The 72,089-nt window shown below is 37.1% G+C and overlaps 1 protein-coding gene across 1 annotated transcript; it reads right to left on the bottom strand.

The window, feature by feature from the left end:
* Positions 1 to 14,236: 14,236 nt before the first annotated feature.
* Positions 14,237 to 68,676, bottom strand: LOC131078874 (transcription factor MYB28-like). Its single transcript, XM_058016701.2, has 6 exons — positions 68,544 to 68,676; positions 67,675 to 67,804; positions 67,436 to 67,519; positions 64,822 to 64,859; positions 15,102 to 15,227; positions 14,237 to 14,787 (listed from the first exon to the last, which is right to left on the bottom strand). The coding sequence occupies exons 1-6, from the start codon at positions 68,674 to 68,676 to the stop codon at positions 14,237 to 14,239; spliced, it is 1,062 nt and encodes a 353-aa protein (XP_057872684.2).
* Positions 68,677 to 72,089: the final 3,413 nt, after the last annotated feature.

Raw genomic sequence — 72,089 nt, 5'->3', positions numbered from 1 at the left:
TCAAATGATCTAAATGGATGAAATTTACACATGTTAAGTTTAAGAATGCAAAATTATTTATACATTTCACTAATTACATTTTTTCCGAGGAAAAGTAACCATATATATATATAACCTTTTTAGTTCAAAGCACTAAATTTTGAAAATTTGCATATTTGCATGTTTTTGTTTTTAGGTTCAAAGCACAATATTTTGAAGATCTAAATATTTTTTGCAATAGGGAATAAGAACACTAGATCAAGGTTGTACGATCGTAAAAGGGACGATAAGATGAAAGGTCATACAAAACGTAGTCAACAACAATCCGTTGTTGTTCAAGATCAACATGATGATGTTCAAGAAACATTTAGTCAGATACGAGATGATTTTTTTTTTTCTGGTATGAAAAATTTGATGGAAATGGATGAAGATAGTCTTTTCAATGAAATTCCATCTAAAGATATGTTACTTGAAAGCACATTAAAATTGCATTGTAAGAAATTGTGGGATGATTATTTTAAAAACAAGTCTATTATTGGAAGAGCACAATTATTTGCTAAGTTATTTAGGAAAAGAGAAATGAAACCTGTTTTGGAGTTGTTGGGTGTTGGTAATAAGAAAAGTTCTCTTGATACATTATTAAAAGAAACTATAGTTGAAAATTTACAAGAAGCATTGAATTGTATTGACAGCACAAGTCGAGGTGTTGATTTAAGTGCTGCACGTAGAGCATTGATGACTATGATTACTAGTGAGAAATTGACTCGTAGAAAACAAGTTAATGCAATTTCTCAATTAATGCATGTATCTAGAAGAATTGTTCAAAGATACATTAGGAAGAGAAATATGTTGGATGAAAACATTGAAAAGAATTGGGTAAATATCTGTAGGGTTCCTAGAAAAGACATAATTTCTGAAGATGTAAAAAGACAGGTCATTGATTATTGGACCAATCAATCTCGTGTTTCTTCCAATAGAAGGGACACTATACAGATGATAGATGAAGATGGTAAAAAGATTACACATCCAAAATATTTATTAGATACAACACAAAGTGAATTGTTTGAAGCATTCAAACAAAATTTTTTCAGATGTAAAGATTTGCCAAAGGATGTTTGAGAGATTGCGTCCTTGCTTTGTATGCATAAATAAGGTATGTGAAACTTGTTGTTATCGAAATCATGTTGAATTTCATCTACACTTGCAATCATATAAGAAGTTCATGGCAACAATTAATCCAAATCTAGTCATTCCTACAAGTACAACAAAATTTGTGAAGTCTATTTTATGTGATAAATTAGAAGATTTGGATGAGTTCAAAATACAATGTATAAAAGGTGAATGCAATGATTGTGGATTTTTGAGTAAGTTTGTGTTGCAAACTGAGAATATTGATATTCATGTACTAGTTATATGGAAGAGATTTGAATATGAGACATACCAGAGTAAGTCAGGAACTGAATCCAAAAAAATTATGTTGAAAGAGAGTGAATTGCCCTACATTCAGTTTATAGATAGATTTCGTAATATGATATATCCACATATCCAACATTGTCATGGTGCAAGATGGCAGGCTAAATAGTTTCGTGATTCAAAGAATTGTTTTCCACTAGGTTGTATTCTTTCAATTGTAGATTTCTTCGAGAACTATACATTTAGTCCTCACACTGAAATTCAAAGTCAATATTATCATTCTGATCAAGTTGCAATATTTGTACAAGTTCGCTATAAACATGCTCAATTTCATGTGGATGGTATAGAGAGTACTGAAAATGAATGCATTATCATCAAGGTGGTTCATTTCTATATTAGTGATGATATGTGTCATGATAGGAGCTATGTAGCATATTGTTTTGGAATGTTTTTTGAAGATATTAAAGATCGTGGGATAGAATGTACACAACATTGGATTTGGTCAGATGGATGTGCCGGTAAGTACATTAGATTTGAAATTGATTATTTAAGTTGATTTTTTTCTTATATATGATTTGATTGTATATTACAGGTCAAAATTATATATATATATATATATATATATATAAAATTGTGTGTGTGTGTGTGTGTGTGTGTTATTCAAGTCAGGGCAATTTAAGTCTGCAAAAGCTTTTAACTGGTTATCCCTACAACATGCTCGACATAGCATAAAGTTTTTGTGGAACTTCTTTGAGAGTAGACATGGAAAATGAGAACATGATGGAGCAAGAGCATGTGTAAAGCGTGCACTTCGCCAACATGAACTTGCAAGTAAATTCTCTTCATATTTGTGTACAGATTTAATTCTCTTCATATTTGTGTACAATTTTAATTCTCTTCACATATATATATATATATATATATATATATATATATATATATATATATATATATATATATATATATATATATATATATATATATATATATATATATATATATATATATATATATATATATGGGTTGTCCAATTTTCTAAAGCGAGAGCTTCTGTACAGGTAACACCATACGTAATTCTAATGATATTATTGAATGGTGCAAAAATCATTTTGCTAGTCGTTATACAACTTACACCAAGCGTTATTTTTGGGAAGTTAAAGGTATATATATTTTTCTTAAACATTCAAGTGTTCTTGAATTATTTTTAAAATTTGTGTGTATATATATATATGCATATGTGTGAAATGAACTAAAATTGACTAAATAATTTGTATTATCAGATATTGATCGATCAAATCCTTATAATTGCCAATCAATTAATGGCATTAAAAGTTTTCATCAAGTCATGACTACGGGATTTAGCAAGCCTCGTGTTATTCTTGCAAGAGGAAAATCATGCTTTTGTGTTGATTGCATTGCGAACAACATAGATACTCATTGTCAAAATATTGCTAATGGATATGTTTTGCAATGAGAAATGAAAGAATTTTACACAAGGCCTTCTTATGAAGATAGTGACATTATTGATATTCATGATCCTCTATATTCAGTTGATTATGAACGTGTTTCTGATTTAGTTGTTACAGGTGCATGCATGCATATTTTGTAAATTATATATGTACATGTGTACAAATTTTTAAATTTTTATTTAATTTAATATTGTTCAAAATTAATTTAAAAATGTATAATGAACTAATATTGCTTGAAATATATATACATGTGGTCTATTTTCATAGGTGATATTTTTGTAGTGATTGCTGATCCTGACAATACTGAAAGTGTAGATTATTATCTACTAAGATGCACACAACCAAAATGCAAGTTATTGGAATTAGTCAGTGATGATGATGGGCAACAATATCCCACTGGTTCAGTTGTTGTTGAAGGCACCTATTATCAACAAATAAAGATAGATACAAATGGTGTAACATTCATTGATTATATTGCTTGGCCAAAAAGTTCTACACTACAGTCACTTAATAATAGCGACAAGATTGCAGTTGGAGACATTGCCAAAAAGAGAACGTCGCAACCAAAAGTGGAGATTGCCTATTGAAGATAATGAATTTTTTTTAGAAATTATATAAGATAGGGAGGATCCAGATTATATGTACCAGGAGCTTTAAGTTCACTTGTCATGTTTGAACAAGTAAATTATATTAGATAGGTCTTATTTTGATAAACTCATATATATACATTTAGATATTTCTAGACATGTGTAGCAATTTGGATAACTTGTGGAAGTTTAGTTTTGTTGATGCATTTATTTTATGTTTTATACGTTGATTTTACATGTTTTATTCTTAAATTAAATATTTTGTGTCTATGCATTTAACATGTATACATATTGATTTTAATTTTTAATTTTATTTATGTGTATGGATTCATTTCATTACATGTTGTCTTAAGGGGTCATTTAAACACATGTATGGATTCATTTATATTTGTACACATGCATGGATTCATTTTATTCATCTATGTATTCATTTAATTTATATTTACACATGTATAGTTTCATTTAATTATGTTGTATATATAGTTACACAGGTAGCTTGAATTTTCAATGTGTGAATCACCTATTAAATCATCTTTAAATGTATGTATACATGTATCGATACATTTATAGATATGCATGATCCAAGAGATCCTCTCTCTCTCTCTCTCTCTCTCTTAAGGGGTATTAAGGGGATATCTGTGTCATGGATTCATTTATATTTTTACACATGCATGCATTCGTTTTATTCATCTATGTATTCATTTAATTTATATTTACACATGTATGGTTTCATTTAATTATTTTTTATGGATTCATTTAATTATGTTGTTGTAAGGTGTTTTAAGTGGTCTTAAGGGGAATTAAGGGGATATTTGCGTCATGGATATAAGTTCATTAAATTTAAATATATAGATATAAGTTCATTAAATTTTTGAAGTTCATTAAACATACTTAAACACTTAACTAAAATGAACAACTAAATTAAATTTGTATGCTTAAGGGGATTTAACTAAAATGAACAACTAATTATGTTGTCTTAAGGTGTTTTAAGTGTTCTTAAGGGGGGTTTAAGGGGATATTTGTGTCATTGATTCTTTTATATTTTTACACATGCATGCATTCGATTTATTCATCTATGTATTCATTTAATTTATATTTACACATGTATGGTTTCATTTAATTATTTTGTATGGATTCATTTAATTATGTTGTTGTAAGATGTTTTAAGTGGTCTTAAGGGGATTTAAGGGGATATTTGCACCATGGATATAAGTTCATTACATTTAAATATATAGATATAAGTTCATTAAATTTTTGAAGTTCATTAAACATACATAAACACTAAACTAAAATGAACAATTAAATTAAATTTTAACGAATAAATTTGTATGCTTAAGGGGATTTAACTAAAATGAACAACTAATTATGTTGTCTTAAGGTGTTTTAAGTGGTCTTAAGGGGATTTAAGGGGATATTTGTGTCATTGATTCTTTTATATTTTTACACATGCATGGATTCATTTTATTCGTCTATGTACATTCATTTAATTTATATTTATACATATATTGTTTCATTTAATTATGTTGTTTGGATTCATCTAATCATGTTGTCCTAAGGTGTTTTAAGTGGTCTTAAGGGGATTTAAGGGGATATTTGCGTCATGGATATAAGTTCATTAAATTTAATATTTAGATATAAGTTCATTAAATTTTAAATTATCACCACCATGTGCATGTAGGATTCTAGGACGTCTATGTGACGAGGAGCTCAACCTGTGTGATAGTGGTGCATCCTGCAAAGTTGAAATTTTGTTAGATATACATACACATATATTTATAAATTGGAACCTAACCCTTTAAATATAGAACTTAAATATTTAAAAGAAACAATTAATTTAGAGTTATAATGTATACATGTGTCTCCTGATGAATAGGACTGGTGGCAATGTGCAAATCCTCAAACATCGCCCCATGCGCCTGCAATAGAGTATGCACGCATAAACTCATATATTAAAAATATTTAATTTGAATACTAGAGTGAATTTTTTAAAGTAACATATATTAAGAGCATATGTGTAGACAAACATACCTCTGAAGGGTCTCTAACATCACCACCATGTGCATGCAGGATTCTAGGGCGTCTATGTGACGAGGAGCCCAACTTGCATAATAGTGGTGCATCCTGCAATGTTGAAATTTTGTTAGATATACATACACATATATTTATAACTTGGAACCTAACCCTTTAAATATAGAACTAAAATTATTAAGATTGAATTAATTTAAAGTTATAATGTATACTTGTGTCTCCTGATGAACAGGGCCGGTGGCAATGTGCAAATCCTCAAACATCGCCCCCTACGCCTGCAATATAAATTACACATGAAATCACATGTACATTATTTAAACATTCATTATTAAGTTTTATATATATATATGATGTTGTGATTGTCAGTGATTGACACACAGTTGCTTTGAGATCACTTTTTGTATGTATAAGTTATGCTCAACCGGTATGTGTTCCAAACTGGTATTATGTATTATAGTCTTTAGACTATCGGTGTTTTATAGAAAGTGTTTACCGATCTCAAGCGGTATGAAGACCTCAAGTGGTTCGAGGATCTCAAGCAGTACGAAGGAATTGAAGCGGCGGTTATCATTTTCCCAATCTTCATTTTTGGACAACCGGTAATTGGTTTAATGTTTGAACTGGTATTACTCTCTGATGAGTTACCAACCGATAATCGGTAAAGTTGTATGAACCGGTAATACTTTGTGATGAGTTACCAACCGGTATTTTTATGATGAGTTACCATCCACCGACACTTTGACAGTGACTTTGTGCCGTGTTATCAAATGTGTCTAGATGCAATGAACCTAGGAACTTGCAATGTAATCCTATTGGACCGACATGAAATCAGATTCCTTTTTAAGGACATCATGTCTAGGGTTTTAGGAGATGTAGCTGTTAGGGTTTTTTGGTGGTTGATGAGTCTATGTATGTGCGATCTTAGAAGAGAAGATCAAGTCTGCGTGCTGTAACAGAGTGTGGATTTACTGAAGACTGAAGTAATGCTGAAATGCATTAGCAATGAGCTATCATGGATCTAACCAAGCAGACTGTGCTATTTGCTAGATCATTCACTTGTTGATTATTCACATCTTCCACAAGTCTGAAACCCTTAACCGGGTAGGCCCAGAAAAGCCTTTGTAAATCCTCTAACAAGGTGGTTCACATCTGTGGATCTGAAATCCTCTCACAAGGTAGTCTTTAATCAGACTTATCTCCTAACAGAGATTGAGATTCCTAACAAGATCTGTTCTGGTGAAGAACATTGTATGACCTTAACCGGTCTGACCTTAACCAGTCTGACCTTAACCGGTCTGACCTTAACCGGTTTGGTTACTATTCTACAGATAGTTACTTGTGAGTTTCATCTCACCGTGGTTTTTCCCATTTGGGTTTCAACGTCAAAATCTCTTATGTTATGGTGATTGTGCTTCTGTGGGTGAATGCCTTATTTTCTATTTGGTTTGCATTTGTGTTAACCGATTTACTGCTAAACTGTTGAAGTGTTTAAGTTTAGTATTTTTTGGTATACTAATTCACCCCCCCTCTTAGTATTCATCAATTGGTATCAGAGCCAACCTTTCTATAAGTTTAACCACTTGGAAAGAGATATGGGGGAATACACTGTGAGGGAACTTACTCATCGACTCACTCAGACTGAGAAAGCCTATGATCAACTCAAAGTCAAGTATAAGGCCTCTTTGGCAAAAAGGAGAGAGCATGCTGAGAAACTGATGGAGCTAACTGAAAACAGTTCCTGATGAAGCAGACATGGAAGCCCTAGTTGAAGAAGTTGAAAATCTGAATGAGTCTAATGCCAACCTGAGAAGGGAACTTGAAGGATTGACTATCAGGATGTGTCAAGAGCTTGAGAACCGGAGAAAAGCTGAAGATCTGGTAAAAGACAAAGATCATGAGATCTCCAAGCTGAAGCAAGAAATCAGTGCACTTACCGCTCATCTCCAAGAGAGAAAAGTGGAAAAAGAGGAAATGCAAGGTGAAATAAACATGGCTATTTCTGAGAATGCAACCTTGAAGGAATCCAATGCTTCTATTACCAAAGAACTCACCGAGTCAAAGGAAATACTTGCCAAATTCAATAAGAGCACTGTTAAGCTAGAACAAAAGCTTGAATCAGCAAAACCGGTGAAGAATACCACTGGACTTGGTTTTTCTGGTTATGAAAAAGGTGAGACCTCTGGAACAAAAGATGGAGCATCAAAGAAGCAACCGACACCAATGGATAAAGGTAAGAAAAAGTTCAAACCTGTTTGCTTTAATTGTCTCAAGGAAGGACATACTGCTAATGTATGTAGAAACAAGGCTTACAATAACTTTCCTTACTTTCTAAACAATAAGCCTAGATCCAATAGATTCAATGGAAATTGTTATGCATGCAACAAGTCTGGGCGTAGAGCATTTGAATGCAGGTCTATCATGCACAACACCGGAAGGTATCCTCAAAGGAGTCAAGGAGTATTTCCTGAACCCTCTGGGAACCGGAATCCAAACCGGTTTAATACCTATAATCATCAGTCAGGAAGCGATGGCTATCAAGCGGCGACTGGATGGAGAGCAACCTGTTTGATCTATCATGGTAGTGGTCACACAGCTGCAACATGTAGAAGGAAGAATAGAAACATGAATAATGGACCTTGGAGAGCACCTAGAATGGTTTGCTATCATTGCAACAAACCGAGTCATACAACAAGATTCTGTAGAACGAGAAAGAATATATCGGATGATATACCGGTCACTCCAGAAGGAAAGATTGATGTTGAAACTGTTCAAGCAGATATGAAGAAAACTTGGAAAAAGAAGCTAGAAGAAGTGTCTCTATAAGAACCGGTTTCTGCACCTGGTGTGGAAATCTTTGAATCGACAAACTAAGCTACAAGAAAGCTTAGGGGGAAACAAATCGGTAAAATATTTCAAACCCCCAGTTAACATCGGTAAAAGACCTTAACTGGTATGTGATACCTGTGAATTGGCGGAAGACCGGAAACAGTAAAAGGCAAATTAGGGTTTAAGCCCTAATGATGGAGAATTTATTATGGTAGATGGAGAATTCATTTAAAAGGGATTTTCAAGTCATTTTCACTTATCAATTTTCGAGCGAAGAAGTTTTCAAGTGCAGAGCGACAAAAGACGATTTGTCTTGCAATTGGGAGAGATTTCAAAACCTTGAAGAAGAATATGAAGATAACATCAATCGGTCAAGTGTAGAACTCAAAGCGGTAACCCAACAACTAAAGTAGTGAGTGGCGAAGTGAAATTTGCAAGCCCTAAATCTTGACTTTCGAAGGTATTTTTTGAGTTTCTCTGTTTATCATGGCTTCAACATCGCACTCTAGTTCTAGTGCACCCGTTGATTCAGTAGATTTCATCCAACGGAAGGCAAAATATAATGCACTATCCCAAATACCCGCTGGTGTTATAGTTGAGGAAGGTATTTTGGATTACATTGACTGTAAAATTGAAGACCTAGGATCTCTAGTGATCCATTCTCAGTTGAGCTTGTTCTGCGGAAAGGACAAGAAGATCAAATCAGAATTTAGCATCTTGGAAAAGAAGAAGCTTCACAATGCGGTCTATTGCCTTGAAGAATTCACAGATGATCACATCCACATCATTCTAAGCAGAGTGCATAGTGATAAAATGTATTTGGAGTGGACACATGACATCACACTGGAAGCGATTCATGCCATCACTGGTTTTTGTAACGTTGGAGAAGTGCCTGCCCTAAGGAAAATCAACAAGATCGAAATGACCAAGCTCACTGGTTCTGTGAGCGACCAACGGGGAATGACCATCAATACCATCAAGGACAATCTGGTCAAGTATGCCTGCATGGTGATAGGTTACTGGACATTCCATGCTAGCAGAATTAACTCTGTCTCTGCTGCAGTGGTAAATGCTGGCTATAAGATGATCATGGAAGATGCCTCATTTGATTTATGCACCTGTATGCAAAGGCAACTACTAGTGAACTTGAAGTCAATCAAACATGACAATGCCTTGAGATTTAAATTCAGACAACTATTGGTTGGATTGTTCTTCTATTTCCAAGGCTACTTCCCAGGAGTTGGTGATATTTAGTGGTCTGCTGACCAACCAGTTACAAAGCAAATCAGGGAAAGTCTTCAAGCGGTTCAAACCGGTTATCCCGAAGTCCTGAACAAATACTTTGATGAGTTCAGACGCAAGATGAGCCAAAGGGCGAGAATAACTGGTGATATTGTCAAGAAGTATGAAGAGGACATCTGCTTTATCATCAAGGTAGATGAGTGCATAATGGAGGCTGTTGAGCCCATAAAGGAAGAAGTGGAGCCTATGGGTTATGAGGTGATGTACGACATGCTAGACGGGTATGCTTCTACCCTACTTGCCTCACCGCTTGATCCTAAAATGAAGAGAACCGACACCTATTTGGAAAGGGTTACACCGGTTGAGGAGGCCTCTATGAAGAAAGAAAAGGCAGTACCATCTGTATCAGCACTGGTTACTTCAGCAAGTCCTAAAGTGACCAAGTGGTCACCGGCAAAGAAGAAATCGAAAGTTACACCCGCCAAAGTATTTGAGAGAATGCGGAAGACAAAAGGCAACACACCAGACTCAGAAGATACAAAATCTAAAGAAAAGCCTAAGAAGACTAGGCAAACAAGAAAGAAGACAAAGACAACCAACAATGAATCGACATCATCAACATTGGTAAATATTGATATTTCCTCTTACAAACCTTTGACACATTGTCAAAGAACTATTAAGAACATTAGGAGAAAAGTGCTGAGTGATTTAGCAGTTTATTTTGATGATTTCAATGATAATGAGAAGGAGGAAGTAGAACAGGAAGTCATTCAATATTTATGTATTAATGACCGGTCACCATCATAAATTAAATCTGTGACACCGGATTCTTTATATAATTCTTTAGACAACAAATGGCGCATTGCCATAGAAAAGGAACAAGAGATAAGAGAGGAAATATTTTCTCAATATTTTCCTGATGTGTCTAAATCCGAACTTTATGAAGTTATGGAAAAATATAAAGGCCTCTTCTTTATGCGAAGAAGGAGACTCTTGTTGCTAGAAGGGAAAGTCCCCAAGGTGGTAAAAGATACCTACTCTCATGCCCAGGCAGCTCTGAGATTGCACCAAGCGTTCGAAGCCAACAAAAAGGCTGAACAAGAACCGGAAATAGCAAAACCGGATGAGGTGTATAATAGTGAAGGAGAACAGGTCACTGAGAAAATGGACGCTATTGATGTTGATGCTTTGGATGGTGAAGATGTTACTCCAGATACACCAACATAAATGGTAAGACAAGAGAAACAAGACGAGGAAAAGAGAAAGGAGGAAGCGAAGAGGAAACAGGTAGAAGAAGAAAAGAAGCAAAAGGAAGAGGAGAAGAGAAATGAAGAAGAGAAGAGAAAAGAGGAAGATAAGAGAAATGAAGAGGAGAAGAGAAAAGAGGAAGAGAAGAGAAAAGAAGAGGAGAAGAGAAGACATGAATAGGAGAAGAAGAAGAAGGAAGAAGAGAAGAAACATGAAGAGGAGAACAAGAAGAAGGAAGAGGACAAGAAACATGAAGAGGAGAAGAAGAAGAAGGAAGAGGAGAAGAAACAAGAAGAGGAGAAGAAGAAGAAGGAAGAGGAGAGGAAAGAAGAAGAGAAGTGGAAAGAAGAAGAAAGGAAGAAGGAAGAAGAGAAAAGAAAGAAAGAAGCTGAAGAGTAGAAGAAGGCAGAAGAAGGTAAGCAAAAAGCCAAGGAAAAGGAGGAAGCGACAAAGAGTGTACATGTAGAGATCCCAAAGGCAACTGGTGGTAAAGCCAAACCGGCTGACATCACCAGTCCCATTGACCTCCAGTCTGCAAATGAAACAGAGCTACTGCAAAGTATTAAGCTTGCTCAAGAGCGACTGGAAGCACTAAGGAGGAAAAAGGAGGAAGATGTCATTCAAACTATGGTGGAAACTCTCACCAGTTTGATTCCTGGTACCAATCTCCCAAGTACTGATTCCTCTCTAGCTCAATTGAAGCTGCTATGCATAGTTGTAGAGGACCAAGTGCAATGTTTGGAAGATGTTGTTGAAGCCAATGCAAAAAAGAAGCATCAAAAGGCTCTGAACACTGCTTTGGTAAAGAAGTTAAATGAGCTCCGGTCCGATCTACAGAAAGCACAAAAGGACATAAAAGATGCTTTGGATGAGGGGAATATGTTGCTCAGTAAGATATGTCAACCTCATCTATTCTGTGATGATGTGCTTGCTCAGAAAGACAAACTACAAACTGATTTGCAGACTTACATAAGCACCTTCAAGACGCCCTATGATTCCTTCACCGCATATGGGCAAACTATTCACTGGTTTCAACTCCAGTCTGCAAGAATAGAGTTAGAGATCAACAACCGGACACAAGATTTGCAGGAACTTCAACTGGTTGTACTACCAAGACTGCAAATACTTCAAAAATGCTATCTCAATCTAGATGCCTTAATGGTCACTCAAGAGATGAGTACCTTGGACGCCATGGAGGAACAAGTATCCCAGATGCAAACGGAAAGTGAGGTTGCTACCTCATTGCTTGAGTCATGGTCTTTATTCATGAAGATATTTATGTAGGACTTTAAATCAGTTTTTGACAAGTTTCACTCTTTATTGTCATAAACTCTTATGATTTTAATGATAATGGAAACAGGGTCATTCAACTGTACTTTGTCATTGTTGGCAAAGGGGGAGTAGTATTCTGTATTTAAAATTTTGATGCATGTTATGTATACTTTCATGTTTATCTCTGTAAGGGAGTAGTATTCTGTACTTAAAATTTTGATACATGTTATGTATACTTTCATGTTTATCTCTGTAAGGGAGTAGTATACATTGTATTTTCTGCAAAAGGGGTAGTGTATATGCTTAGGGGGAGTAATTTTGATTATGGCATATTTTTTTGTAAAACACTTAGATGTCAAAAATTTTCCTAAGTGTTGCCATCAATGCCAAAGGGGGAGATTGTTGGCATTTTTGATAATGATGTTGTGATTGTCATTGATGGACACACACTTGCTTTGAGATCACTTTTTGTATGTATAAGTTATGCTCAACCGGTATGTGTTCCAAACTGGTATTATGTATTATAGTCTTTAGACTATCGGTGTTTTGCAGAAAGTGTTTACTGATCTCAAGCGGTATGAAGACCTTAAGCGGTTCGAGGATCTCAAGCGGTACGAAGGAGCTGAAGCAACAGTTATCATTTTCCCAGTCTTCATTTTTGGACAACTAATAATCGGTTTAATGTTTGAACCAGTATTACTCTGTGATGAGTTACCAACCGATAATCAGTAAAGTTGTATGAACCGGTAATACTTTGTGATGAGTTACCAACCGGTATTTTTGTGATGAGTTACCATCCACTGGCACTTTGATGGTGATTTTGTGCCGTGTTATCAAATGTGTCTAGATGAAATGAACCTAGGAGCTTGCAATGTAATCCTATTGGATCGACATGAAATCAGATTCCTTTTTAAGGACATCATGTCTAGGGTTTTAGGAGATGTAGCTGTTAGGGTTTTTTGGTGGTTGATGAGTTTTTGTATGTGCGATCTTAGAAGAGAAGATCAAGTCTATGTGCTATAGCAGAGTGTGATTTACCGAAGCCTGAAGTAATGCTGAAATGCATTAGCAATGAGCTATCATGGATCTAACCAAGCAGACTGTGCTATTTGCTAGATCATTCACTTGTTGATTACTCACATCTTTGACAAGTCTGAAACCCTTAACCGGGTAGGCCCAGAAAAGCCTTTGTAAATCTTCTAACAAGGTGGTTCACATCTGTGGATCTGAAATCCTCTCACAAGGTAGTCTTTAATCGGACTTATCTCCTAACAGAGATTGAGATTCCTAACAGGATCTGTTCTAGTGAAGAACATTGTATGACCTTAACCGGTCTGACCTTAACTGGTTTGGTTACTATTCTGCAGATAGTTACTTGTGAGTTTCATCTCACCGTGGTTTTTCCCATTTGGGTTTCAACATCAAAATCTCTTGTGTTATGGTGATTGTGCTTCTATGGGTGAATGCCTTATTTGCTGTTTGGTTTGCATTTGTGTTGACCGGTTTGTTAGTAAAACTATTATACCGGTTTACTGCTAAACTGTTTAAGTGTTTAAGTTTAGTATTTTTTGGTATACTAATTCACCCTCCCCTCTTAATATTCATCAACCTTGGGGTCTCTAACACCTCCATCGCACACATGCTGGACTCTAGAACGTTTGCAGGATGAATGGCTCATCCTGCGCAATGCTCGCTCATCCTAGATAATGCACACATTTTGTTCGATATATATATAATTTAAATCAATTGAAATTATTTAATCGACACCTAGATATCCGTTTAAATAGAACTTAAAATCAAAATAATAATAACTTAAACTTTATATATACCCGTGTCTCCTGATGAACAACTGGGTCAGTGACAACATCCAAATCTCCATACATCGATCCTAACGTGATACCCTATATAGTTCAAAAAATACAATTCAATATATATAATTAATTTAATCTATGCAGTTCATGTGTACAATCAAGTAGCTATATAAAAATTCTAAATTAAAATTAGTAAATTATATATTATAATTCATACCTCTCCTGCAGCATGTAAGACTCGTCAGATCCTACTGATGTCAGAATCATGCAATGAGCCCACTGCAACATGATCCCCCTCACTGTCTGGCTCCATAAGCATGATAGTGAACATCCCCGAAAATCAAGTAACAAGTACTGTGGCTCAATCAACTGATGTATAAATAGGAGGAGGAGGTGTATGCTGACCAACTGCTATATGCTGGGGCAGGGCAGTAGGATGTGCAACAACAATAGGCTGAGAATATGTATGCTCACAACCACGGCTAGAAGCACCCGGTCTACCAAGTACACGCCTAACAAATGATGGGGAATCCTCTAGTGGGATCCCATGCTCCATAGCAATGACCTGATATGAATCCAAGAGATCACTGGATAAGCATGCACTTATCTGCCGTAAAGGATCTATGTCATGCATGCGTGCAACATCCATCGACGATGGTATGTCTACTCGCACATATGGATCATCACTCACTGATGCATCATGAATGCTAGTACGAGAGTGCAACAAATATCTACCCACCTGATCTGATGTCATCTCATCCACATGTGTGGCTATAGCAACAATACTAGAAAAGATGGACTGTCGAGTGTTATCTGGTACACTATCTGCAACATGTTCTAGGTCTGCACTCTTGAGAAGAACCACAAGGTTTGGACCAATCAATGCCCATTTATTAACGGGAGAGGGTGCACCTGGTCATCTAAACTTATCTGAAAATCTGCCCTTCCCTTGCCCAACATGTTTCGAAAAATCGGTTAATCAACATCGAGCAACAAATGAAACTCTTTAAAAAATTGTTTGCAGAAATAAAGGGGCAACTCATCCTTTTGGGGCCACCTATGATGAGTGGCTAACCATCTAGGATAGATAAAAGGTTCTACTAGTGCATCCGTGCACCTAGTAGGCATATAACTCTTCACCCTACCAAATGCCTGATAATGAGGAAACATGGTTTTCACATCAACTGTGGAAACCCTATCATTCACTGTGTCCTATTTCACCATACCACATACACTGCGTGAAAGGGATCTATAGAATTCCTCTGCATTGACATCGTCATATGGATTATAATTGTCAACGAGGTCAATCATATGAAGTAGCTCTTGTCCAATAATCTCACCCCTTTGTTTATCTGTTTGATCATGCATGTTTCCCAATGTGATATTTAAATGATCTAAGGCACGTTGGAGTGCCTCTGCTGTCTAATTGTAGAGGCGCTATCTCTCCCGTGGAGTTGTGGCAGACCTATGTGACGTCTACTCACTCCCACAAGGATGAACACTAGGCTCAGAACTACTAGTATTATGTGATCTACGTTCATCAGACATGATGTTAGTGGGTTATATATATATATATATATATATATATATCTGCACATGTGCATGTATGTAGTACACATTAAACATTAATTAAACAAATATACATACATTTAAATCATTTTTAACATATTTAAACATGTAAATTAAAAAAATTAGATATACAAAAAAGAAATTTAAACGTCATAAATGCATACAAGTTAAAATTTTCTAGATATAAAGACAAATTTAAGATAAATTTCTAGATCTATGCACAAAAGAAATTTAAACAACTATAAATTTAATTTTAAATTTCAATATATGTCTAATTTACAATTACATATATTTGCATATACAATAATTAATTTGAAAATTAGTCAAATTAAGACAAATTAATTTACAATTAAGTCAAATTAATTTACAATTAATTTATAATTGCATATACAATTTAATTAATTTCAACATATGTCTTATGTGGTCCTAATAGGTCCTAAGGGGTGCACGTGTCGAAAGGGGCCTTGTGTGGTCCTAAGGGGTCACCCATGTGTTAGAACACATGCATGACCCCTTAGGACCACATAAGACCCCTTGCGACACCATTTGGTCTTATGTGGTCCTAATAGGTGCTAAGGGGTGCACATGTGTCATAAGGGGCCTTGTGTGGTCCTAAGGGGTCGCCCATGTGTTAGAACACATGCGTGACCCCTTAGGACCACATAAGACCCCTTGCGACACCATTTGGTCTTATGTGGTCCTAAGGGGTGCACATGTGTTGTAAGGGCCTTGTGTGGTCCTAAGGGGTCACCTATGTGTTAGAACACATGCGTGACCCCTTAGGACCACATAAGACCCCTTGAGACACCATTTGGTCTTATGTGGTCCTAATAGGTCCTAAGGGGTGCACATGTGTTGTAAGGGGCCTTGTGTGATCCTAAGGGGTCACCCATGTGTTAGAACACATGCATGACCCCTTAGGACCACAGAAGACCCCTTGCGATACCATTTGGTCTTATGTGGTCCTAATAGGTCCTAAGGGGTGCACATGTGTCATAAGGGGCCTTGTGTGGTCCTAAGGGGTCACCCATGTGTTAGAACATATGCGTGACCCCTTAGGACCACATAAGACCCCTTGCGACACCATTTGGTCTTATGTGGTCCTAATAGGTCCTAAGGGGTGCAGATGTGTCATAAGGGGCCTTGTGTGGTCCTAAGGGGTCACCCATGTGTTAGAACACATGCATGACCCCTTAGGACCACATAAGACCCCTTGCGACACCATTTGGTCTTATGTGGTCCTAATAGGTCCTAAGGGGTGTAGATGTGTCGTAAGGGGCCTTGTGTGGTCCTAAGGGGTCACCCATGTGTTAGAATGCATGCGTAACCCCTTAGGACCACATAAGACCCCTTGTGACACCATTTGGTCTTATGTGGTCCTAATAGGTCCTAAGGGGTGCACAGGTGTCGTAAGGGGCCTTTTGTGGTCCTAAGGGGTCACCCATGTGTTAGAACGCATGCGTGACCCCTTAGGACCACATAAGACCCCTTGCGACACCATTTGGTTTTATGTGGTCCTAATAGGTCCTAAGGGGTGCATGTGTCATAAGGGGCCTTGTGTGGTCCTAAGGGGTCACCCATGTGTTAGAATGCATGCGTGACCCCTTAGGACCATATAAGACCCCTTGCGACACCATTTGGTCTTATGTGGTCCTAATAGGTCCTAAGGGGTGCACATGTGTCGTAAGGGGCCTTGTGTGGTCCTAAGGGGTCACCCATGTGTTAGAATGCATGCGTGACCCCTTAGGACCACATAAGACCCCTTGCAATACAATTTGGTCTTATGTGGTCCTAATAGGTCCTAAGGGGTGCAGATGTGTCGTAAGGGGCCTTGTGTGGTCCTAAGGGGTCACCCATGTGTTAGAACTCATGCGTGACCCCTTAGGACCACATAAGACCCCTTGCGACACCATTTGGTCTTATGTGGTCCTAATAGGTCCTAAGGGGTGCACATGTATCGTAAGGGGCCTTGTGTGGTCCTAAGGGGTCACCCATGTGTTAGAACACATGTGTGACCCCTTAGGACCACATAAGACCCCTTGCGACACCATTTGGTCTTATATGGTCATAATAGGTCCTAAGGGGTGCACATGTGTCGTAAGGGGCCTTGTGTGGTTCTAAGGGGTCATATAAAATAATTATATGCACCTTAGGACGTATACATACACATACATACACCTCAGGACATGCTATCAGGGGTCATGTGTGGTCCTGAGGGGTCACACATGTGTGAGACATACTATCAGGGGTCGTGTGTGGTCCTGAGGGGTCACACACGTGTGAGACATGCTATCAGGGGTTGTGTGTGGCCCTGAGGGGTCACACACATGTTTACACATGTGTGACCCCTCAGAACCACACACGACCCCTAATAGCATGTCTTGAGGTGTATGTATGTCCTAAGACGTATATAATTATTTTATGTGTATTTATGTATGTATGTGTATGTATTTATGTATGTGTATGTACATGTAGGTATGTACATATATGTGTGTATGTATGTATGTAGACCTATGTATGTATGTGTATGTAATTTTATCTATGTGTATGTCCTAAGGTGTACATATAATTATTTTATATGTATGTAGGTAGGTATGTATATTTGTGTATGTTTGTATGTAGGTTTGTATGTATGTGTATGTATGTATGTATGTATGTAGGTATGTATGTGTATGTAGGTTTGTATGTATGTGTATGTATGTGTGTAGGTATGTATGTGTGTATGTGTATGTATTTGTATGTATGTGTGTATTTATGTACATGTATGTATTTATTTTCTAATATTCTAAACTATTATGATAGAATAAATACAAAAAAAAATAAATATATTTTTTAAAAACTATTTTAAAAAACTTAAAAAAAACTAATTTGCTATCAAAAAATTAATTTTCTATTAAAAACTAGTAAAAAAAAAATCAATATAAATTAATATGATAAAATAAATAAGTTTTTTTTTTTAAAAAAAAGGTACTTATCATCGAAACCCTTCCGACTGGATCTTTGTGAATTTTTGCACCCTCCCGCTAAACTCCAAGCCGCTCAATGCAAAATGAGGGGCTTGGGCAGATTTCGGCTCTTATATAGGGCAAGGGGGTTCCGATCGGAATGTTTCCTGCTGGAAACACCTTGCCACGTGAGCACTACGTGGTTGCCAAATCGCTCCGGTCGGAAGTGTTCCAGCCGGAATAAACATTGTTAGCCTAAAGTGCGACACAGATCCGTATGATCACCCTCTAAGTAAATCCCTTCATCAACCCTAGGATCAAATTTTACAGGATTGTCTTCATCCCTCTTAATATAACAAGGACTACCAAAATGTTTGAAATATTTAATTAAAGTAGTCTCACCTTTCCAAAGTTCATGCAGAGTTTTGTTGTGCTTTTCTCTAATCAACCCCCTATTTTGAATATAAACAACAGTATGAACCACCTCTCTCCAAAAGGAATCATTCACTTTAGACTCATTCATCATAATACAAGCCATTTCTTGGACTGATTTGTTCTTCCTCTCAACAACACCATTTTGTTATGGTGTCCTTGCGGTCGAGTATTGTTTTTTAATACCATGTTTTTTAACAGAAATTTACATACTCATTTGATGCAAACTCTCCATTTTTTTGATCGGTAATGGGCACTTTTTAAGGTGCCTAACACTATTGTTGTTCAAATCTGCAAGCTTGCCAGCCCAACGAAAGTACCAAGCTTGCAAGCATAGCGACCCAACAAGGATTTGAACCTTGGTAGCGGTTTCACCAAGCGTGTTAGCAACTGAAGTACATGGGTCACCCCATGTGAACTCTCCTCCATTGTCTGAATGTAAACATTTAAGTTTTAGACCATTCTTATTCTCCATTAAGGCTTTGAAAGCCTTAAAATTCTCAAGTGCTTTTGATTTTTCCTTCAAAAATGTAACCCAAGTCATTCTTGAAAAATCATCAATCAAAAGCATAAAATACTTCTCACCTTGCATACTCCTAGTTTTTGTAGGTCCACATAAATTAGTATGGATAAACTCAAGAGGCTTTGTGCTAGAATATTCTTTTGATTTGAAACTCTTCCTTGTTTGCTTTCCCAATTGACATTCTTTGCAAACAATGTTTGAAGGTTTAGTGAGATTTGGCATGTCTTTAACAAGTTCCTTTCTGCTGATCTGAACAAGACTATCAAAGTTCATGTGTCCCATCCTCCTATTCCATAGCCAACTTTCATCCATCTGATTGAAACATCACTTTTCAATTTTGATATCATCAAGAATGTACAGATTGTTAGCAACCCTACTTGTATTAGCAACATGTTTACCATTTTTACTAATTTCACAACAATTTGAATTGAAAACTGAACTATGTCCTTGATAACATAATTGACTCACACTTAATAGATTGTGTTTCAGATCTTCCACATATAAAACATTCTCAATTTTGATCTCACCATTATCCAAAACAAGTGTTCCTTCACCTATAAATTTTGCATATTTATTACCACCAAATCTTATCTTACCTTACCAAGTGTTGTTAGGAAGTGGTTGAAGAGTTAATAAGAAAATCTTTAGTGGGTGAAGAGATTAAATGTTGGTTGATCACAGAGATCCCATAATGCCAAGATTTATGGTTTGCTAGGGAGGGTTGAAGAGTTACTAAGAAAATCTTCATTGAGTGAAGAGACTAAATGTTGGTTGATCCTAGGGATTCCATAGTACCTAGATTTATGGTGCCCCCAAAGATATAAGATTGGTGTATTAAGTTGAATACAGATGGTGCGTTAATGGGTAATCTGGTTAGGTTAGTATGGGAGACATTGGTAGACATTCAAATAAATTGGTGGCTTTATTCTTTGCTAAAAAACTGGAACACATAACCAATAATTTAGTGGAGATCGAATCTATTTAGAAAGGGATGCAAGAGGCCTTCAAAAATAGGGAGAGAAATATCCAAATTGAATTTGATTCAAAGGTAATCATTAACTTGTAATTTGATCCATAGGGATTCCATACAAAAAATGGCAAATAGCAAGACTTAAAGAAGATTCAAAGCTTGTAGAATAAGTTCTAGGAGGTTTAATTGAGCCAAATTTCTAAAGAACACAATAAAATTGTGAATGGGTAAAAGCCAATTGGGCTATTTGACAACTACAACCTTGTTATGGTTCACCCCCTCATTGGTGGTCAACCAAGCTTCAAGAGGTTTTGACAAACATTTTGGATTATGATTTTTCCTAATTAATTGATGTAGTTGAGGTCAAGGTTCCTTGCTAGGTAGCTGAATAACACAACTCTACTAAACTACCACCACAAAAATGTCGTGCAACAAGAAAATTTCAAGCTTTTATCTATATGTAGCTTCAAAATACAAACAATTTTCAATGTTCAATCCCAATGATCTTCAACTTTCTTCTCTCTTCTCCAATTTTCCCCCTAAGCACATTGATTTCCCCTCTTTTAATTCTCTATGGATGGAAGTTCAATTCTTCCAAAGGTAGTTCAATTGTCATACTAGACAATGTCCATTGATCTTCTTGAGGTGTACACATCATCGTAGTTAATGCTTGTTGGTGTTTCACCCTTCTTTGAAATTAAATATTTGCTGGGGTATTGACTTCCTTCAAAACTTTGCTTCCTTCCATGGATGGAAGTTTAGTTGTTTCCACAGGTAGTTCAACCATCATACCAAATGGTGTCCATTGATCTTGAGGTGCACACATCGTCGTAGTTAATTCTTGTTGGTGTTTCACCCTTCTTTGAAAGTAAACACTTGTTGGGGGTATCAAATTCCTTGAGAACTCCACTTTCTTCCTTTTTTTGGGGGGTTAAATTTTCTTCATGAACCCAAATGGTTGTCTTTTTGGTTGACAAGATTACGAGCTTCCTCAAGAATCTAATTGCTTTTTTCCTTGTTTATCAAGTTTTGGGCTTCTCTTGAATCCCGAATGTTTACCTTCTTCTCAACAATTGGTCATTGAACTAGAACTATTGGGATTTTCAATAGTCCTAGAAACTCCTTTGCACTTTGACTTGAAAATTTTCAAAGCTAAGTATTTATCTTTATTGACAAATGCATGAGGAGTAGGAATAATAATAGGTACACATTAAGCTCCTTAACAAGATGATCTCCTTGCCCAAATTTCAATTAAAATTCACTCTTGCAGCAACTCACCAAAACCAACAACAAAAGCAAGGCAAATTAGAACTAAAAACATGAAGGTGACACAAGGTTGCTCGTGAACCCGGATGTTCTCGCATCATACACATTGGCTAAGTGAAATGGTCCATTAGTTTATAACTCATGAACATTTTGGGAAGTCCAAAATCAAAATTTCATACTCAAGCCAATTTTGAAGCTTCCATCCAAGAGGCTTCATGTTTGCAGCTCCAACCTTCAAATACACCAGGGATTTCATGCATTATTTTCCCCTCATTATTTTAGCCACATGAGAACCAATCACTTTGTCAAAATTTTCAAGTTTATTTTCTAGCAATTGATGTGACTTCCTAGTGCATCTTGTAAATATGCATGTGTCTCCTTATGTGCTTGTCTCCCCTTCATGATACTTATATAGTTCAACATTATAAAAAATGGTAGATATATCTATATTTCCCAGAAGGTCAATTTCATAAGTATTGGCTAAAAACTTCCTTAAGACCCTAGATATGGACCTCTATTCAACCATTTCAATTTATTATATGTTCCCTATGAGAACGTCTCCTTCCTCAAATATGCGATAACCATATCGCCTTGCTGAAAATATTGTTCTCTTTTGTGCATATGAACACTCTCCTTGTATTTGCTAGCACTCTTCTCCCAATTTTCTTTCACTCTCCTATGTAATGAATATATCGAACAAAAGATTTTTTTACAACACCCTTTTTGCCTAAATTTGCACCACCTCTCAACTCATCAACACCTCTAGAGCTAAACCCATAGAAAATATAGAAAAGAAATTTTCCAAACACTCATATAGACTGAATTATTGTAAGCAAACTTTACCTGTGCCAATGTCAAGTCTCTTTGGTTTGGTTTATTACCTATCAAACATTTTAATACATTTCTCAAACTCCTATTTACAACTGTGGTTTGTCCATTAGTTTGGGGATGATAGGATGAATTGAATCCCAACTTTGTACCCAAGTTCTTACACAATGTATGCCAAAAATGACCAACAAACTTAGTGTATCCATTTGAGATAATACTCTTCAAAACTATGTGTAGCCTACCTCCCTACTTGATTTTTTTTAACTATGTGGGAATCATCGTTACTCTTTTGACATGGTAAAAGACAAACCATTTGATAACTCAATGATGAACCACTAGTACCAAACCGGTACTGAGAGGGGGGGGGTGAATCAGTACCAACACAAATACAGTCAAAAATTGGTTTGACAACAAATACCCCAAATGACTGATAAACAGGGATACCGATAAAACATAGTGCAATCGGTATTATCAAGTATAGCTCAATCAGTCATGAACCGGTCACTCAATAAGCTTTTCTCTTAGCTCAATACCACATTATCATTATATTCTCATCCACAAACTAGTAAACTTAACCATCAGATCTTCACAACAGTGAGTTCAATGTGTTTTATAGACAGGCATAAAACATAGAACCTTCATGTGCTTAACAGATAAAACAAAGCATCACAAGACAAGAGCATTACACATGACACACATATTTTTCACGTGGAAACCCAACTGGGAAAAACCACGGTGGGGATGAATACCCACAAGCTGCTTTTTGAACTCTTTAGAAGTCTGCTCTGTTAGGAGCCTTGTCTGGTTAAGGACATTACAATAGGTTCTGGTAGGAACCGATCCTATTAAGGATCACCCAGTTAAGGGATACCCGGTTAAGGGTTAAACCCGGTAGGGTCAGCTTGTTAGAGGATTTTAAGAACTCAATAGCTGAAAGGATCTCCTAAGCTTCTCTAGCTTCTCAGAACTCATTAGCCTCGAGTTACCCGGTTAAGGGATTTGAGACAAGCCGGTTAAGACCACCCGATTTAAGGGATTTTGAATCAAGCCAGTTAAGGCTACCCTATTAGGGGATTTTACAACTGTTGAAGTGGTTAGAGATCAACAGGTATTACAATGATCTGTTAACAACACTCAATGCTAATGCAGATCCGTTTAGGCTCCTCTTTTCCTTCTGCACATTCACTTTGCAGGTATCTCTTCTCTCCTTTCGTCTGGCAAGAATCACGTATCACTTTCCTTGGATACACACTCACAACTTTTTCCAACAACTTCAGACAGAAACCCAACATCGACCTTATAGGAAACATACAGGTCGGTAGCAAAAACCCTAAACCCTAAACTTGTTAGGTTGAGCAATTCAAACGGTTCGATCCTGACCGTTGAATCATACTGCATTAAATGCACTAGTCTTGAATCGATCTCAAGACATTCTCCATCGTCCATTATCCACCATTTTCATGGCGGCTGATAACCCATCATGCGTTATCACCGTTTGATAGACTTCGTACATTCTCGAGGTAGATAGGAATAGTCATCTTCATGCAAGATCCTTCACGCACACAGAGCTTACGTGGAAACACGATCTTTCCTCCATCATACTGCTAACTTCTCACACAAAGATCACCGATTGAGTCACACAGACTTGAGGTACTCCAACTGGAAACCCCGAAGTAGAAGCTGCCTACCAACCGGTAGTCATATAGTGCTTCCATGTACCGGTTCCCATAACTACATGTCGGTTCACCTTGAGCAAATATGTCGCTTCACTTTGGCATATACCAGTTCACACATATGTCGGTTCCTCTTTCTTCACTTATCACATGTGCCGGTTCACACTATGTCCTATATTGACATCAATGACAACATACAATATCATTATGTCTTTATGCCGGTTCACATCAGGCTCATGCCGGTTCACATATTGCCAACAATCTCCCCCTTTGGCATTGGTGGCAATATACAAAAGATATCTTCTCTACTTCCCATCTTCTCCCCATTTGCTGCAGATATCTTTTCGCTTCACTCCTTCTCCCCCTTGGACAACAATGCCAAAGTGGAGGTACAATCATCACTGTTCCATCATGCTGCTCCCCTTGAGGAGTAGCATCCATAAACACACCAATCAACCAAATATTTGTCTTTCAATACCTGACTCACGTGGAATAATCACTTTTAGTTCACCACCTAAAGGGGCAAGACCCCTAATTCACCTCTCAAATGCACAAATGTTGTCTTTGGGAGAGGCTTGGTGAATATGTCTGCTAACTGCTCCTTACTGGACACATGCTCCAGTGCAATCTCTTTATTCTGAACCTTTTCCCTCAAGAAACGATACTTAAGCTCAAAATGCTTGGTTCTAGAATGTAAAACCGGATTCTTTGATATATTGATAGCACTTGTGTTATCACACAATATACTTATCAGTTCAGATACAGGGATCTTGAAGCCTTCCAGTACATGCTTCATCCAGATTGTCTGAGTGCAGTTCATGAAAGCTGCAACATACTCCACTTCCACTGTAGACTGAGAGATGCAACTCTTCTTTTTACTCATCCATGAGACCAGTCTACCACCGAGAAAGAATGCACCACCGGTTGTGCTCTTTCGGTCATTCACATTACCGGCCCAATCAACATCTGTGAATACTTTCAGATTGAAATTATTGCTATATGGGTACCACAATCCATAGTCAACTATTCCCTTTAGATACCTAAGAATCCGCTTGACTGCACTAAAGTGAGATTCTCTTGGACTCTTCTGGAACCTTGCAGTGATGCCAACTGCATGTGCAATATCCGGTCTACTATGCACTACATAATGCAACTTACCAATCATTGATCGGTATTCCTTCTCATCAATCAGTACGGAATCATCCTCGTTTGTCAATTTGCAACCGGTCACCATCAGTGTACCAATCGGTTTGCAATCTTCCATGCCAAAAGTCTTCAACACTTCTTTGACATATTTGGACTGAGTGATGAAGATTCCATCTTTCATCGGCTGGATCTACAGTCCAATGAAGAACTTAATCTCGCCTATGAGTGACATCTCAAACTCTTTCTTCATCTCATCAACAAACTCAGGACTCATCTTGTCATCTCCTTCAAAGATAATGTCATCAACAAAAACTTCACAGATCAGAATCTGATCTTCTTCAGACTTCAAGTAGATATTGCTATCTTCACTTGTTCTCTCAAATCCAATCAAGATGGGAATGTAGGCACTCATACCATGCCCTAGGTGCTTGCTTTAGACCATATAATGCTTTATGTAGCCTACATACCATGTCACTGTCTTTAGATAGGGCAAACCCATCTGGTTGCTCAATATACACCCCCTCTTCAAGTACACCATTTAGGAATGTAGATTTTACATCCATTTGATATACCTTGAACCTCTTAAAAGTTGCATATGCAAGTAGCATACGAACTCCTTCCAATCTGGCTACAGGAGCAAAGGTTTCCCCATAGTCTTCACCTTCTTCTTGAGCATATCCTTTGCATACCAGTCTGGCTTTATTCCTAATCACTGTGCTCTCCTCATTCAACTTATTTCTGAACACCCATTTGGTGTCGATGACATTTTTATGCTCTCGTCTGGGTACCAAGGACCATGTACCATTTTTCTCTATTTGGTCAAGTTCTTCTTCCATTGCCTTGATCCAGTCTTCATCTTTATGAGCCTCTTTGAATGACTTAGGCTCAAATTCAGAGATCATACACGAGTTTTCTCTGATCTTTCTTCTAGTAAGGATTCTTGCATCCTTATCACCTATGATCTTCTTGGGATCATGATTCAACTTGACATACCGAGGAATGGTCTTAACTGGTTCTTTTTGCTTTTCTTCTTCATCCTCATCTTCATCAGTATTAGCATTCACCGGTTCAGGAACACTGCTACTGGTACTAGGTTGACTGACAACCAGTTCCCAGAAGGTTGCAACCGGTTCATTTACAACTTGCTCACTGCCGGTTTTCTCAGTCTTCTCAGAGGATTCATCAACTCTTACATTGATGCTTTCCATAATTCTTTGAGTCCTATTGTTGTAGCACTTGAAAGCTGTACTCTTGGTGGAATATCCTAGAAATATTCCTTCATCACATTTAGCTTCAAATTTGCCCTAATGTTCACTCCTCTTGATGTAACATTTGCTACCAAATACCTTAAAGTAGTTTACCACAGGTGTCTTATTGGTCCAATACTCATAAGGAGTTTTGTCCTTACCCTTTTTGATGAGTACCCGGTTCATAGTCTAAACTGCAGTGCTCACCGCTTCTCTCCAAAAGGTGTGAGCAACCTTTCCTTGGATCAACACAGTTCTAGCTGCTTCAACCACAGTCCGGTTATTCCTCTCTGCTAGGCCATTCTGCTGTGGAGTCCGGGGGGAAAACAACTGTCTCTTGATGCCAAATTCTTCACAATACTTATTGAATTCACTAGAAGTGAATTCCCCTCCTTGATCAGTTCTGAGACATTTGATCCTCTTACCGCTTTCCTTCTCCACTAATTCTCTAGAAGCTTTGAATTTCCCAAAAGCTTCAGACTTGTGTTTCAAGAATGTGACCCACATCATTTTTGAGCACTCATCAGTGAGAATCATGAAGTACCTATCACCTTGCACACTTCTAGTTTTCATAGGACCACATAAATCAGTATGCACAAGATCAAGCAAATTGTCAGCAGTGAAAGATTTACCTTTAAAGGTTGAGGAAGACATTTTCCCCAATTGACATTCTCTACACAAGGTATTATCCAATTTGCTTAGCACTGGTAACCCTCTAACTGCCTTGATCTTACTAGCCTTTACAATGTTATCAAAGTTCACATGGCAGAATCTCCTATGCCATATCCATCTATCATCAAGCTTAGCCATAAGACATGTACTTATATTTGCCTTTAGATGAAATAGGTTACCTTTAGTCTGCATGCCGGTGGCTACCAATTTACCATCTTCACCTTTGATTCTGCAAACTCCATTCTTGAATTGCAGAGTGAGACCACTGTCATTTAGTTGGGAAACACTTAGAAGGTTGTGTCTGAGACCATCAACCCAGGACACATTGTCAGCACTACTCTTTCCATTCAAAGAGATGGACCCTCTGCCTTTGACCATGCATGGTGCATCATTGCCAAAGTGAACCACACCACCATCATACTCCTCTAAGGATAGAAACTTGCTTCGGTCACCAGTCATATGGTGAGAACAACCACTGTCAATTATCCACTCATTGGAATCATCAAACCGGGAGACAAGAGCCTTCTTGTTTGCCACATCTTCCTTTACAACAACGAACACAATGTCTTCATTCTCTTCATCTTCTGATTCCTCATCCGTGACACCTTCATCAACTGCCACAAAACAATTTCTCCGGTTTCCTCCTTTGAATTTCTTGAACCTTTCTGGTTTATCCTTGTTGTCACTATTAGGACAGTTCATAGCAATATGTCCTATCCGGTTACAGGAGAAACATTTCAAAGGAAGCTTACCTTTGTATTTACCAGTCCCTTTTGGAAATCTCCTAGCTAGAAGAGCTTCAAATTCCATCAGAAGCTCTTCATCCTTCATTTCTCTGTTTTGACTAGGTTCCCCACTAGTGCTAGCCTCTTTTCCTTTTCTGGATGGTATAGCAGAAGCTTTAAAAGCTGATTCTGACTTTTGAACACTACCATCAAAACTATTCAGCTCATAGGCTATCAACTTGGCTATGATGGAGTCCAAGGACGCCTCAGACTTGTCTATTGATCTCAGCTCTTGAATAGCAGCAACCCTTATTGCATAGACCGGCAACAGGGATCTCAGGACTTTACTTACCACAGTGGAATCTTTTATTTTGCCACCTGCACTCTTTATTTCTCCAACAACTGTTTTGATTCTTATTCCATACTGCTGAATGGTCTCTCCTTCAACCATCCGCATGTCTTCAAACTTTCCTCTCAAGCTCTCTTCCTTAGCCTGTTTTACATGCTCATCACCACCATAAATATTTTCAAGAGCATCCCATACTTCTTTGGGATTTTCCTTGTCCTGAACATCAATAAACTCAATGTCAGATAGACTATTGATGAGGGCTTCCATGACTTGCCCATTTTCTTGTATCTCTCTCTTTTGGTCATCGGTGAGAGTACCAGTAGGAACAACATATACATTTTCAACATAACTCCAGTGTTGAACACCCATGCTTTTGATGAATATCTTCATCCCGTCTTTCCATATACCAAAGTTTTTGCTGTTGAACTTTGGACCTTCCCTCTTCATCATTTGGCTAGGATCTTTTCCTGAAGCGGTTAAGCTTACAACACAAAGGACCTGGAGTGCTCTGATACCAATTGATAACTCAATGATGAACCACTAGTACCAAACCGGTACTGAGAGGGGGGGGGGGTGAATCAGTACCAACACAAATATAGTCAAAAATCGGTTTGATAGCAAATACCCCAAATGACTGATAAACAGGGATACCGATAAAATAGAGTGCAACCGGTAATATCCAGTATAGCTCAATCAGTCATGAACCGGTCACTCAATAAGCTTTTCTCTTAGCTCAATACCACATTATCATTATATTCTCATCCACAAACTAGTAAACTTAACCATCAGATCTTCACAATAGTGAGTTCAATGTTTTTTATAGACAGGCATAAAACATAGAACCTTCATGTGCTTAACAGATAAAACAGAGCATCACAGGACAAGAGCATTACACATGACACACATATTTTTCACGTGGAAACCCAATTGGGAAAAACCACGATGGGGATGAATACCCACAAGCTTCTTTTTGAACTCTTTAGAAGTCTGCTCTGTTAGGAGCCTTGTCCGGTTAAGGACATTACAATAGGTTTTGGTAGGAACCAATCCTATTAAGGATCACTCGGTTAAGGGTTAAACCTGGTAGGGCTACCTTGTTAGAGGATTTTAAGAACTCAATAGCTGAAAGGATCTCCTAAGCTTCTCTAGCTTCTCAGAACTCATTAGCCTCGAGTTACCCGGTTAAGGGATTTGAGACAAGCCGGTTAAGACCACCCGATTTAAGGGATTTTGAATCAAGCCAGTTAAGGCTACCCTGTTAGGGGATTTTACAACTGTTGAAGTGGTTAGAGATCAACAGGTATTACAATGATTTGTTAACAACACTCAATGCTAATGCAGATCCGTTTAGGCTCCTCTTTTCCTTCTGCACATTCACTTTGCAGGTATCTTTTCTCTCCTTTGGTCTGGCAAGAATCACGTATCACTTTCCTTGGATACACACTCACAAATTTTGCCAACTTCAAACAGAAACCCAACATCGACATTATAGGAAACATACAGGTCAGTAGCAAAAACCCTAAACCCTAAACCTATTAGGTTGAGCAATTCAAATGGTTCGATCCTGACCGTTGAATCATACTGCATTAAATGCACCAGTCTTGAATTCCAAGACATTCTCCATCGTCCATTATCCACCGTTTTCATGGCGGCTGATAACCCAGCACGCGTTATCACCATTTGACAAACTTCGCACATTCCTAAGGTAGATAGGAATAGTCATCTTCATGCAAGATCCTTCATGCACACAAAGCTTACGTGGTAAGACGATCTATCCTCCATCATACTGCTAACTTATCACACAAAGATCACCGATTGAGTCACACAGACTTGAGGTACTCCAACCGGAAACCCCGAAGTGGAAGCTGCCTACCAACCGGTAGTCATACAATGCTTTCATGTGCCGGTTCCCATAACTACATGCCGGTTCACCTTGAGCAAATATGCCGCTTCACTTTGGCATATACCGGTTCACACATATGCCGGTTCCTCTTTCTTCACTTATCATATGTGCCGGTTCACACTATGTCCTATATTGACATCAATGACAACATACACTATCATTATGTCTTTATGCCGGTTCACATTAGGCTCATGCTGGTTCACATAATGCCAACACCATTTTCAAAAACATGTCTACTACAACAAAGATTTCAAATCATTACCTCTTTGTGTCTAAGGCAGTCCAAAACCAATGTCCATGTTGATGTGCTCCCATGACTTTTATAGAATAGGCAATGGTTGATACAACCCTACGTTTTATTTTCCTTCTTTAGCATGTTGGTATATTATGCATCCTTGCACTAGGATTTTCACATTTATACTCATTCCAGGCTAAATTTAACAGTGCTACTTAATAGAAAATATGGTCACAGGCGAATGAAGCTACAAATATTTTACACAAAATAATACATGCTTCATTCTCATCTCCTCATTCAATAAATCTTATTCATATTTATAGGATCCATGAATCCTATTAAATTATAGGAATCTTCCTAAACGACTTTCCTCATTATGTTGATTTGTTTTAACAACTCAACATTCATACTACTACTATGATAGGTTATTAAATAAACTTTAACAAACCCAAGAAATAGTTATTATATGCATCCTGTAAATGCTGCAATGTTTCCAACACCCCTCCCATATTGCATCATTATCCGAATGGGGATATGTAGACTAACAATACTTAAGACGACACGTTTAGTAGTTCATCCTAAGGTATGAGTAGGAACTTACAATTCTACTCATGACAAGCAATAATAGAACTAGCCTCACCATGCTTATTGTACTTTCATCTAAGGATAGAGACAAACACATCTACCCATGGAACCAAGGATAGGGACTAACAAATTTATCTATGGTCTTACATCATGTTTGGACAGGGACAAACACATGTATCCAAGTTCAAGGTTACAGACATGGACACACATCTGCTCACAACAATTATGATTGGAGACACAAACATCCAATCATAATCACCAACTCTTGTGATTGAGGACAAACACATCCATTCACAAATAACTAACAATAGTAATTGGGAACAAACACATACAATCATTTACATCATCTTGTGAATGGGGACAAACACATCCATTGACAAACAACCACCAATAGTGATTGGGGACAAACACATCCAATCACAAATACAAACTTTGATTTGATTTAGAAAATATATTCCTCACTATTTTCGTGTGGAGAGTCTTCACTAGCCACCTCATGAAGGCATTCTTCATCATCATCTGCACCCAATGCCTTATATGTATTTAGCTTGCCTTCAAGGAGATCCTTGGCACGCTAAGAGCAATTCATAAAAAAGTGTCCCTTCTTCTTGCAATAGTAGCACAAAATTTTATTCTTGAAGAAACGATTTCCCTTTGATGTAGAAGAACAAGATTTGGAGGAATAGTTAGGCCTATTTTTTCCATACATTACAGTTTCCTCTATAGTTGAATCAATTTTCTTAATTCTTCATCAATGAATGTAGATATTATTTCTTCTAAGGTAGCATCTACTTTGTTTAATATGAAAATAATGTTTCCATAACTAGGAGGCATGCTATTTAACTGAATAAACTTTGAATCATCATCATCTACTTTGGCATCTATCCTAGCTAGTGGATTCATTAGGGAGTGAAACTTACTGATATGTTGAACATTGTTGTCACCTTCCATCATTTTCAGCTTGAACAATTTTTGCTTTAAGCCCATCTTTGAACTTGATTCTTTTGATCCAAACAAAGAATTCAAATTATCCCACACTTCATTTGAGGTCTTTAATAAGTCAATGTGGTGGAGGTATGCATTTGAAAATCCAAGACCAATCAAAGCTATTGCTCTTCAATCCTTCGCAGTCCACTTTGCGCTTCTACTAATATTAGTTGGCCTTGTTGTTGCTCCATTGATTATATCCCACAGATCCTTTTCGATAAGGATCAACTGTAATTTGATTTATCACGTGTGGAATTTTGAACCTTCAAATTTTTCTATTAATATGCTAATTTTCTCCATTAAAAGAAAATATTTGACCTCCCATTAATCTAAGGAAAATGGAAGGTGTCGAGCTTCACCGATAATGCACCTTTAGTACTTTTACAAATTTATATACATATTGACTCTAAACTATCATATTATTGAAACACTAAAATGACAATTATTTAACAATAAAAAATACTTCAAGCTTAACTTTGTGCCAAAATAAAACTATACATTCAAACTACAAATAATACCCACTGTTGCCAAACTTCTCTAACGCTAAAAAATACATCTCATAAAGAATACTATACCTAGGGAGATTTAAGCACACAAAGAAATTGCAAACAACTTACTACCATCTATATGGTGCTTTCAACAACATCCTTGATTTAGTAGCTCTACTTGAATGGCATTGATCATCTTCACTGTAAAAAAATGTATTCAAACCTTGTTGATTGAGCTTATTGTCCATAACAACTCATAATCACACTCCAAATTAGAATAGGTCTCACGACCTGCATGTAAGTGGAGACTTGTGGCCTCGTTGCCTCTACTGCTACAGATTGGAGTGAGGTCCTTCTAGATAAAAGGATCTCAGTAATTGTTCAATACCCTGCAAATATTATCACGAGCCTCAAACAAGTTTGCACAGATCACATTAAAACTACACATTTTCACTGCGCCATTAATTTTAGACTAGTAATCATCTGCAATGGCCTTTACCCACTCCTTGAATCCGCCTCATTTGACCAACTAAAAGAATTCTTTTTCTAGGAAAGAACTAGTTGTACTGTAGAGAGAGGGAGATTTTTCCCTTCCATCCATCCACACCATTGAAAGGAAAAGTCACACAGATATATTTTAACACTTTGCTTCCATTCGCTAGCTGAAGCACATGATAACTATGCACAAGTGACCATCGAGGTCTCTTAGCATGGCATAAGGACAAGAGATCAATCGGCAATAGAGGTAGAAGATTTTTTAGCAAGTAGGAATCTATCAGGACGCTCAGAGATTGAAGACTATTTGGTACGTGTAATCACAAAGAGAACTCTAGGCGCTCATAGATTGAAGACTACTTGGTACGTGCAATCACAAAGATTTTTGATTAACCAACCCACATTGTCTATCGCTCATTTTGCTGGGAGATTCAAGGCATTAAAAAATGCCAATATTCACTCCTAGTTTTTAAATAATAGGCGTAGATAATAACGGAGCTCTGATACCATAATACAAAATCTGATCACAAGCAAATGAAGCTACAAATATTTTATACAGAATAATATGTGCTTCATTCTCATCTTCTCATTCAATAAATCTTATACATATTTATAGGATCTATGAATCTTATTTTATAGGACCAACTTTCCTCATTATGTTGAGTTGTTTTAATAACTCAAAATTCGTATCACTACTATAATAAGTTGTTAAATATACTTTAACAAACTTAAGAAATAGTTATTATATGCATCTTATAAATGATGCAATATTTCCAACACTACTGTTTTATCCACATCAAAATATTTCCCTAGATCTCCACTATGCTTTTCTTTGCTCTTATGAATATATTCAACAAAATCTTCTCCTACAACACTATTTCTGCCTAAATCTGCACTATCTCTCAACTCATCAACACCTCTAGAACTAAACTCATATAAAATATAAAAAATGAATTTTCCACACACTTTTATTGACTGAATTATTTTAAGAAAGCTCTGTCCGAGCCAATGTCAAGTTCCATTGGTTTGGTTTATCACCTACCAAACATCTCAATACATTTCCTAAACTCCTATTTACATCTCCACTTTGCCTATTAGTTTGGGGATGATAGAATGAATTGAATCCCAACTTTGTACCTAACTTTACACAATGTATGCTAAATGACCAACAAACTTAGCGTCCCTATTTGAGACAATACTCTTGAAAAATGTGTAGCCTACCACGCTCCTTGAAAAATAAATTAGCTATGTGTGAATCACCATTGCTCTTTTGACATTGCAACAAATAAACCATTTTAAAAAAGTTGTCTACTATGTAATAAAGATTGAATCATTTCCTCTTTGTGTCTAAGGAAATCTCAAAACAAAGTTTGTTGATGTGCTCCCATGACTTTTCTAGAGTAGGCAATGGTTGATAGAACCCTATGTTTTATATCTTCTTTCTTTAACATGTTAGTAGATTATGCATCCTTGCACTAGCCTTTTCACATCTACACTCATTTGAGGCCAAACATATGCTTCATTTAATAGTGCTGTAGTTTTCTCCACACCAAATATCCATTCAAACCTCCACTATGTTTTTCTTTGATTAAATTTTGTCTTATTGATCCTTGTGGTATACAAATATCTTTCCTTTGAACAATAAACCTTCTTGAATAAAATATTCCAACCACAAAGTCCTATACTTCTCTACTAGATTCTTATACATTGCCCATGCTTCTTTAAAATTTATATCCTCTTGATATAAATACCTTTGTAGCATCAAATCCAACTGTAGACACTCAAGATTTTCCCATTACTAACATCAAACTAATTATTCAATTTTTAAATTAATTGTTTAATCAATTAATGAATTTCCTCTTTAAATTAATTAAATAATTTTATTATTTAATTAATTTCGACCATTTACTTTGATTAAATGGTCTTTATCATTAAATTTAAAATTTAATTTCTATTCCTCCCATAATTAAATAATTTCTTTAAATGATTTAATTATCTAATTATGTCCTCCAAATTAAATAAATTACATAAATTTATTTAATTTAATTTCCCTTCATTTCAATTAATTCAAATTTCTTCTAAATTCTAATTAATTTTGATTTCTTGATTAATTTGCGTTTCATTTGAGATTTTCGAAAATCAAAATTCAAATTAAACTACATTTCATGCTAATCTCCTACAACACATGCTAAAAATCTATCTGCCATTGACGTCCAGTCAACTCCCAATTAATCTTTTTTGACTAATCAGTTAACTATCAATCACCTTTTTCTTATTGACCAATCAATCCAATTAACAAATCAACCAATTTAGTCTTCTAACCAATCAATTCAGTTAACTATTCAATCAAATTTATTGACTGATCAATCAATTCTATTTGACTTCCAATCAAACCAGTTATCTCCTCAATCAAGCCAGTTGATCTATCAATTAGACTCAGTTAGTATGAGAAATTCTCTTTCACCAACTTGTCACATGAAATGTCAACCGTTGATCGCATGAGTTCTCAAATGAATCTTAGCCATCGAAATCAGACCCTCCAAAATCTATAAATTTGACATCAATTCCTCTTTTTTGACAACCACTATCTTCAAATTCTCGTGCCATTGTCTTGCAGGTTTTCATAGCGTGAATCTAAGAGCCATCCTACCACAAGAATTAGAAGAGCAATGGAAGCAACATGCATTGATTCAAGAGGGGTATTTAATATTTACAATTTGTTTTCTTGTTGAATTTGCTATACATACTTTCATTGATGTTACAAATTTTGATTAATTAGATTTGGCTTGGTTGTTTCCCGTTAATCTAATTAAATAATGACAAATTTCCCCTTACACACCAACAAAATTCACCTTCAAATCATTCAACAACAAACACCTTCTATTGAGTGCATCTACTACCCATTTTGATTGACCATTCCTTTGTTTTAAAACAAATTAATAACTTTACAAAATTCCTACCCATTTCATGTACATTTATTTGAAAGAATAAAATAATGCAATAATTAAAACAAACACCAATTATTAATTAGAGTTTGGAAAAATGTTTGAAAAGGCATTAACAACATCATTCAATTTGTTCATATTGTGACCTCTCTGATATTTTTAGTCCAAGGGATTCCAATGTAAAAATGATAAGAATAATAAATATTTTCATTGGGAATCAAAATCAGCCAAAGAATGAATCTAACAAGTTGGACAGTGATTAGTTGAATGATCTGCAAAGGAAGAAATTATACTTTTATTGTAGTGATGCTTGGAACTTGTTGTGAGGTATTCACACATCGCCCCATTGCAAATGGGAACCCCCACTCTTTTCTGCTTTCTAGGATAGTGTTAGAGTCCTTTGCTATTAACCTTTGCATTGAAGGGGCATAGTTGGTTGAGGGGCCGAGAGTCAGGAGGATAACTCTTCTTTCGGGGGTGAAATTAGGTCAAAATAAACATAAAGAGAAAGAGGTCTGATGGAGGAACTCTTCAAGATCAAGCCCAATCAACAATGCAAGTGCTTCTTTTATCATCCAAGTGACTTATATACATCCTGGTGAAAGGTGATTTCCAGAAGCAAACAAATTTGACTAAGTATATATAAACTTCAAGTGCTCCCTAGTAGGAGCAAATTTTGCTTCTACTGCTTCTCATTAGGAGCGAGATCCTTACCAAGCTCTCCACTTCACTTAAAATACCTCTCATCACTGTGTAATATCTCAATTTGATCTAGGAATGCAAGGAAGCATCAATTAGGTCAAGTACGTAGGCAACTTCAAGTGCTCCCTAGTTGGAGCGAAACCTGCTTCTCTTGCTCATAATTAGGAGCAAAATGGACTTCTTGAGCAACATTTGAGGTAAATGAGTGAGTTTATAAGCCTTTAACAAAATTTTGATCATAGAGGAAGTGAATTTTATCATGAACTCAACCAAGGAATGAAGAGAGATTGCTAGTAACGGTTACTTCAGGTGCTCCTCTTCTGGAGCCAAGTTCACTTCAAGTGCCCCTCTCTCAGAGCGAATTTCACTCTTGTTGCCTCAGGTTGAAGGTGAAATCATATTAAGGTGATTTTTGAGGTCTTTTAGTACATACGAGCATAAAATAAAGCATAAAGTGATAAGTTTAAACTCAAAGTGCGTTTTCAAGCTACTTCATGTGCTCAAGACTTAGAGTGAAATTCTTCCCGAGACCTCATATTGAGCATGTTATGACGTGTTGGAATTGAGAAAGTGAGTGTAAGAGAGAGAAGGAAAGTTAGAGTGTTGATTTGGAATTAATTTCAAGTGCTCCTCAAGAGGAGTGAATTTCACTTCAAGTGCTCTTTGATAGGAGCGAATTTTCCTTTTAGGCCTTCCATGAGGTGAGTTTGACATGTTTTCATGAATGAATGTTTGAGAAACTTAAGGTTTGAGTCGATGAAGCAATGACAATGTTTGAGAGTGAGTTTATTTTTTATTTGAATTTCACTTCAAGTGCATGTAAATTGGAGCGAACTTTAAGTGCATGGCTTTAGGAGCAAACTTCAAGTGCATGGCTTTAGGAGTGAACTTCAAGTGCACACCCTCTGGAGCGAACTTCAAGTGCATGGACTTTGGAGTGAATTTGCCTCATTTTCCAAAGAGAAGATGTGAGATTTATTATAAGATCATTGCCTTGAGCTGATTTGATGCTTAGAAAGAATAATTTTGAGTTAAGATGATGATGAAAGGCGAGATTTGACAGTAACTTCATGTGCATCCAATTTGGAGCGAACTTCACGTGCATCCAATTTGGAGAGAACTTCAAGTGCATCAAGGTTGGAGCGAACTTCAAGTGCTCCTTCCTTGGAGTGAAATCTACTTCAAGTGCTCCTCTCTAGGAGCAAAAAACACTTCAATTGCTACTTCATGAGAGTGATTTTTCTCTAAATGCTCTTATCAAACCTGCAAATCACATAAATTAGAAATCATATCAAATTAAGAGATTATAGAGTCTATATGTCACGTGTGTTTGATGCTCATTTGTTTGTTTTGTAGGAAATGGAGAAAGAAATCAAGGGGATCACATTGGACGAAGATCAAAACAAGTGTTCTAAGGAGGAAATTTCAATGTCAAGGTCAATAAGATGTCCTCAAGAGGAAGAATTCAACAACAAATACAAAAAACATCAAGGATGGTGATTACAAAGCAAAAGGAGGAAGATTGTAAGATCTACAACACCATGGAAAAAAGAAAACTTGAATGCCCAAGAGGAATCTCAACTCTCACCGCACCATGGAGACATGAGGAGATCAAAGGAGTATGAAGGAGAAGTCATACAATCACCCCAAGGAAAGAAAGCGATGATGGAGGAATGACTCGACTACATCAATGCTTCCTATCATCATCATATTGAGAAAGTGACTAATGTTGAGTATGAAGAGATATCTCTCAACATCCCTTCATGATGATTAATCAAGTCCACAAGTGTAAAATTGAGGTGTCATCCCAGTCGCTACTCCACCAATCAAAGAGGTCCAACATCAGCACGTACAGATTCAATGAACCAGGCCCATCATATGAAGGTACAAACTTCGAGGAACCTACCCCCATTTTCTATTGATTCACATTCAATGTTGAACCTAAGTGTAATTTTATCATTGGCTAAGGAGAGTTTATTGTAACAAACCCTAATTATGGTTTTCATTGTAAAATCTCAGCCATCGATCTCAAATTGATCTAAGCCATTGAATTGTATTAAGAGCATTATAAAAGGCTCAAGCTCTTCATTTGTAAAAGGTTAATAGAGAGATAATAATAGATAGTTTTAGAAGAGAATAGAAATAAAATAGAGGAATAGAATAGTGAATAGCAATTAGAATAAAAGTGAGATTAGGAGAAGGCAAAGATTGTTGCCAAACCTTGTTGTAAAGAGAAATTGATTTCATTGAAGTTATGGTGGATTTGATTTGTTACTTCAACAACTTGCATGGTATTTAATTCTCAATTTAATTTTATGTTGATTAGATTGAGTGGAGGAATTTGTTGAGTGTGTTTGTGTGGAATCCATTTAGTCCATACCACTAGCCTCTTGCTGATTGTAAGTGTGGCTTGCATGGTCAACTGGCATTAAATGATCTTAACTTCAATTTTTATACGTCTATTGTTTATACATTAACTTGAATGATGCTCAATGTTTGATGGTAATGATTTGAACATCTTTGAATTATCCCTTAGAACATTGCACTGAGCTTGTGTCAAATTGTTCAATTTTATGGCGAAACATCTCCTAGTAGGATTCCATCGAATCATTCACTCATTCTCTTGCATTCTTAGGATTAGAATAGACTTCCTAAACCATTTCCTTTTGTCCTTTTTTCAACTCAAGCTAGTTTAGGATAAAAAGCATCACAAGACTGCAACATCAGATGATCAATTTCCAGCGATTCAAGCATTTAACAATTCAATGTAAGTCCCTTTGTGATCCCAGCATAATCACATCAAACCATTGAGCTTATGGACACACGTCGTGACCCGACATACAAGAACTTTGGAGTTGTCTCAAGTGCTCCTTAAGCCAATCTTCAACATTTGAGTAACTTTGTTCAAGAGAGGATACACTACTTTTGGATATTTTATTCTGTGTTCGCATGTGCATGAAAAACACATCAACAAAACCCATCTCATAAATGTAATGTTAGAACCAAATAGAATAAAATAGAGTACTTTTAAATAGAGGAATCAATTTCAATATTTAATTAGAACAATAATTTGATTTAGAGAGTAGTGAAGAGGAAAGCTCATCAAAAGAGGAACAAGGAAGTGGAGGTACCATTTCTCAACTCTCCAGCTTTCAAAAATTAGTGACATTTAAGGTTAGAGGTGTTTTATAGGGGTAATGCATCATAACTCATTGATATACCTGTGCTACCCACAACTTTATTGTTGATGGGTTTGTGGCTAGAAGAAGGCTTCAAACAAAAGACTACGGGGGTTTCAAGGTGATGGTTGTTGATAGGTATAAGTTTAGTTGTACTCCTAAGATTTCCAATTTGAGCATTCAGTTAGGAGTTTATGAGTTGAAGGATGAATTTTATATGGTAAACATAGAAATAATTGACTTGGTCTCAAGGATGCACTAGATGGAATGACTTGTGGAGTTCAACTTCAATCAACAGAAGATGGAAATGAATTTTGAATCAAATGGGAGGAAGATAGTGCTTAGAGGTTTATCAAATGGGGGTCCTAGATTTGTATCTTTTAAAAGGATGGAACATTTGATTAGACATGATCAAGTCAAGTGGGAAACAAAGTCTCTCATTATGCCTATAGTTGTAGATTAGCCAAAGAATACTTATCATCTAGATGTTCATAAGTTTCTATCGAAGCATACCAAGGTGTTTGGGAGTATACGACATGGATTTCCACTTGAGGGGGGAATTATTGATAATGTAATAGAGTTGGAGGAGGGTTCCAAACTAGTAATCATTATATCATACATAAATCCAAAAAGGCATAAGGATGAGATAGAAAAATACATTAAGGAGTTTTTGGAGATGGGGCACATTAGACTTAACAAGATCCCTTTCTCTTCAATAGTAGTTTTGGTGAAGAAGGATATAAAAATGTGGATGTGCATTGATTATAGGGCTCTAAACAAAAAAGACAACAAAAAATAGGCCCTACTTTGAAGATACATGAGTTGACAGATGAGCTATATGGTGCTTGTTGTTTTTGAAGATTGATTTGAGATCAGGCTACCATCAATTGAGGATCAGGAAGGAAGATATAGAGAAGATAGATTCAAAATCCATTTTGGTCACTTTGAGTTTCTAATCTGATGCCCTCAGGTTGACTAATGCACCAATCACTTTTTAGTCTTGTATGAATAAGTTATTCAAGAAGCAATTAAGGAAGTTTGTGTTAATACTTTTTAATGATATCCCGATTTTTAACAAACTTGGAAATAAAATATGAGGCATCTTGAGGAGGTTTTGAGCATATTAGACAATGCATTTTTGTATGCTAGGGAGTCTAAGTGTGATTCCGGTATGACTAACCTTGGTCACATTATCAGTTTAGAGGGGGTAAAATTTGATCCTAACAAGATCAAGGTAACTATTGAGTGGCCTACACTCACAAATCTCTCACAACTTAAGGGATTCTTTAGTTTATATGTGGGTTTTACAAGAGATTCATTAAGGAATTCTCACATACTGCAACCTAACTTACAAATTTGATGAAGAATGAAGCTTTCAACTAGTTTTATGTAACAAATAAGTGTTTTGATCACTTGAAGCAAGTGATGTCTACATGTGGAGTGTTAGTAATTCTAAATTTATCCAAGTTTTTTGATTTGGAGTGTGATGCTATAGGATAGGGGATTGGTGTTGTATTGATGTAGGAAAAGCATCCCATAGATTTTGAGAATAGGAAGTTGAGAGATGTGGAGAAGAGATACTCTATATATGACTGAGATATGTTGGCCATTATTCATGCATTGGCCAAGTTCAAACCATATTTTGTAGGGGGAAATTCATCATCAAAATGGATCACAATAGTATTGAATATTTTATGAATAAAAAAGATATCGATGATAGGCAATAGAAGTGGGTGAGTGGATTACAAGCCTATTAATTTGATATTGCATATGTTAAGGAGAATAAGAATGTAGTTGGTGATGTACTTTCTAGGAGGTCTCATTTGTGTTCACTAATTGAGATCACTGCTAATTAGATAGAGATGATTTCAATGGAATATGCTAAGGATTCTTGGGCAACAAGAATTATAGAGGGTACTATTCTTGATAATAGGTACATAGTAAATAATGATCTAATTTTCTACAAAGAGAGGTTTTATTTGGTGCCTAATTTATAACTTAATGTGAAGATATTGAAGACTTTCCATGATACACCTATGGATGGTCATCCAAGATTCTTCAAGACTTATAGGTAGATCTGAGAGAGGTTTACTTGGAAAGGAATTAAGAATGAACTCCTTAAGTATGTTAGAGAGTCCCCACATGCCAATAAAAAATGAGCACACTTATATAGATGGTTTGCTTCAACCCTTGCCCATTCCCAATAAAAAATGGGAAATTATCTCCATGGACATCATAATTGAGATACCTAAGGTACATGGAAAATATTGCATTATGTTGTTGTGGACAATATAACTAAGTTTTGCACATTTGTTTGCAATTTTTGCAACATACACTACAACACAGGTGGTTGATTTGTTCTTCAGGGAGATTTTATAAGCCTCCTTTGGTGGGAACATTTTAGATTGAGTGAGACTAAGCTCAATCCTAACATTAACTACCACTCACAGACAAATGAATAGATAGAGATAGCAAACAAATGGGTGAAGGAGAATCTTAGGAATTATATTTCAAGACAATAGAGAGCATCAATGAAATGGATGCACCTCAAAGTGTATTGTTATAATTTTACCTATTACATGTCAATCAAGATGTCACCATTTATGACATTGTAAGGGTATGAAGCACCTAACTTTGCTAGTTTTATCTTTGGGGATAGTAGAGTATCTATGACAAGAGATTTGTTGCAGGAGAATCAAGATATTATGAAATCATTGAAGGAGAGCTTGCAACATGCACAAAATTAGTAAAAGTTATATGTTGACCAACATTGGATAGAGCGTAGTTTCGAGGTGGGTGACATGGTTAACTTGAGGCTCTAGCCATATGAACATTCCACTCTCAAGAAGAGTGGATCCGAGAAGCTTAACCCCTAGTTCTATGGTCCTTTTATAGTCTCCAAGGGGATTGGAGAAGTAGTTTATGAGTTAGAATCATTAGCTAGCGATAGAGTGCATAATGTGTTTCATGTGTCTAGGCTCAAGAAGGTACTCAGGCATAATGTGGTTCCCTAATCAAAATTTCCACCATTGGACGATGAAGGGAAATTAGTCTTGATTCAGGAGGTCATTATAGATTATAAAGAGCTTCCTCTATGGAAGAGGATCATTAAAGAGTACTTGGTTAAATGGAGAGACTTGGGGATAGAGGATGCAACATGGGAAAATGAGTAGATTTTATAACACAGAGTTTGAATTTCTTTGGGACAAGGAATTTTGGGGAGGGTAGACTATAATGTCCCTCAAATATTTCAACATGGTGGATCATTAGCCTATTCAATGGGTTTCTATAGGCTAATGAGTTAGGGTTAGGGGACTGGGTATATGCACGAAGTTGTGGTACCAAAAAGGTGCCACACTTCAAAAAAAATGAAAAATTCTCATAAAGCGTACGCCGTATAAGGTGCGCGCCTTATGCGCATTGAAAACAAAAAAAACCCTGCACCACATTTTGGATGCATTCTACATTCCCAAACCCGCATTTTGGCGATTTCAAGTGCCATTTCTTGCGCTCACCCTTTGTAAAAGCTTGATATTGGGCACTAAGTTGTCCATTTCTCATCAAAATGCCGCCACGTCATCGAAGAGCTCGAAGAGGTATGCATTTTTATTTTTTTATTGTCATTTTTTTATTAATTTGAAGATTAAACTAGGTTTATTGATTTAAATTTATTTTCATTATTAGGAAATGAGATTAGACAAGAAAATGTTGAAAACACTCAATCACCTCCTCATGAAGACCATATTGAAGAAGAAGCACATCAATCACCTCCTCATGAAGACCATATTGAAGAAGAAGCACATCAAGAACCTCCTACAATCCCTAGATGTCCCATAGGTACACAAGAAAACCTATTAGGTCAAATAGAAAATAGCCAAAAAGAGCTTGAAGGTTTAATCACAAGGCTAAAAGATCCCACTAGAACAAACTCCCATAGGACAAACCTTGCCAGTTCTTTGCAATCTATTGTATCTCACATACAATCTGTGAGTGGGAAAATAAATTTTTGGTTCAGTAAGAAGGAAGAATAAAAGCAATTTTATGCTGACAAATTATCATATGTGGTAGTGAAGAAAAAGAAAATTAATAAATTTGACTTGTGTGCTCTTTTTACGGACCCCCGAATGAATCAACCTTTACACTCCGGACGTAGGAGATTCCCTATTCATTGGTGTCATCATGAAGGGATTAAGAACAATTTTTGGATAGGTGGTGGATGGTATTTGATCAGCCCCCATGCAATAATCTTGAGGTACCCCAATACTTTTTGAGAAAACTGTACTGTGAGTTTGTCCTTAATGAGATCCCAAACTATTTTGATTTTCTAGATTTCCAAGGTAGAGGTGGGGGTTCCTCGCATGATAGAGAGGGTGCACGACGCGATCCAAATCTCCAACCAAGACCCTTGGCCAGACCTATGGTGGAGCATGTTATTATTCCTTCCATTGTAAAGGAGAGTATTGAGGTCGAAACTCTAGAATCGATTAGCTCACTTACTCAGACCCTTATACAATATGCTAGGCCTCTAGTAGAGGGTGATGCGAGTGATGATGTTGATTCTTCTAGGCATCAAGTTCCAACTCATTTTTGTCGATCTTGTGGTTCTCTTTGCACTTATGATCCTAATAGTTCTGAGAATGCACGTGCACGAGCGGAGTTTTCTACAGAGAACATTGTCATGATAGAATCCTTGTTGAACGAAACATTTGGCATTGATACCCAGGTGAATTTCATTACAAGTTCATTTCATTCTTTTTATTAAATCTTATACGTAAATTTGAGAATATATCTAAATTAGTAAATTATTATGATAAAAAATCAGGGTCAAAGTGTTCACAATACTAGCAACATTCCTGTAGCACCCTTTTTCACGACTTCGTCGACTCCATAGGTATACAACGAGTGAAGAAATATAATTATTATATGTAGATAGTTGAACCTTATGCAAATTATTTTCTAATTGCTCATTTTGGATGTCAAATAGTTTGATGCTAGAGCTTCAACATCAACACCTCACAATGTATTTCATCGACAATCTTTCACCCAGGTAAACAATTTATCTTTAATGTTGTTATTAAATAATATAGATAGTTTTGGTGATTAATCAATATACTTTGTTTAATTTTCAGATGTTGACATCAAAGACTCCTCCTGCTGTCCGCACGTCAATGGAGTGAGGTGTTGCTGCAGCAGTAGCAAGTTCAATTGCTTTAACAGAAGTATGAGACATATTTGTAAATTTAGTAAATTTAGCATTACATTTGTTATCTTAATAATATGTTATTGAAAATTTTAACGATACTTGTATTTAGTTTAATTTATATTGTGATGCTTACAGGAGGGGCTTGTCACTCCAGATCATGAACGTGCACCTGTTGTGGATGAACATCATGATTATTTGTATGCAGTAAGTGACTATTCTATTATATGTCATTCTAAAATTCAATTTTTGTATATGCTAACATCATTCTTTTCATTGTATCAGGTGGAGTTACAAAAAAGTCTAGAGAGGAGGCCAAGTGGATGTACTTGAAAGACACCTGCATCATATACATCTCCATCCCCTTGATAGGCAAAGATATCTCGTGATCTATTTCCTTCCCCTAGAGAGAAATGAATAGAATAGGGTCTTATGTTGTATGCCTGTATGGCAATTTTGAACATATGTTTTGTATTACGAATATGTGACATTCTATCTCCATATGGCTTTTGGAAAGCTCCTATTTGACTTTATTGGATACCATGTTGTATGGCTATATGGCAAATTTGAACATATGTTTTGTATTACGAATATGTGACATTCTATGTCCATATGACTTTTGGAAAGCCCCTATTTGACTTTATTGGATATCATGTTGTATGCCTTTATAGCAATTTTGAACATATGTTTTGTTTTATGAATATTGAAATTCTAAGTCCATATGGCTTTTGGCAAGCCTATTTGTTTGTATTGGATATATTTGATAGTTTTAATGGTATAAAATGTTGCATGGATTTGTAGCTTTTTGGTTAATGCAAATCATTTATCATGGTTATCCATAATTGTAGTACAAATGATTAAATGAATAATTGCACAAAGTTTATTGTTACTTAAGCTTTGAACCTAAATATGTGTTTGTAATCCAAGACACAAGCTTATGGAGATCAACACAAATTCAATAGTTATAGTCGAAATAAGACTTTATAAAGGAAACATGGAAAGAACCAAAATTAGACAATGTAAGATATCATTGTACCAATACCCATTCTAAAAAAATTGCATAGCCCATAAACTTATATTCATCTAATGCATGCACTTAGGCGATTTCGCTGGTAGGGTGTGGCCTGCAATGATCAGGCGAGTTGGAGAGAAAAAATAAGGCATTCATAGCGTAAACCCGACCACCCTGATGCGTACAAGTTGACGGTTCGGTGCCGCGACGAGCGGATTGAAAGCTGGGGCATTGTGTAACTTTTCATTGAACTCATTTGACGCTTTTTGTCAGAACCGAGAAAGTGTCGCCACGAGCAACTGGATCCGAGTCTACCGAAACCGAGAGAGGATTTTTTAGAGTGCCATAACATGACCTCGCAGGATCAGACGACATGTTCTTATGATTAACAAGCGCCGAGAAACGCGATGCCGAATATTGATAACTTTGAGCAACTTGAGCACTTAGGCAATTTCGCTGGTAGGGTGTGGCCCGCAACGATCGAGTGAGTTGGAGAGAAAAAAGATGACATTCATAGCATAAAATCAGCCACCCTGAGCATACGAATTGACGGTTTGGTGCCGCGACGAGCAGATTGAAAGATGGGGCATCGTGCAACTTTTCATTGAACTCATAAGACACTTTTTGTCGCAACTGAGAAAGTGTTGCCACAAGAAATTGGATCCGAGTCTACCAAAATAGAGAGAGGCCTTTTTAGAGTGCCATAACATTATCTCACAGGATCAGATGACACGTTCTTATGATTAACGGGCACCAAGAAATGCGATGCTGAATATTGACAACTTTGAGCAACTTGAACATTTAGGGGATTTCGCTGGTAGGGTCTGGCCCGCAATGATCGGACAAGTTGGAGAGAAAAAAGAAGGCATTTGTACTGTAAACCCGACCAACCTAACATGTACGAGCTGACGGTTCGGTGCTGTGATAAGCGGGTTGAAAGATGGGGCATTGTGCAACTTTTCATTGAACTCATCTTACACTTTTTGTCGCAATCGAGAAAGTGTTGCCACGAGCAACTAGATCTGAGTCTACCGAAATCGAGAGAGGATTTTTTAGAGTGCCATAACATGACCTCGCAGGATCAAACAAAACGTTCTTATGATTAACAGGCACCGAGAAACGCGGTGCTGAATATTGACAACTTTGAGCAACTTGAGCATTTAGGCAATTTCGCTGGTAGGGTGTGGTCCACAATGATCGAGTGAGTTGTAGAGAAAAAAGAAGGCATTCGCAGTGTAGAACCAACCAGCCTGATGCGTACGAGCTGACGGTTCGGTATTGCGATGAGCGGATTGAAAGATAGGGCATTGTGCAACTTTTTATTGAAATAATCTGACGCTTTTTGTCGCAACCGAGAAAGTGTCACCACGCGCAACTGGATCCGAGTCTACCAAACCTGAGAGAGCATTTTTTAGAGTGCCATAATATGACCCCACAGGATTAGGCAGCTCGTTCTTACGATTAACGGACATCGAGAAACGTGATGCCAAATATTGACAACTTTGAGCAACTTGAGCACTTAGGTGATTTTGCTGGTAGGGTGTGGCCCGCAATGATCGAGCGAGTTGGAGAGAAAAAAGAAGGCATTCCTAGCGTAAAACTGGCCACCCCGACGTGTACGAGCTGATGGTTCGGTGCCACGATGAGCGGATTGAAAGATGGGACATTGTGCAACTTTTCATTGAACTCATCTGACGTTTTTTGTCGTAACCGAGAAAGTGTCGCCACGAGAAACTGGATCTGAGTCTACTGAAACCGAGAGAGGCTTTTTTAGAGTGCCATAACACGATCTTGCACGATCAGACGAATCATTCTTACATGTCACTAACATCAAGAAAACCATACTGAATTTTGACAATTTTTCACACTTTGAGTGATTGACAACAAATGAGCAATTTTTACATCTTTTACCATATTAGCAAGGTATACTTCACGAAATGATCCCATGTGATCTCTAATGGTCCAAAATAACATTATTTACATAAAATCACACAAAACAAGACAAAAAGACAATTTTTTATATTACAATGCCTTGAGTAGTAAAAAATACAAGTCATGTACATATATCCAAATAAGATTGATATTACAATTTTTTACATTTACATTTAATCCAATGAACCATCTGGATCTGCTCTACTCTTTATCGTGTCTAGTATGGCCTCATGGTTAGACTCACGAACCTTCTATAGGTTCTTGTTTAGTGGTCTACCCCCATATCTGATCAAATGAACATTTGATGCTACAACAAGGTTAGAATAATGAAGAATCTTCCCATGTGTCTCGAAGTCCTCGAACAACCACAAGTTAGACTTTTTCACTGGGTACCTTCTAAGCCATGTACCAGTAACAACTATTGATCCTGTGGGGTACTTAATATTTTCTCCATTTACCACAGGGCCATCCAATTTCTTTTTTGCGTCCACACAACGACACAGGTAATAATATGTTCCTTCTTCATTGTCTTCAGCTACAATTACTGCATAAACATGCCCTGCAATGATAAAGTGAGAAGAATTTAGCAAACAAATAAGGTAAAATATTAAAGTACAAAAAATTGCATGTGGATAATTTACCTGGTTGGACTAAATCTGACACATGGTCAAAGTCAATTGATGCTTCCATCTGTGTGAGTTGTAGTGCACTCGGAGGTCGGTATGTCTCAAGTGGGATTAGAGGCCTCATACACCATTCGTCCACCCACTCCTTTGACTCACACTCATTATAGGCACCATCTCTACATGAAGAACAATAACATGCCATACGCTGCATATGGATAGTCCATGAACCTGCATTAGAGCTTTTGAAAGAGTGTAGCTCACTCGATCCTGTCAATGTACAACAATCTTCTAATTTTGCAATGTTAGTATCATCTACCAACCAAAACAATCTGTGTATTGAAGACTTACCTTGATTACCTGGACCAATTGTACCATTGCACCACTGAACAATTGATTTTGCATCTTTCAAGTTTGCATTCCCTTTGTACTTTAACTCTTCTCGTGCTAAAGCTCTTTTAATACATGCTCCTGCACCATCATGCTCTCCTTTTCCATGCCCAACCTCAGAGAAATTCCACATATGTTGAATAGCAGTGAACTTAAATGCATCCTAATCAACCAATAAAACATCTGAGAGTTCTTAAATTGCGATGCACAATTATCTGACCATATGATATGTTGACGGAATGATATGCCTCGGCTAGCCAAATCATCATAAAATATCTGAAAACAACCTTGCACAAACTTTGTAGAGTGTGAGCGATCACCACTGATGTAAAAATGATACTCCCTCAATATCTTCCTATCCTCTTCCATACTATCATGTGCATGAATGAATGCTATATGCACAAATATAGCAACTTGTGTGGAGTTGTAATATTGTGATTTCACCTCATTCTACGGTTGTAGTGTGTAGTTCTCTGCAAAGTCAACAATTGAAACGATTGTATGAAGTGGAAATGTTTCCTTGCATAACTTAAATTGTGAGTCCAACCAACGAGCTCGATGGTTATGCCTTGCATACTCGTACACTATATTCTCATGAAAGATGCCCATAAACTGATACACTGGAATCTTCTCACTAACCAATTCACACCTTTTTGCTTCTTTTTCATCTTTTAGCATGTAGGCCACTGTCTTATATTTTCCAAATTCTACTAATTCATTACCAATTTCTTGTCCAATATCCATATGTTGACAAATTTTTAAATGTCACAATCCACCACACTCAACACATGTGCCATCCAAGCAACACTTATTGTAATATACTTGACCATCTACTCTTTCACATAAGATGCTAGATATGAATTCCCTTGAAGATGTCGGTGGACCATTTATGTTGTATTCTTGCAAAACATTGTTAGCATGCAAATCTATACATATGTGTTGATAAACATCATAATGGTTAGAAAATTCAATACGCACTCTACAACAACAAGTTGTGCATTTGTAAATTATTTTGACATAAAAAGGCTTTACCATTTCAAAGAATCTTTGACTAATTTTTATTTGAGGATACATATGTTGAAACTTGGCAAAAAAATGTGTTTGAGTCATATCCAAAAAATGTTTCGGATGTGGATCACATATTTTACTACCAATCCTCCTTCTTACAACATCTCTTTGATTTGGAGAGACCCTTGTGTTATTCTTCCAAAAATCTTCAATTAGGGATCTCAAGGCTTCAACAATTGCTTTATCTTTCCGCGGTAATCTACTAGAAAATGCCCATAACTCATTGTTATATGGATCCTCTGCTCTTTGTCACCTTCCCATAGCTGTCATTAGAGTTTGTCTACTGATCTTCAGTTGTTTACTTGTCTTTCTAAGGAGGCGAGCTTTCTTAGTTTGAGTGCTTACAATTGTTGATGTAATGACACATCGTGTGACATTATCTTCTTTTGTGTGTGAGTTAGAACCAACAGTATCATATGCATTCATCAGATTCTTCACAATAGATTTGTCGCTTGATTCAATCGATGTTCTTAGCCCAAGAATCTTCATTATGGGCCTAAATTTCAGATTTCTCATCATTTCAACAAATAGTTGACATCTTTCTGTCTCATTTAAAGGCTCAAAAAATATTTTCCATATCCGGTTAGCATGTCTTTGACAAGTACGCTTTGGAATCTTGTCAACCATTGGTTTCAAAACATTAGCATCAATATCAATAAAATACTTAGGCTTTCTATGCAAAACTCTAGGAGGTGTTCTCAAACTTTGAGTTACCTCAAGATTAGGAATGTCAACAACATTAGGGATAGGTAGCATACCTTCAACCGGAGATGAAAATGATGACATACCTTGAAATTGAGGTGTACAAGATGGTGTAGCTCCAATACTTGATGTCAGTCATGAAGTACTTGCAATGTCAAATGTCATAGAGGGAGTGCATTCAATATGAGATGTTGTAGACACCATCAGTGTGCCAATAAGAGATGGTGTGCCTTCAACTTGAGATGTAAGAGATGAGGTGCCTTCAACTTGAATTGTGGTAGACATGCTCTCAACCTCTGGATTCAATTGTCTCATTGCACGAAGGTTTTGCATCCATTGCCTTTGTGTGGCCAATTTTGTCTCTCTCTTAGATTGGATGGATATTTCATGTTCCTCTTCAATTGGCACCTCTTCTTCTATGGTATTTAATTTCCTTTGTTCACGAAGTTGCTTCATTCCTTCTCTTTTTTTTGCATTCTTAGCTTCACGCTCTTCCGGTGTTACATTTTTTGGTTGTTTCCTTGGCATGATGATGATTTCTACATGTACATGCACATAAAAGAGAATAAAGTGAAATTATGCATCTATGACTGTCCTAATTATGCATATATGACTGTCCTAATTATGCATATGTTAAAATGGATATATGAAATTGAAATTATTTCATGTATTCCTTTTTTAAATTATTTCATAAGATCTTAAAAAGTATGTATGAAATTTCAAATTTTATTTTAAACCACTAAACAAATAATTTTCCTATGCAACTTCCTTCAAATGCATTGTCAAATCTAATGTAAATCTAATAGGATTATAATAAATTTTGACTCACACTTTTATTCTAACATTTAAACAAAATAACACTTAATAAGTATTTGAATTCTAAAAACAAGAAAATATTACCTCAATTATTCAAATTTGATTAAAAAAACTATGTTCTTCCTCTTTGATGCTGCCAAATGAAAAAAAAGGTGGTGGAGAGCTAATGGAATGTATAAAATAACCTTGCATAAAATGTCAACACCATGCAAAAAGCATTTTTTTGTTTGATCATGCGCAGAAAGAAGACAAAATGAGAGAATGTGGGCTTGGATCACGGGTCAAGGGTCCCATATAACTATTTTTTAGTGCAACTCATTTGGCTAGCACCAAATGACTTCCATTGAAATTTTTTAACCTTGATAAATTTATACTCTATACCCTATAACCATTTTTTAGTGCAGCTCGCCATATTTGGCACTAGCCAAATGACTTCCATTGAAATTTTTTAACCTTTGATAAATTTCTAGTCTATACCCTATAATCTATACTCTATACCCTATAGTTTAATAGCCACAACCATAAAAATTAAACCATATGACCCTTTAGGACACAATATGGTGTCTTAGGACACAATATGGTGTCTTAGGACACAATATGGTGTCATTATGGGTCGTATGGTGTCGTAAGGGGTCATATGGTGTCCTATGACCCCTTAGGACACCATATGACCTCGTAGGACACAATATGGTGTCGTTATAGGTTGTATGGACACATAAGGGGTCATATGGTGTCCTATGGGGCCATAGGATACCATATGACCCCTTAGGTGTCGTTAGGGATCATATTGTGTCTTAACGGGTCATATGGTTTGTTATGACCCCTTAAGACACCATATGACCCCTTAGGACACAATATGGTGTCATTAGGTGTCGTATGGTGTTGTAAGGGGTCATATGGTATCCTATAACCCCTTAGGACACCATATGGTGTCGTTATGGGTCGTATGGTGTAGTAAGGGGTCATATGGTGTCCTATGACCCCTTAGGACACCATATGACCCCTTAGGACACAATACGGCACCGTTATGGGTTGTATGGTGTCCTAAGGGGTCATATGGTGTCTTATGACCCCTTAGGACACCATATGACCCCTTAGAACACAATATAGTGTCGTATGGTGTCCTAAGGGGTCATATGGTGTCCTATAACCCCTTAGGACATAATATGGTGTTGTTATGGGTTGTATGGACACATAAGGGGTCATATGGTGTCCTATGGGGCCATAGGAAACCATATGACCCCTTAGGTATCAATAGGGATCATATTGTGTATTAACGGGTCATATGGTGTGTTATGACCCCTTAAGACACCATATGACCCCTTAGGACACAATATAGTGTCGTTAGGTGTCGTATGGTGTCGTAAGGGGTCATATGGTATCCTGTGATCCCTTAGGACACCATTTGACCCCTTAGGACACAATATGGTGTTGTTATGGCCTGTATGGTGTCGTAAGGGGTCATATGGTGTCTTATGAATCCTTAGGACACCATATGCTCCTTAGGACACAATACGGTGTCGTTGAGGGTCGTATGGTGTCCTAAGGGGTCATATGGTGTCTTATGACCCCTTAGGACACCATATGACCCCTTAGGACACAATATGGTGTCGTTAGGTGTCATATGGTGTCGTAAGGGGTCATATGGTATCCTATGACCCTTTAGGACACCATATGACCCCTTAGGACACAATATGGTGTCGTTATGGGTTGTATGGTGTCGTAAGGGGTCATATGGTGTCCTATGACCCATTAGGACACCATATGACCCCTTAGGAAACAATACGGTGTTGTTATGGGTCGTATGGTGTCCTTAGGGGTCATATGGTGTCTTATGACCCCTTAGAACACCATATGACCCTTTAGGACATAATATGGTGTCGTTATGGGTCGTATGGTGTCCTAAGGGGTCATATGGTGTCCTATGACCCCTTACGACACAATATGGTGTCATTATGGGTTGTATGGACACCTAAGGTGTCATATGGTGTCCTATGGGGCCATAGGACACCAAATGACCCCTTAGGTGTCGTTAGGGATTATATTGTGTCTTAACGGGTCATATGATGTCTTATGACCCCTTAAGACACCATATGACCCCTTAGGACAAAATATGGTGTCGTTAGGTGTCGTATGGTGTTGTAAGGGGTCATATGGTATCGTATGACCCCTTAGGACACAATATGGTGTCGTTATGGGTCGATGGTGTCGTAAGGGGTCATATGGTGTCCTATGACCCCTTAGAACACCATATGACCCTTTAGGACACAATAAGGTGTCGTTATTGGTCGTATGGTGTCCTAAGGGGTCATATGGTGTCTTATGACCCCTTAGGACACCATATGGTGTCGTTATGGGTCGTATGGTGTCGTAAGGGGTCATATGGTGTCCTATGACCCCTTAGGACACCATATGAACCATTAGGACATAATATGGTGTCATTATGGGTCGTATGGACACCTAAGGGGTTATATGGTTTCCTATGGGGCCATAGGACACCATATGACCCCTTAGGTGTCGTTAGGGATCATATTGTGTCTTAACGGGTCATATGGTGTGTTATGACCCCTTAAGACACCATATGAACCCTTAGGACACAATATGGTGTCATTATGGGTCGTATGGTGTCGTAAGGGGTCATATGGTGTCCTATGACCCCTTAGGACACCATATGACCCATTAGGACACAATATGGTGTCGTAAGGGGTCATATGGTGTCCTATGACCCCTTAGGACACCATATGACCCCTTAGGACACAATACGATGTCGTTATGGGTTGTATGGTGTCCTAAGGGGTTATATGGTGTCTTATGACCCCTTAGGACACAATATGGTGTCATTATGGGTCATATGGTGTCATAAGGGGTCAAATGGTGTCCTATAACCCTTTAGGACACCATATGACCCCTTAGGCCACAATATGGTGTCGTTATGGGTCGTATGGACACCTAAAGGGTCATATGGTGTCCTATGGGGCCATAGGACACCATATGACCCTTTAGGTGTTGTTAGGGATCATATTGTGTCTTAACAGGTCATATGGTGTGTTATGACCCCTTAAAACACCATATGACCCCTTATGACACAATATGGTATCGTTAGGTGTCATATGGTGTCGTAAGGGTTCATATGGTGTCCTATGACCCCTTAGGACACCATATGACCCCTTAGGACATAATATGGTGTCGTTATGGGTCGTATGGTGTCTTAAGGGGTCATATGGTGTCCTATGACCCCTTAGGACACCATATGACCCGTTAGGACACAATACAATGTCGTTATGGGTCGTATGGTGTCCTAAGGGGTCATATGGTGTCTTATGACCCCTTAGGACACCATATGACCCCTTAGGACATAATATGGTGTCGTTATGGGATGTATGGACACCTAAGGGGTCATATGGTGTCCTATGGGGCCATAGGACACCATATGACCCCTTAGGACACAATACAGTGTCATTATGGGTCGTATGGTGTCCTAAGGGGTCTTATGGTGTCTTATGACCCCTTAGGACACCATATAACCCTTTAGGACACAATATGGTGTCGTTATGGGTCTTATGGTGTCCTAAGGGGTCATATGGTGTCCTATGACCCCTTAGGACACAATATGGTGTCTTTATGGGTCATATGGACACCTAAGGGGTCATATGGTGTCCTATGGGGCCATAGGACACCATATGATCCCTTAGGTGTCGTTAGGGATCATATTGTGTCTTAACGGGTCATATGGTGTGTTATGACCCCTTAAGACACCATATGACCCCTTAGGACACAATATGGTGTCGTTAGGTGTTGTATGGTGTTGTAAGGGGTCATATGGTATCCTATGACCCCTTAGGACACCATATAACCCCTTAGGACACAATATGGTGTCGTTATTGGTCGTAAGGTGTCGTAAGGGGTCATATGGTGTCCTATGACCCCTTAGGATACCATATGACCCCTTAGGACACAATACAGTGTCGTATGGTGTCCTAAGGGGTCATATGGTGTCTTATGACCCCTTAGGACACCATATGACCCCTTAGGACACAATATGGTGTTGTAAGGGGTCATATGGTATCCTTCGACCCCTTAGGACACCATATGACCCCTTAGGACACAATATGGTGTCATTATGAGTCATATGGTGTTGTAAGGGGTCATATGGTGTCCTATGACCCCTTAGGACACCATATGATCCCTTAGGACACAATATGGTGTCATTATGGGTCGTATGGTCTCCTAAGGGGTCATATGGTGTCTTAAGACCCCTTAGGACACCATATGCCCCCATCGGACACAATATGGTGTCGTTATGGGTCGTATGGTATCCTAAGGGGTCATATGGTGTCCTATGACCCCTTAGGACATAATATGGTGTTGTTATGGGTCGTATGGACACCTAAGGGGTCATATGGTGTCCTATGGGGCCATAGGACACCATATGAACCCTTAGGTGTCGTTAGGGATCATATTGTGTCTTAATGGGTCATATGGTATGTTATGACCCCTTAAGACACCATATGAACCCTTAGGACACAATATGGTGTCGTTAGGAGTCGTATGGTGTCGTAAGGGGTCATATGGTATCCTATGACCCCTTAGGACACAATATGGTGTCGTTATGGGTCGTATGATGTTGCCTGGGGTCATATGGTGTCCTATGACCCCTTAGAACACCATATGATGCCTTAAGACACAATACGGTGTCATTATGGGTCATATGGTGTCTTAAGGTGATCCCTTAGGACACCATATGACCCCTTAGGACACAATATGGTGTCGTTATGGGTCGTATGGTGTCGTAAGGGGTCATATGATGTCCTATGATGCTTTCGAACACCATATGACCCCTTAGGACACAATATGGTGTTGTTATGGGTCGTATGGACACCTAAGGGGTCATATGGTGTCTATGGGGCCATAGGACACCATATGACCCCTTAGGTGTCGTTAGGGATCAAATTGTGTCTTAACGGTTCATATGGTGTGTTATGACCCCTTAAGACACCATATGACCCCTTAGGACACAATATGGTGTCGTTAGGTGTCGTAAGGGGTCATATGGTGTCCTATGACCCCTTAGGAAACCATATGACCCCTTAGGATACAATATTGTGTCATTATGGGTCGTATGGTGTCGTAAGGGGTCATATGGTGTCCTATGACCCTTTATGACAGAATGCGATGTCGTTATGGCTTGTATGGTGTCCTAAGGGGTCATATGGTGTCTTATGACCTCTTAGGACACCATATGACCCCTTAGGACATAATATGGTGTTGTTATGGGTCGTATGGACACCTAAGGGGTCATATGGTGTCCTATGGGGCCATAGGACACCATATGACCCCTTAGGTGTCAATATGGTGTCGTTATGGGTCGTATGGACACCTAAGGGGTCATATGGTGTCTTATGGGGCCATAGGACACCATATGACCCCTTAGGTGTTGTTAGGGATCATATTGTGTCTTAACGGGTCATATGGTGTCTTATGACCCCTTAGGACACCATATGACCCCTTAGGACACAATATGGTGTCGTATGGTGTCGTAAGGGGTCATATGGTATCCTATGACCCCTTAGGACACCATATGACCTCTTAGGACACAATATGGTATCGTTATGGGTCGTATGGTGTCCTAAGGGGTCATATTGTGTCCTATGACCCCTTAGGACACAATATGATGTCGTTATGGGTCGTATGGATAGCTAAGGGGTCATATAGTGTCCTATGGGGACATAGGATACTATATGACCCCTTAGGTGTCGTTAGGGATCATATTATGTCTTAACGGGTCATATGGTGTGTTATGACCCCTTAAGACACCATATGACCCCTTAGGACACAATATGGTGTCGTTACGGGTCGTATGGTGTCGTAAGGGGTAATATGGTTTCCTATGACCCCTTAGGACACAATATGGCGTCATTATGGGTTGTATGGTGTCCTAAGGGGTCGTTGTTTGGTGTTGGGCCTGATCAGTCTCCAAGTGGGAGATTGTTGAAATGTGGCGACTGCTTAGAAAAGTACTGTACACTCAGCACGTATCCTTGCCGGGGTCTGGGGCCGGGTCAGGCCCCAGGCAGGGATTCAGGGGCGGCAGCCCTCGAGAAAAGTGGGGGTTTGGGGGTGGGAGCCCCTGAGAAATTTTTTTTTGGAGGTATTTTTTGTTGATGAAAATTGACATTGTAATAAAACCCTAAAAAGGCCGACTTTGATTGATGCCCTAAAAATGCATGTTATAAGTAGCTGGGATGTTTAAGGCATTGTAAGGTTGATGTACTATTTTTTCTGGATAATAAGAAATATTGGACGGTTGTGTATGGTGGACGTAACCCATTCTGGGTGAACCACGTTAAATCTTTATGTTATCTTTGTCCTGTTTTATTTCTTTATCATTTGTATTTAAATCTGCATATAATTGTTAGTTCATATTTGCTTCGGATCTGCTTGAAACCTTAACAATTGGTATCAGAGCGAGGTATTCTGTAAATTGGCAGGACTCTCAGATTTGAGTGGGAGTAATGGAGGATTCCAAATTCAAGGTCGAAAAGTTTAACGGCCAGAATTATCAGTTATGGAAAATGCAGATGGAGGATTACCTGTATCAAAAGGATTTGTGGTGACCATTGGAAGGAAAGGCAAAGAAACAGACCATAATGTCAGATGAAGAGTGGGACATTTTAGATAGAAAGGCACTGGGATCCATTCGATTGTGCCTTGCACCGTTTGTAGCATTCAATATAATAGAAGCAAAAATGACTATAGATTTGATGGCAACATTGGCTAAGTTGTAACCCTCGACTTTGAATAAGGTATTTCTTATGAAGCGTTTGCTTAATTTGAAAATGAGTGAGGGAGGATCTGTAGTGAAGCACTTAAATGAATTTAATACAATTACCAGTCAATTGTCTTCGGTAAAAATTACCTTTGCAGAAGAGGTTAGGGATCTCTTGATTTTATGTTCTTTGCCAGAAAGCTGGAATAGCTTGGTTATGACTGTAAGTAACTCTGTCTCTAGTAAAAATACTTTGGTATTTGATGATATTGTTGGTGTTATCCTAAGCGAGGAAATGCAAAGGAAAAGCACAGGTGAGACTCCAACATCATCGGGTAGTGTTTTGAATGTGGAGAACAGAGGAAGATCAAAGGAAAGAGGAAAAGGCCTTTGGAATGAGAAGTCATGAGGGAAGTCAAAGAAAGGACGCTCTCAATCTAGAGGAAAGAAAGATTGCTGGTACTGCGGAAAGCCTAGTCATCTAAAGAAAGACTGTTGGTCTCGGAAAAACAAAGAAGGAGACAAAAATGAAAATGACAATAAGGAAGCTAATATTGCAAGTAATATTTTACAAGATGCTTTAATCTTATGTTTGGATAATGTTAATGATTCTTGGGTAATAGATTCTGGGGCTTCATTTCATGCTACACCCCATAGAAAATATTTTCTAGATTATGTTCAAGGTGATTTTGGACAGGTATATTTGGGTGATGATGAGCCCTGTCAAATTGTTGGAAAAGGAAAGATAAAGATCAAGTTGCAGAATGGAAATGACTGGTTTCTGCAGGAGGTAAGACATGTTCCTAATTTAAGAAGAAATTTAATTTCTGCAGGGCAACTAGGTAGTGAAGGTTGCATAGTTACCCTCTCAGATAGTTTGTGGAAGGTCGCTAAAGGATCATTAGTAATAGCTAAAGGTGCAAAGGTAGGCACATTATATCTGTGTATAGGTAACACTTACTCTACCCTAGCTGCTACAGATAAAGTTACTGCAGGGACAACAACAATAAATGTTGCAAGAACAGATTTGATAATGTGGCACCATAGGCTTGGGCACATGAGTGAGAAAGGGATGAAAACCCTTCACTCCAAAAATCTATTGCCAGGACTAAAGAAGATTGATTTAGAGTTCTGTGAAAACTGTGTTTATGGTAAATAGAAAAGAGTCAGATTTCTCAAGGTTGGGAAAGAGAAGAAGAGTGAGAAGTTAGAGGTTGTACATTCAGATGTATGGGGATCGGCTTAGGTATCATCTCTTGGTGGCTCTTGTTATTATGTTATTTTTATTGATGACTCAACCAGAAAAACATGGGTATATTTCCTAAAACAAAAATCAGATGTTTTTGAAACTTTTAAGAAATGGAAAGCTTTGGTTGAGAATGAGACAAGAAAAAAGTTGAAGTGTCTCAGATCGGATAATGGAGGTGAGTATTGCAGCAAAGCATTTGAGGATTACTACTCCTTAAATGGGATTGGAAAGCAGAAGACAGTTCCAGGAACTCCACAAGAAAATGGTGTGTCAGAGAGAATGAATAGGACTATCATGGAACGCACGAGGAGCATGAGATTGCATGCTGGATTGCCCTTACATTTTTGGGCAGATGCTGTACATATTGCTGTCTATTTGATAAATAGAGGACCTTCAACCCCTTTGGATGGTGGTATTCCAGAGGAGACATGGGCTGGTAAAAAGGTAAATTATTCTTTTCTAAAAACTTTTGGTTGCGAAGCTTTTGTCCATGTTGATAAAGAAAACAAAACCAAGCTTGATGCTAAATCTCAGAAATGTACCTTCATTGGATATGGGATAGATGAATATGGCTATCGGTTATGAGATTTTGAAAATAAGAAAATAATTAGAAGTAGAGATGTTATATTCAATGAGAAGGTTATGTATAAAGAACAGATGCAAGAAAAGAAGCATGAACAGGACAAACAAGAATATGTGGTGTTGGATGAGATTCCTGAAAATGAAATGCCACAGGTACCTGATGCTCAATAACAACAGATTGTCCCACAAACTCCTGTAAGTGTTAGACGTTCTACGAGGACAAGTAGACCCCCTGAAAGATTTTCTCCTTCTTTGTATTCTATTTTATTAACGGATTCTGGTGAACCAGAAGAATATGAAGAAGCAATGCAGGTAGATGCCAAACAACAGTGGGAACTAGGCATGGAAGAGGAGATGGACTCCTTGATGAAAAATAAGACTTGGGACTTAGTCCCTTTACTTGTAGAAAAAAGAGCCTTGCCTAACAAATGGGTTTATCGGCTAAAGGAGGAAGAAGGAGGTCAAAAAAGATATAAGGCCAGACTTGTGGTAAAAGGTTTTGCACAGAAAAAGGGTATATATTATGATGAAATATTTTCTCTAGTTGTAAAAATGACTTCAATTAGAACTGTAGTTAGTCTTGTGGCTGCAGATGATTTACATCTTGAACAATTAGATGTCAAAACAACTTTTCTCCATGGAGATTTGGAGGAGGAAATTTACATGTTGCAACCACAGGGATATGAGGTCAAAGGTAAGGAGAACTTGGTGTGCAGGTTGAAGAAAAGTCTGTATGGCCTAAAGCAAGCACCCCGACAATGGTATTTAAAATTTGATAGTTTCATGGCTGAACACGGTTATCATAGATGTCATTCTGATCATTGTGTATATTTTAAGAGATTTGATAATGGCAGTCATATTATCCTGTTGCTTTATGTTGATAACATGCTTGTTGCTGGGTCTAACATGCAACATATAAATGATCTTAAACAAAAATTAGCCAAGTCATTTGCTATGAAGGATTTGGGTGCAGCTAAGCAAATTCTCGATATGAGGATTACACGAGACAGGAAAAATAGAACCTTGAATTTGTCCCAAAGCAAATATATAAAGAAGGTGTTGAAAAGATTTAACACGCAGGATGCAAAAGCAGTTAGTACACCTTTGGCTAGTCATTTCAAATTGACTAAGGAGATGTGCCCAAAGGCACAGGAAGAGGTTAATAAAATGTCCAACATCCCGTATTCATCAGCTGTTGGCAGTTTGATGTATGCAATGGTATGCACAAGGCCAGATATTGCACATGCAGTGGGAGTTGTGAGCAGGTTTATGAGTAATCCGAGTATGGAACATTGGAATGCTGTGAAATGGATTCTTCAGTATTTGAAAGGAACTACTACGAAGGCATTATGTTTCAAAGGATCTAATGTTGCTCTGAGTGGATTTGTTGACTCTGATCTGGCGGGTGATATTGATTCATGGAGGAGTACTACAGGGTATGTTTTTACTATAGGGGGAACTCTAGTCAGTTGGGTTTCTAGGCTGCAAAAGGTTGTTGCACTTTCAACCACTGAAGCTGAGTATGTTGCTGCTACAGAAGCAGGCAAAGAGATGATTTGGTTACAATGTTTTTTGGAGGGATTGGGTCAGACACAGGAGGATCGCCCATTGTATACTGATAGCCAGAGTGCCATTCATCTTGCGAAGAACTCTGCTTTTCATTCAAGGACAAAGCACATTCAGCTCAGGTACCACTTCATCCAGACTGTTTTGGAGGAGGGTCAGTTATGGCTTGAGAAAATTCACACAAGTGAGAATCCTGCCGATATGTTCATGAAGGCAGTTCCACAGGAGAAGCTGTTTTCTTCATCAGTTTCTGTTGGTCTTCTTGATTGATAATTGTGGAAATTATACCAGTCGAGTCCTAGTGTGTTATCCAGTAGATGCTACATGTACAGTGGTGTCGTGTAGTATCAGTCTCCAAGTGGGAGATTGTTGAAATGTGGCGACTGATCAAAAAAGTACTGTACACTCAGCACGTATCCTCGTCGGGGTCCGGGGCCGGGTCGGGCCCCGGGCAGGGGTTCATTTATATTTGCTTTGGATCTGCTTGAAACCCTAACAATTGGTATCAGAGCTGCATGTATAGTGGTGTCGTGTAGTATCAGTCTCCAAGTGGGAGATTGTTTGGTGTGGAGCCTGATTAGTCTCCAAGTGGGGGATTGTTGAAATGTGGCGACTGATAAGAAAAGTACTATACACTTAGCACGTATCCTCGCCGGGGTTCGGGGGCGGCAGCCCCCGAGAAAAGTGGGGGTTTGGGAGCGGGAGCCCCTGAGAAATTTTTTTTTGGAGGTATTTTTTGTTGATGAAAACCGACATTGTAATAAAACCCTAAAAAGGCCGACTTTGATTGTTGCCCTAAAAACGCATGTTATAAGTAGCTGGGATGCTTAAGGCATTGTAAGGTTGATGTACTATTTTTGCTGGATAATAAGAAAGATTGGACGGCTGTGTATGGTGGACGTAACCCATTATGGGTGAACCACGTTAAATCTCTGTGTTATCTTTGTCCTATTTTATTCCTTTATCATTTGTATTTAAATCTGCATATAATTGTTAGTTCATATTTGCTTCGGATCTGCTTGAAACCCTAACAGTCATATGGTTTCCTAAGGGGTCGTAGGACACCATATAACCCCTTAGGACACAATATGACCCCTAACGACACCTAAGAGGTCATATGGTGTCCTATGACCCATTAAGACATGATATGGCGTCGTTATGGGTTGTATGGTGTCCTATGGGGTCATATGGTGTCCTATGACCACTTAGGACAAAATATGGTGTCGTTATGGGTCCTATGGTAACCTAAGAGGTCATATGGTGTCCTATGATCCCTTAGAACACCATATGACCCCTTAGGTGTCGTTAGGGGTCATATTGTGTCCTAAGGGGTGATATGGTGTCCTATGACCCCTTAGGACCTAGAGAGAGGAGGGAGTGAGGAAGAAACCAAGGGAAAGAGGTGAGAGAGGGAATTAGATGGGTGTAAGGATGAAGAGGGAGATAGCTCGAGGGATAGGAGAATAAGGGAATTGTGAGAGCTAGAGAGGGGAGGGAAAAAGAAGAGTATGTATCTATTCCACATTTGGTGCACACCAAATAAGGAGAGTGTCAAATGTGTGCATAGAAACCCCCATCTCACCTCTCCCTTCTTTATCTCCCTTCCCTCGTAGTTCCATCTCTCTCTATGAACTAGATCTCATATTCTCTCTCTCCCCTTACCTCTTCTCGGCCTCTTCATTCTTATAGATACATACTCTTCTTTGTCCCTCCCCTCTCTAGCTCTCACAATTCCCTTATTCTCCTATCCCTCGAGCTATCTCCCTCTTCATCCTTATTTGGCGCGCGCCAAATGGAATATCCATTCATCACATTTGGCGCACGCCAAATAGGGCGAGCACCATATTTGGTATGCGCCAAATGGCTCGCTTTGGGAAACACCAAACCTATGGTTTGGATTTTCCTTGGGCATCCAACCCAAAGGTTTGAATGACCATTTCAGGCTAGAGATGTGTTTTTATCAGAACATTGAAAATTTTGACATATTTTTGGTCGTGCTCTCCGTCAGGTTTGTACGTGTTTCAATGAAGTTAAAAAAAAATACCGTGGTAAACTTGAGCTCCCTCTTAGCTATCAAACAATGTAATTTATTTCAAATTTTGAATTCGTTAAGTCTTTCATCTATAATTTCTTTTGTTAGTGTGTCCGTTTTTTGTCAAAAACCAACATGCACTATTTTGGGTGTAGATTTTTACACGTTCATCAGATTTTGAAAAAAATTACATTTTTAGAATCTAGACTCCATTATACACATTTAAAAAAAAAAAAGTTTTGATTTTTGATTTGTTTTCAATGATTTTAGTGGGGAGCACACTCAAATTTCTGTTTTTCAGGATGTGTCCACTTCGAAAATTAGTAAAAAATCATATACTCATTAAAAAATTAGCTGAAAATTCTGGCATAAAGTACAAGGTGTTAGCTAATTTATCACCAATGCAATTTTAAAAATTCAAAGAAAAAGTTAACATTTTGGGGGGGCCACAACAGACGCTATGTTATGTTTTTTGCATAAAAATAGGACCACTTTTTGTGGCCCCCCTTTTTGAAGCCTTTAATCTGCACCTTTTTCAATTTTTTTTAGTAGTTTAGAAAGTAGACTCGAAGCACTCTGACTCTTGTTCTTGTTGCATCTTCAAATTTGGAGTGTAACTATCTTCAATTTGTCGTTGAAGTTCAGACTTTGCTGATTTCAGAAAAAAAGTGGCATTTTAAGACCCCCTTTTGGTACCACAACGTGGTGCATATACCCGACTTATGATGATAGAGTGATTAAAATTTGGTGGTGATATGTGTTTTATTGAGCTTAGGTGGCTGAGATACGCATAATGTCCTTTTTGGAGTGGTTTTGAACAATTTTCCCATACTATTTTTAGTAAGTGTTAGGGTGGACATCAAATTGGTTAGTTGATGGTGTTTCTATTTGGGAATGTTAGTGGATGCATTGGATGTTGATATTATGAGTCTTAATGTGGTCTAGTGTATTTAATTTAAATATTAAGTTATAAAATTAAATTAAATATTTAACTTTATTGTATTTTTTTTTTTATTTGACTATTTGGGCACCTAAAGTGAAATTAAAAGTGCAAATGTCAAATATTAAATAAAAGGACTTTATTGAGGTGAGTTCCAACTTTGGGGAGACATAAGGAGATTTTTTAATTAAATTAAAAACTAACCCTCTTGACTGTGGGTAGGCTTTTGGGAGCTTGTATTAGATAGGTTTGGAGCTCATTTACATATGTTGGGATATGATATTTTGAGAGCTGTTTTAGTTGGTTGAACTTGTTCATCCCATGGTTTTATGAGTAGCAAATTGATAGAGTAGGACTTGAGAGAGGTTTAGAAGTGAGATTGGGGAGGTATTTTGCAGATTGTGGACATATTTTCCATCTTCCTTGCTGGTTGTATTGTTTCCTACTAGTGATACAAGCTTGTTGGAGACGTGGAAGCTTGGTGAGAATGGATGCCTAGGGTTTGGTGCATAGTTTATGGTCTACATAGCATTGGATTTTGATTGTGAGCATATTAAAAGGCATTATAGAGTGTGGCATCTAGGGTTTGAATTTCTAGTTTGCTGGGTTCTTTGATATTCATAAAAAATAATTGTAAACAACAAATAGGCATGTTTGATATGATATTATAATACTATTTCTTCATTTGGGTATTTCAAAGTCTATTGATGTATTGAACTTCCATTCCATTGCTAGTTGTAGGTGCTTTGAAATATTGTATTTAAATGATTATTTTAGTTTTTTATTTATTGCAAATATATCTATTGTTAAACACAATTTCTACATATTCATATGCTTCTATAAAGCTCTTCAAAATTGAAAAAAACAAAATATAAACAAGGGTGTATATTTCAATAACACCATGTATCACTAGCCCTACAACATACATGGAATGACTAAGACGATAATGAACCACAACTTTTTTAAAGGAGAAGTGAGAAGGAGCCAAAAATTCATGTGGGTCAAACATGATCTCATAGCCTAGCAAACGACGAAAAAGTAAGAGAAAAAGAAGAGAAAGTTGAATCTACAAAGGAAAAAAAAATCACATCCAAGGTTGAACAACACTATGTATGTCCAGCCCTACAACATAGATTGACAATATTTGTTGGTCAAAAAAGTCATCATTGATCTCTCCTTCCTCCAATCTAATGCTCTAATTTTTTTATTTTTTATTTTTTAGTAGGCATAAACGCTATGAACTGGGGAGGTCACAAATGGGGAAGCTCATCCCCAATATAATTAATCAACAATAACACCCTAGTGGGGTTTGAACCTTGATGACAAGAACACCAATACTACAACTTAACAATCACACCATGCCAACAACAACAAATGCTCTAATTTTTATTAAGATCAATCTATTTTATGTTATTTATTTTAATTTCTAAATTTATATTTATTTTAATTAATAAACATTCTAAATTTTAAATCCTTGTCTGCGCATGTCTTTGTTCAAGGTCTTCAGGAAGAAGGTTGCATAAAGCTTTTCAAAATCCATTGTTTGTTTTCCTTTTCCTCGACTGGTGTGTTTTTAGTTCAAGGTTTTTTGTCTGGAAGTTGGTTTGGGGTGCTATCACCCCTCTATTCTGATTATGTGATTTTGGTGTGGGCCTGTGTCCCACTGGTTGAGTGCTTTGGTCAAAAGCCTCCTTTCAAAAAAGGGTTTGTCCTTTTTTTGGTCTTGTGATCTTGGTGATCTCATTGCTTGTGAGTTCCTCACTTTGTGCGCATATGTGACAATTATATAATGGTTCAGACCTATCCTGCTTAATCAATTAGAACATTCTAATTAAATCACAACACTTATAAAATAAAATAAAATAATAAATTATACTATATAATATACAATCATAATTAAAAAATAAATATTAATCAGTTACATAACCATTTCTATTGATAAAAAATATTACAGCACAAATTTTGGAAGTATGTTTTAATGCAAATCCTAACCCTTTCAATTGAAACTTGAACTTTACCGGTTAGGCCATCTCACAATTATACTAAATCTGGCTAAACACAACCCCCAACCGGTAGAACATTTGTCAGTCAAAGAAATAGATAGCTAACTCTTACCAAAAAAGAACTGGATGCAGTCCAATCTAATCCTTTCTAAAGATATTTCTTTAAGATAAATGAAAAGCAATAAACCTCCATATAAAATATTACAAATCTGATACTGGGCAGCACAAATAGGGATAAGCCTTACACTGCATCGTCACTCAGTTGTACTTTTCTTTTATCCAAGTCATGTGACTGATCATGTTCCAACAGCCTCGAGTACTCTTGAAAAATAGTTTGTAGCTCCTCACTATCGAAGCCCTTATATTCATCATCATTGTAGCATTGCTGCATACAGCTAATAATAGATTGTTGGGAATGAAATCCATCTTCCACAGTTGAGGAGGAGCTATGATTCATATCATAACAGGTACTTGAATCTGGTGAGCAGTCTTCCAAATTCTGATTTACAGCAATTGTTGGGTCCTTCAACATATCTCCCATGGCAGTACTGTTCTTCTTGTCCTCAGAAACATTCTTGGGAGTTCGAGGAAATGGTTTGAGCCTATTTGGCATGGGAGGATGAAGAAGTTGCTCCTGCATTGATGTACTAACTCTCTCATTTTTAGAATTGGATGATGGTAATTCTTTCCTTTTATTAACTGTTATGGTGGATGGACAACCAGTAACTGTAACTGCTTGATGGATGTTTTGGCCAGTGGGATTGATATTATTGTGAAGAGGTTTGTGAGTATGCGGATCGGTGCCTGCCATTCTTAGCTTTTTAGTAAGATGGGTATTCCAGTAGTTTTTTATTTCATTATCTGTTCTCCCAGGCAACCGCCCTGCAATCAGTGACCACCTGTAACAAGTGTAACAGCACTGAATCAATCTATAATTACCATATCAATCACTAATACTTACGATTGAAGAAGAGGGCAAGTTATGATTATGAATCAGTGATAATAACCGTTCTCTACAAAAGAAAATCACATATGTAAAAGTCATATTTGATACCTATTTCCAAGTAGGCGGTGGAGGCGAATGATGAGATCTTCTTCATCAGCAGAGATGTTTCCTCGTTTTATAGTGGGTCTCAAGTAGTTCAGCCATCGCAACCTGCAACTCTTCCCACACCGCCTGAGGCCTGTTTATCATGAAAATGATTGAAACAAAACTGAATTATATGTCAAAAGGATACATGACATTTAGTGCTTACAATGATAACAATCAATGTAAAATCTTTAAAAACTATATATTGCTGTTGTAGTTATTTTTCTATTACACCCATCCCTATCTTAAGCCTATCCACCCTAAAATTGTTTGACCAGCTCAATCAAAAAGTTAGAAGTTAGCTACTAGATAGACTTGAGATGCAAAAGAAAAATGAAAGACCCACGATTAAAGTTTTGAGGATATGTTTTCAATGCTGCAAATTTGGTAGATGGGCTGACAGAAACAACTGCCTAAGTGTTTTTTCAACTACAAACTATTTACTTCTTTCTTTTATGATAAGTTCAGCAATTCAACTTGAAATGCTGGAATCAACATCACATACCCATTTGGGTTTAGAAGCTTATTTCTTAAGATTCATACAGTAATACTACTCCAAATGTACTTGACTGAGCTTAGACTCCAATGTTAGCAAGTTAAAAACATATGAGATCACATCAGACGCCTTACTTCAATACAACAAGGACTAGCTTAAAAATCTCTCTAATCAATCCATTTCATACAACTGATATGGATTGATGGGGCACTACTCATTTAAATCAATCCATTTCATAAAACTGATATGGATTGATGGCACGGTACTCAATTCAATGAATATCTTTTGCTAAACTAATGAAACATAAGAAGAAAGAATTCAAAAACAGAAAGATCACCTGCTTTTGGTCCGAGATTTCGCCAGTCACCTTCACCATGAGATGCAATGTAGTTGGTCAGGAGATTGTCCTCTTGAGGAGTCCATGGTCCTGTTTGCAACCCAACTTTCAAACAGCATGGAGATCGACCCATTTTCTGTTGGTTGAACTTTATCAAGACAGTGATGTAGCTATGCGACAAATTGAAACTGAAACAAACAAAACACTCTTTGGCAGCTTATTGCACTAGAGGGCCACTGTTTAGAGCGAATCTTGTCTTTGCTCTAAACAATGCATGACATCCACATATATATATCTTAAAGTAGAAGATCCACTTGCACTTATGTCTCCTTACCTTTTCCTTGTTTAGCCCTAGAAAAGGCATTGCAATAAATGATAAATGGGCTTTATCACTCTTACTCTCAAATTATTCAAAACCATATATAACTAGCAAACATGTGCTGCAATTTGATGTCCAGGTTTCAATCAGTTTAGAAGCTTTAAGGCTCAGCTTTCTGCTCCAATTGAGATTTTTTTCTCTCAACTGCCATTCTTGTCCTGAAAATCAACTGCTAATCTCAGCTTTTTCTCTAAGTATTTCAATTTTTTTCCTAAGGTGGTGATGATTGCCATACCCTACACAGCTCAAGCTTCATCTTTTTCAGTGTTTAAAGTTAGCGTACCCTTCTACAGAATCCAATCCAAGTGCCCAGATACTCTTTTGAGACATTGTTAAATGCCATTTAAGCTCACTTTTGATTTTTTTTTCTTTTGCATAGAAAATGATCGGAAGCACAATTAAACTCATACAGCTTTTTGATATATCTATATTTTGCAAAACGCCATAAAATAAGTCACTGTTTAGTGTCTTGTCCCAACAGGCCCACGTGGATTTGTGGCGTAGAGGCCAACATGATAGAATTCTGCAAACCCTTGATCATCCTGCCAAAAGATCGACAACCTACGAGTCAATCAGAGGACGTAACATCAAATAAATTTAGGAGACTTCAAACCAACTAACGAAGTTTGTCTATGCAGCACCCAGACTTATCATTTAACTGTGTTTTTTAAATCATTAAAAATAAAATATAACAAGTTTTTCTTTTTCAACTAGTTATTAAACATGATTAATGGTAAATTTTGGTAATGGTAAATTTTAGGTGCTGGGTAGACGTTGCCGAACTGTAACTGCTGTTGTCTTATCCATTTCAATTCTATTATTTTTGTCTTAAAATCTTGCATGCATAGGATAGATCCCACACCTATGAATTTGATCTTAGAAATTTCAGAATTCAAATTTAATATCATTTTAATTTCATATATCTTATTCATTTGGAATCAAATAAACATATATTTACAAAATTTAAAATGTTATGTTCTTGTATTTACGAGCATTCAATTGCATTCATTTGATAAACAAGTAAGTTTTCAAGTATCATTCATATTCATTTAAGGAGCATGCTAAGAAAATTTCAATTGGGATGCCCAATAAGAATCTAAATCTGCATCACATCATCTTGAACATTGCATGTCTGAAGCTTATTTTCATTGGTCATTCACACAATCACAGAGTCAAGTTTTTTTGGGGGTTGACCTAAGAAAACATGTATCCTAGTAATCCAACAAACCACTTAAGGTAATTTTAAATATTACTAGTCCTTCTAGCATAATAGATAGTAGCATATTAGATGGGCCACAAACTAGAAGTGCATAACTTGTAGGATCAAATTTACATGGTAGAGGACAAATTCATGTACATGAAAATGATCTACAAGCATGAACTCAATCCATATGGAAACAAAATTTAAAGAGAATCAAAGAGAAAACATAGATAAAGAGGTTCTATATCTAGTCCAAAACAATCACATTCCAAAGTTCTAGCACGATTATTCTTCACCAAGAACTACATGTTATCTATTGGATTTATGTTTCTAAAATAACATTTAATTTCTTAATTATCACACTCATAATTAGAGATTGATTCATCTAAATTGACTTATATTGAGTTCCATGTATTTGATTTAAGAGCCCACATTATGCAAAAAGAAAGTTCACTTTCCTTTATAAATTTTGGTGAAACTACCCATGGAGCTTGACCTTAAGAGTATGTATACCTTTACTAATTTTAAGTCATTTAAAAAATTATATCAATACTATATAAATTTAAGATATAACAAATTATTATATAAATATATAATTTTAACATATTATAACTAATATTAATTAAATAGTTTAAATTTATTAATATGACAATACGTCTTTATTATTAATTAATCTACTATTTAATACTAATGTTGTTTGTGAAATGTATAGTAACTTCTCAAAAGGGTGCTACCTACTAGAAATAAACTATTAAAAAAAAAATTAAATAGTAAATATTAAAACATTCACTTTGCAGTAGAAATTTATGTGAGATCATGTGTCTATAATTATAAAGAAAATGTATATTTTTTCTTAATAATGATGTTTTCTTTAAGTTTGTCACCATATAATGCTCCCACTACAAATTTGTATATTGTTATAATTATTTCCTTTTACATATATATTTTTAATTAAATATTTTATAAACATAATTTAATTAACCCTCTTAAAAAATTAATAGCTAAAACAAGTTCAAGTAACTATAATTATAAAATTATGAAAAATGTATTTATTCAAAATCTTATTCTTAAAATTAAATTTAAAAATATCGGTTCAACAATCAAACCCTAAAAATAAGATTTCACAAATTGTATCATTAAAAAATTGTTTATCTAATTCAATTTTTTTGAAATAGAATTCATGTTTATTAAGTAAAAATTCTATTATGTAAATAATCTATATAATTAGCATATAAAATAAGTTCTAAAGTTGTGAATCACAATTTTTCAATTTTTTTAAAAATAATATTAATTGTATTAATTTTTTAAAATCGACTAAAATTACAAATTTTGGCAAGTATTTCTCTTCCTTTAAAAAAGGTAAATCTGGTGAATTATTCTTGTATTCAAATAATATAAATAATGTTGTTGATGAATCATCCTTGTATTGAAAATTAAAGAATTATTTTGATTGGTGATTTTTGCTTGATTTAAAACAAAATAAAAAGTTTATTGCCCAGTTATTTTCATATATAAAATTATAAATTTAATAAATTGGCAAATGTGTTGGTAAGTGTTTGAAAAATTCTTGAACACAGGATATTTTCATGCCTCAGTCAAAGCCTGCAAGAAGAAGAACAAAATTGATAGGATTAGAAACAACATGGGAGAATGGTGTACGGAGGAAGACAAAATTGGAGCAGAGGCGGTCAGGTTCTTTGAATTGGTCATTGCAATGTTATTTCGAAGGAAAAATTGGGGAAAAACAAAGTGCTTGAAGAAATCCTAGAGTTAGTCTCGATTATGGACAACGAGATGTTGAATGCAAAGTTCTCTCGAGAAGAGATTAAGGAGGCAATTTTCTAGCTTCATCCTAGAATAAAGCACCGGGTCCAGACGGATTCTTGACTGGCTTTTATCAGAGATGGGATTTCATGGGTGAAGACATTTTTAAACTGGTGGAAGACATTCGGGCTCGTAAAATTTT

This window comes from Cryptomeria japonica, chromosome 2, assembly GCF_030272615.1.
Source record: "Cryptomeria japonica chromosome 2, Sugi_1.0, whole genome shotgun sequence".
In the NCBI taxonomy this organism is placed as follows: domain Eukaryota; kingdom Viridiplantae; phylum Streptophyta; class Pinopsida; order Cupressales; family Cupressaceae; genus Cryptomeria; species Cryptomeria japonica.
The sequence above is the reverse complement of the archived record's forward strand: the minus strand, read 5'-3'. Positions and strand labels throughout refer to the sequence as shown.

Bases quoted from the DNA above. Each gene is read 5' to 3' on its own strand.
- LOC131078874 (XM_058016701.2), bottom strand. From the start codon at position 68,676: ATGGGTCGATCTCCATGCTGTTTGAAAGTTGGGTTGCAAACAGGACCA. The intron at 67,520-67,674 runs GTATCAAATATG...CACTTGTTACAG, and splicing joins CACCGCCTACTTGGAAATAG to GTGGTCACTGATTGCAGGGC. The intron at 64,860-67,435 runs AAGAATGGCAGG...TCCAAACCTATC, and splicing joins ACCCATCTTACTAAAAAGCT to TAATACAAGCTCCCAAAAGC.